This window comes from Ruditapes philippinarum, unplaced genomic scaffold (genome assembly GCF_026571515.1).
Source record: "Ruditapes philippinarum isolate M1 unplaced genomic scaffold, ASM2657151v2 ctg2022_1_1_1_1, whole genome shotgun sequence".
NCBI lineage: Eukaryota > Metazoa > Mollusca > Bivalvia > Venerida > Veneridae > Ruditapes > Ruditapes philippinarum.
In genome coordinates, this window is record NW_026858177.1 from 80,892 (window position 1) to 152,980 (window position 72,089).

The window sequence follows — 72,089 nt, forward strand, 5'->3', positions numbered from 1 at the left end:
CGGGACTAGAAATTTTTTTCGAGTTACTGTACCATTTTATGTAGGTCTAGACCAATAACTTTACGAAAACGCTCTCTATATATATATATACTACTGCCAAAACATTCATAAAGTCAACCTTATCATTGACAAAAATGCCAGTTGTTTACTTACCCAGGCAGCCCATGAAGGTCAACTCATACGATTCCAAAGAATCAATTTAAAATAAGACGAAAAACTGACGGATAGATACCCCATTGGCTAACATCTGAAACGAAAAAGGAGCGACTTAAAACGCGCTCTTAAGTACTGAAAATGTTTCTTAATTAAATATGACAGTAGTTGTTTTTCTTATATTGTGACTGATGATGCAAGCTATTTTTTACTATTTTAAGCCAGATCGCAAGCGTAATAATAAGATTTTGGCCACCAAAATTTTTTGTCGGCTATGCATTGCCAAGCGGTTGACAAGTGTCAAGAAAGACGTTATTTTATCAGTACCCTTGGAACTGTTGTTAAAGTTAATGTTTCTAGAGGCCGTTCTGTCGCAAAGAAGTATTAAAGAGATGTAATGTTGTGCAAAATTTCACACTTAATATTATTCGTCTCTCGACTTTCGACTGAACAAAGCTAAACCCGGTTACGCCTCAGCATTTGCTGTTGTTGTCCTGTCTCTATTCTTTTTGGGACGTAAGTGTGTAAAACTGACGATGACGCACGTTGGTATACTCTAAGATAAGTGCCAATTGCCCAAACACATGTTATCTGAAGCGCATACGCTTTTTATACGCAAAAGATACATTTTTATGGGACAGTTATTACAATTTTGATTTATAATCTTAATAGTGTATCCATAGTTTTAAATATGAAACTGTATATATTTAGTTTTTGTCTGTAACATTGTTTTTTAATGACTTATCTCACCTAAAGACGACATCATTCACTACTTCTCAGATAATGAATGAATTAATGTTCTTTGTTAAAAATGGCTCAGAATATTTCAATATTTATACTTATAGTGTTTAAGATTTAATTCAACTTTAGGCGGTGACAGATGACATGGGAGATGCTGCATACATTTATTACATTATCCCTCATTGACAGAATCAATTGAGTTTCAAAAATATTATTGACAGTCCTCTCTGCGAATGTAGGGAAATCGAAAACACGTGCCATTACTTATTTAAGTGTCCACGCTTTAATGCACAACGTGCTAATCTACGAAATACAACAACAGACAACTATACACTTATCCTTCTATTCGGTGATGCTAACCACTCATATGAATCAAACACATGTATCTTCTTACATGTTCAAAAGTACATTCAGAAGACGAAAAGGTGTATTTAAAAAATGTCCTTTTCCCTCCTATCTTCCTTTCTATTATTATTATGATTTTTTTATTATTATTATTACTATTTATTATTATTTAACTTAGTACTGAAGATGGTGGTAACTTTTGCCTCTGCCACCTGTGCATAGAGCTCATCGTGAATTCGAGGGTACTTCCGTGTCCCGACCACCATGTAAGGGTCGAGGTTCAAGAGTACACCTAGCACGAACTGGGACGCGTGTCATCGCAGAAATACCTTATTGGAGCTTCTAGGTCCCAGTTCGTGATTTGAGTTCAGATCCACGAGAGAATTTTAAGAGGTAACTGTTTCTAATCTATCTGAATTCTAGTTTTACAAAATAATTTTCTTTCGTTTTGGTAACAATTCTGTACTGGGTTTTGCACGAAGATGGTTTCACAATGCATATATATGAATTTGAAATGTTAATTGAATAGACTAAATTACTCTGGAATTTGAAATATCTTGTATATATATGTGTTTAAAATTTACAAGATATTGTGCCAATAACGGCGCTTTGCTTCCATAGCCTTTGTTTGATGTATTTCCTTAGTATATGCTATAATAATTATAGCATATTGTCACAAGGAAACACATTACTGTATTACTTATAAAAAATCAATTTGAATTGGCTAATACTTGGTAAATAAATGATTTAACTCTTGTATGTCTCTTAAATAGGACCTACACTTTTCATTATATCACAGTGGCCCCGCCCTATTCTTCTCCACTGTTTGTGTCATCATTCTGAGCTCCTCTTTTTTCTTGTTTGTCTATTTATCTCCTTTTTTCCCATGTCGAGAAATTATTTAAATTTTGATATAGGCATTGAATCTCATCCACTTGACATGTTCAGCTCCTCTTTATGATACTTTACAAATTACGTCATACGTAGTAGGTATTTATTATCTTCTTGTAAATATATAGAAGGAAATAAATGCAGGTACAATGAACTGTAATTACAAAATCTATTATTATGTTGTTAAAAAATAAATTTGTTAAATCAAATATGTTTTTACGGGAGAGAGTTTCATATAAGCTTTAAGCTTTTCACTCAATCCTGAATGCAATTTATATATTGTAATTTTGTCTCTAAATATTGATGAAGTAAAAAATATTGCTTAAACCAATCGGGTTTCGATATCACATCCTTTTTCTCCACTCGAAAATCCCGCCTTTTTCCGAATAAAAAGTATGTAAAAGTCAAGACAGGTTACAAACGTTTCAGTTTATTGTAAGCAAAATAAAGTCACATAATTACAATCATATAAATTTCAGGTACACTTTTATCAAGAGTCAGACATGAACTTCAATATTTGCCTGTTCTAATACCATTTCATGGCAAAACAAAATGACTTTATTTATGGATTCTGTTTTTTTTCTCTATTTAATAAGCTGTCGAAATGAAAATTAATGTGCGACACAAAAGGATGAAAAGGCATTAAAGTTTTCTTTAAATATGCTGAGTCAATCTTAAAGATGTATTATTATAATATTTTTTATTTGTAGACATATAATGTTGTTATTGTTACTTGATTCAATCTTTTGCAATTTTACATATTCTTTGAAGAAAACTGCTCTTAAAACTATTCATGATTATCAAGGATCTTTCTTTTTGTTCCTGATTTAAATCTGCAATATTCCATTAAAACATTTCGCAATACATATTCTTTCGTTTCTTTGGAACAATTTAAAGCAAGTACAAATGAAGAGCAAGAAATTCAGTTAGTTTAGCTACATACATTATATATTTATATTACTAGTTATATATTTGTAAATATATTTCTTACCCACTTATGCTGTACTATGTTTGGCACGCTTTCATGTTTTGCATTACACGGACGTTTAATACAATATCCATAATGAAATAGTTAACAAATCATATGTATTTAAAGGGACTCCACTGAGGCTTTTTTTTTATATGACGGGACTGGACATTTTTGTTTTCGAAACTAATATTCAATTTGATTTAGGTCTGGAAATGTAACTTGTGTTTATTTTCTCATTCCGTTTTTTTTTATAATGATTATTCCATTTGTGAAAAATGACCAAATTGAAATGCATTGCAACGCTTTTCCCTGAAATTGAATTGTGAATAACACAACATACGATTTTCCTATTTATATCTAAGTCTGTTTCGTCATTGTCTTTTGCATACCTTTCTGTATTAAGTGCCGCCCAAATTTTATGGTTTTAGGCCTTTACACCTCAGTGGAATTCCATTAATGTATAACTCATTAATGAAATGTAATGAAATTCCCATTTGATAGTTTCATTTACTCTCTAATTAATTATGCGCACTTAATGCGTCACATTTTAACATTGCATCAAGTGAGCACTGGTAAATCAACTTGGAAACTGTAACGTTTCAGAATATGTTTGTACGTATGTAGTTGTAACTGTAAGTTCACATTTTATTTTAAAAGTGTCATTCGACAGCAAACAAAGGAAACATTTGATGTTACTGAAAACATATCATTTACTGTAATTTTACATATCATTCGGGTTTGCTTCCTTGTAATCACGTTTTATTGAGTCATACGTGTCATTTTCATGGTTCCTTCTATCACCAAGCGTCTCATATACCTGTCTATCATTAACAGTCATCCCGCCAGTGGGAACTGAATAAACATTTTTTCCGTGAATAAATGTTTGAACGTTTAGTACATTCTCGTACGGTACCACCTGATTTTCCATAGCAACAGATTCTCGTGTAAGTGTATTTCTATCCATTTGTAATCGAGACCAGATTTTCTTCCTGAATGCAACAAGACAAATTACGCTTGACACCAGGGTTAATACAATGATACCTACTGGAGCATTGACATAAACTCGGCTATCACTTTCTCCGATACGTTTATTGATCATAACTGTAGAATTTGCCTTGGACTGAGGTCCATTGCTGTTGGTTTGACCAGTATGTGTACTGTAAGTTGATGATTTGGCTGTCATTTCACAAATATATTCCTTATCAGACGAACATTCAACGGGATCAAACACTAGAGTGTTGTTGACATTTATTACTGACAGACACACAGAACTTTCATTCAAAACATTTGTATCCCAAAATTGACTTAAACTGAAAATTCGAAACAAACCTGTCCAAAAAGTTACATTTCCTATTGACCGCTGCTTTATTTCACTTCTTAGATCACTACGTAATAAGCCTGGTAGATTTGATGAATAACGTCTACATTGTTTGAAAGATGATTTCCACGTAGATGGCCTTGAATAATAACAAAATTTCAGTCGATGTATGGTGAATGAATGATTACCACTACAATTTGCATTGAATTTACCACCAGCGGTATCAGTACACATGAATCCAGTTTCTTTTGAGTTGCATGATCCAGTAACGTAACCTTCTTCTATTCCATCATACATATAATATACACATTGACCTATTTTCTTATTTGAAGACGGCGTCCAAGTTAAACGAGCATGATCAATGGTAATGAATTCATATACATCTATTTTGCTTTCTGCAATATGTCGGAAGCTTCTTCTTTGCCTTGACTTACGCTTAGTAAGAAGAGTTTTTGTTTACATTCAGAATCGTTTTTCAAAGTTAACAAGTTTTTTTGAAAATCATCTTTCGAAATACAATAACACAGGTTATCTGCTATACCTATAAAATAAAATGCTGTTTTAGAACATTGCTGTAAACAATCATTAATGCCATTGCTTGGTAGAATGTTATTATGCAATCCTGGTTTTGTATCAAAGCATCCGTGCCATCTGACAAAGCTATCTGGAAATGTAACATTTCCGGATATCCACGCTGATTGCCCTTTACGTAAAGACTTGTTTACATCCCAACCGCCTCGCGAGGAATTCATAAAGTGTTGATAAGACGCTAATCCATTGCGTTCCTTACATTTATCTACGGCGGTAGAGTAATTTACTGATTGATTTCCACAAATGAAAACCGTCATAAAGACACATATGTAGCTGTGCATCAATGTTTTGTAATCCATGTTGTCCGGTTTTACCTTTGCGTCCTATAATTATTACTGTTGTAATTAATGTTCACTCAAGATCGGATAATAAGTCTATCCTGCACACTTTATATAAATGCTGCTACGATAAGGATGTAAAATTAAAAACTCTAGTCTTTATTAGAAACTGAAGTGGTTTCTTTTTCCTTAATTCCAACCGTCTCCGGAAAATGCTGGCGTTACACACGTAAATAGTATGTATTTATATAAGGTTTATTTATTTTAGGCATGATATTTTTCTTTTGAAAATGTCATATTGCCTTAAATTATATGTGCGCGTAGACGAACGAAGAAAAAGAAAAACATATTCATTATAGTGACTTGCGAAACATGTATATAGTACAAACAAATATAAAACAAATACAAAACAAACAAATCGCCCGGATAAGTCACTGTTTATAGAAAAACGTCATTTATATAAATTCGAGTTGATTTAACTTCTAAAGAATAGGTATATATGAATGGTTTTAACATATTTAAAACATTACACCTGCCTAAATTTATCATTATATTGTATATAGTTTAATTATTGATCGAATGTTACGATTAGCTTCCCTGAAAATCCTGTGACTTCGAATATATAAAACATATAATTACACTTCTGTATTTCTATAAATGATATTTCGTCTATGTAAATAAGCTTTCACCAAGTAGTTTGCAATCTTTCTCACGTGATTTGAGGACAAGAAGATTAATTTGTCATCGACACTCAAATCCATAAATACAATATCATTTAACATGCGCGTATTTAGATAATGCAGCATGAATGTAAGCGGAAATTATACTTACTTACAGAATTAGAATACTAAAAATAATGCTCTTTTAATAAATGTGAACTACATTAATATCTGTTGTCGGCAAGAAACAGTTGATGTTTCTCATTTAAAAGAATTACAAAAGGCTTGTGCTTCTATCATCGGAATCAACTGATGGAAGTCATTTTCGGTTATTAATGACTAGGATAAGTTGATATAGTTATACTTCTGTTATTGTTTCATAATGAAGTGATTCCGAAAATTTATCTCGTGTGAATCACCTCTATTTACTCAGTAGATTAAATTGCGATATCTGAGAATGCGGTACCAATTTGTCTAGACCTAAATTCAAATGCAACTGTCACCGGCTTCTTAGCTTCCGACCAAATGTTAGTGACTGTTTGTAATTATAATAATATGGGACTCAAGTGATAACTAAAATATTAAGTCATAAAATTGGGTCATCAAATCATTAAATACAGTAAACACATCTAAAAATATAACAAAATAACAATATAGAAAAATGACATATAGGACATTTGACAGATGACAAATGTCAAAATATAAACAACGAACATTATACATAAAGGTGTAGTGGTCCGTTACTGACACAACTGATTTCGTTATTATTCTTAGAAATATATAAAATATATTTTAAGACTTACATATTAAAAATATGAATAGAAATTATCAAAAAAAATCTTATTCTCGTTCATGAATTTATATTAATTGATATATTTAAATTACTAAATGCATATAATGTTTGAGAAATGTGGATTGCGATTGACGAGAGCAATCACGTGTGGGCACAGATCCAAGATTAGTTCAAAGGTAGATTATCGGGGGAAAAACGCAATACCAGTCGGGCAATATATACATTGAAAAACAACCATTATGTAAAGTTTAGAACTAACAACACCCTAAGACACATCCTTTATACTAAATTATTTCATTTTTATATTTAACATTGTTTATATCTTGCTTGTCACAAATAACTGCAGCACAGCTCTCCTGCTAGTTTTCACTATTGTGGCGAGTTTAAAAACGAAAAAGGTCATGACCGAGTCCCAAATCGAAAAGTTGCGCATTCGATCGATCTATGCAATTCAATGAACATATTTATTTGAACAAAATAAACGACAAAATGCAATGGACATATCACAGTACCATACTCTTGATTAAAACAAATTAAAATAGAAGAATTTATTGAATTGATGTATACAACAATGGTTAGAATGTCTACCTATAGATACTTGTAATTGCCAAACATGAGCAACTAAATGTCAATTTATATCATTGTCGATCATGAACTTTAGTTTGCAAGCATTTTAGTTGTGTCACAAAAGCACCAAAAAGGCGGGACAATATACGCCAAATGCAAATTTGTTTTAGTAATAGAAATAGTTTTTAAAATAGGGAAGAGAACCATTCACAAAACCTATCCGGAACATGTTTCTAGTAAACTATTCTTATGAAACTAATTGACCTTAGGGGCAGACAGAGAAAACAGTCTTAAGAAATGTTTACTTTATAAATCTATTTAATTGAAATAAACACCCTTCAGCGTGCAAAGCCATTTTTTAACACCTGGGTTACGATTTTTATAACTATGACAAGGATCAACAAGGCGATGATGCATAATAATTTCGAAGCTCTGTGCATTACACCATGTACACTCTTGTAGTAGTTTTACACAAGAAAACCGATATGTATTTCCTATATGATTCTACATATAATAGCCCCCATGCGTGGGCTAATACCTGATAGGCATGCCAACACATTTATAGAAGTCCACAAGATAATGTTATATGCTAAATTTCTAAGGTATCAGCATTGTAATTTCATATAGTACGTTTCCTAATTTTGTCTATGTAAACGAAGTGATCTATGGGCGTGGCCCCAAGGAAGCCAAACTTGAATTCTGCAATCATCTGTAGTGAGTACTTTTAATATTTCTGCCAAATAGTTTTAATTACTTTTTATAGGTAACATACATAACAGAAACAAAATTTTGAAATTGATACATAATGACTAAAGGTGACTTAACCGTAACCTGGGGAAGCCCGAGCTCAAACTACTATTCTGTACATCGTTTTATAATTATTCCCCGCCAAAAAGGCGGTGGGGGTATAGAAATAGTCTCCGTCCGTCCGTCCGACCTTCCGTCCATCCGAGATGAGATGAGATATCAACATGAAACTTCATAGGTGCATAGATCTTACTTAGGAGGTGTGCAGTACATAAGAATGATAACTCTACCTTTCATTTTGAGTTATTGTCCTTTGTTATTTTTCATACTTAATTTTTCACCTGAGTGGAGCATAACTCAAAACTGTTTGAGATGTCAACATGAAATGTCATAGGTGGATAGATCTTATTTAGGAGGAATGCTTTGTGCAAGAATGATAACTCTTTGCTATATGGTTTTTTGAGTTATTGCCCTTTGTTCTTTTTCATACTATTTTGGCCGGAGCATATCTCAAAAAGTATTTGAGGTATCAACTTGAAACTTCATAGGTGGATGGATCTCATTGAGGCGGAGTGCAGTGCACAAGAATGATAACTCTACTCTGCATAAGTTTTGAGTTATTGCCTTTGTTAGTTTTCAAAATCAATTTTTGTCCAGAGCATAACTCAAAAAGCCTTTGAGATATCAACATGAAACTTCATAGGTGCATAGATCTTACCCCTTGTCTCCATTTAATCTCCCCTTTTTTCTCGTTTGTCTTTTTATCTCCCTTTCTCCCATGCCGAGAAAGTATTCAAATTCTGATATAGGCATTGCATCTTACACACTTGACATGCTCAGTTTTCTTCATGATACTTTACCAATTACGTCATACATGTACGTAGTAGGTACTTATTATCTTCTTGTAAATATATAGAAGGAATTAAATGCAGGTACAATGAATTATAATTCCAAAATCTAAAGCATGTTGTTGAAAAATAAATTGTTAAATTAAATATGTTTTTACAGGAGATAGTTTCATACAAGCTTTAAGCTTTCTACTAAATCCTGTATGCAATATATATATTGTAATTTTGTCTGTAAATATTGATGAAGAAATAAATATTGTATATAAACCAATAGAGTCTCGATATCACATCTTATTTTTTCTCTCGAAAATAAATCCCGCCTATTTCCGGATAAAAAGTATGTAAAAGTCAAGACAGATTGCAAAAGTTTAAGTCTTTTGTAAGCAAAATAAAGTCAAATAATCACACTCAATCATATAAATTTCAGGTACACTTTTATCAAGATTCGTACAAGAACTTCAATATTTGCCTGTTCTAATACCATTTCATGGCAAAACAAAATGCCTTTATTTAGGGATTATGTTTTTTCTCTACATGATAAGTTGTCGAAATGAAAATTTTTGTGCGAAACAAAAGGATGACAAGGAATCATTTAGGAAAATTTATTTTAAATATTGAGTCAATCTTAAAGATGTATTATTATATTATTTTATTTGTAGACATATAATGATGTCATTGTTACTAAGATTCAATCTTTCGCAATTTTACATATTCTTTCAAGACAGTTGCTCTAAAGAATTATTCATGTATTTCGAGGATCTTTCATTTTGTTCCTTATTTAAATCTTCAATATTCCATCAAGACATTTTGCATTACATAGCCTTTCATTTCTTAAGAACAATTTAAACAAATAGATATGACAAATACAAATATAGAGCAAGACATTCAGCTAGTTTTGCTATATACGAGTATATTATATATTTACATGTATTTTATTATATTGGAATATATATTCAGTGGCAAACATACCCACTTATGTTGTACCAGGTTTTGACACGCTTTCATGTTTTGCAATAAACGGACGTTAAATACAATATCCACAATGAGATAGTTAGCAAAGCATATGTATTTATAGGGACTCCACTGAGGTGTTTTGATATGATGGGACTGGAAATATTTTTTCCCGAAATTAATATTCAATTTGATGTAGGTCTAGAAATGTAAATTGTGTTCATTTTGTCATTCCTTTTTTCTATAATGATTGTTCCATTTGTGAGTAATGAATGACAATAATTGAAAAGCATTGCATCGTTTTCCCTCAAAACTGAACTGTGAATAACGTAACAATACGATTTCTATTTATTTCTGAGTCTGTTTCGTCATTTTTTATGCAAACCTTTTCTGTATTAAGTGCCCCCATTTAGTGTAATGTAAAAATTTCAAATTTTATTTCTGAGGCTTTTGGAACTCAGTGGAATTCCTTAAATGTACAATTAAGTAATAAAATTAATGAAATTCCCATTTGATAGTTTCAATAACTCTCCCATTAATTGTCCACACATAATGCGTTACATTTTAACATTGCATCAAGTGAGCACTGGTAAATCAACTTGGAAATTGTACCTTTTTAGAATATGTTTGTTTCCTGTAAGTCAACATTAAAAAAGACTTAAGTGCTACTAACAAATTTATATTAACGATAGTTCATTCGACAGAAGAAAAGAAAACATTTCGTTGTTACTGAAAACATATTATTTACTGTAATGTTACATATTATACGTAATCACTTCATTGATTCATACGTGTTATTTTCATGACTTCTTCTATCACCAAGCGTTTCATATACCTGTCCAGCAATAACAATCCTCCCGCCAGTGGGAACATAATGAACATTACTTCCTTGACGTAAAGTTTGCACGTTTTGTACATTTTCATAAGATACCGCCTGATTTTCTATAGCTGTAGATTCTCGTGTCAGTGTTCTAGTATTTCTATCCATTTGTAATCGAGACCAGATTTTCCGCCTAAATATAACTAGGCAAATTACGCTTGACATCAGGGTTAATAAAATGATACCTACAGGAACGTAAAGATGAACTGGGCTATCACTTTCTTCGGTACGTTTATTGACAATAACTGTTGTATTTTCTCTGACTCTTGCTAAGCTATCTTTACAAATGTAACTTTTCTTTACTGAGCAGCTGGCAGGTTCTAAAACAATTTTTATTCCAAGACGTCTAACTGATAAACAAATTTTCTTGTTTCTTTTATAATCTTTATCTTTCTCTTGTACTCTATAACTACGGAATATACCTGTCCAATATTTGTTATTTTCTTGTATTTCATTCTGTATTCTACTATCAACATTGTGGATAAGCTTTCCAGAAAATATTTCACATTCGTTGAAGGATGTTGGCCAGTCAGACGACCGAGATACAATGCAAAACTCCGGTGAATATCCTTGTAGATTAGAATGTTGATAAAATCGTTTGCATGTTTTGTTAAGTTCTTGATTAACACTATGTGTACAAATGAAACCATCTATCTGTGAGTAACATGAATTTGACGTAAAGCTTGTTTTATTGAAATTCTTTTGAATATAAACGCATTGTCCAACATTTGGTGATTCATGCTGGTTCCAAACTAAACTCGATTTGTAAATAATGGCATAAATGTATACATAATCAGAGTAAAGTAAATTTGTAATTTTAAAACTTGGTCCAAGTAACTGTGGTTCGCAGCTACTTTGTTGGCTTACGGAAAAGGCATGTACAGTAACAATATTTCCATGGCTTAAACAAAAACAAACCTTTTTCTGTAATCCAATGTATACCACTTCAGGTTCTTCCTTACAAAACTCCAAACAATTGTAAACATTATTTTCTAGCAAAGTTGTTTTATTTAAGAACTTGTCAGCTTTTTTGAAACAACCATGCAATGTGACAAATTCTGAATACTTTACATTCCCAGATATCCACGCTGATTCTGCATCATCTAGAATATCTTGTATGCCTTTTGTGTTTCTGGTGTTCTGCATTACATATTTATATGATGCGAGGTTACCTAAACCTTTACACTGGTCTGTTGCTGTTGAAAAATTAAAAGATAAATTCCCATTTGCAAATATAATACTGCAATATGTCAATAAAACCCCTACAGTTAAGTTCATGACTAACATATGTATATAAGATCACTATAGCCAAATATAGTTACATCAACTGCACGTCAGTACTTCAGATAGATTCTTGATGAGATATACCGGTATCGAAACATGGGTTTCCATGGTATATGTAATGTATTATGTTCTAGTACATATACTTGAAGTCTAACTTTAAATTCCAAATTTTGACTCCAACTTTTCTGTAGATATCTGTAACTATCAGATATACACACATACACGCAATATAACAATACCGGGAAAAACAAAATTATCAATCACACATGATGCTATACAAACGCTGATTCATACCCATAAAATGGTGGTGATATCAATTATATATTAACAGTACTTGACATATTAAGTGAATCCGTCAATTGAAAAGATAATTGTTTCTACCGTTCCTACTCTGAAATTTCTTTAGGCATAGGTTTTAGCGATACAAATATCATGAATTCGTGTCCTGGATAATGAATCATGACTGATTGATGATTTATTTTTAATCTTTATAATATTTTGATTAAACAGAGGAAGTTATTTACACACTGGTTTTAATCCCTTAATACAAAGAATAGAATAACTAGGATAAAAAAACAAACACTTAAAGCCAATCATAAGCGCACGTAATACGCACGAATATCTTATTTGTAAGTACTTTTCATGTACATTGTGTTGTCAATGTTCAAGTGATATATGAAGTATTGAAAATGTTTAATAAAGTTGTGATTAATGTAACTGTGCTTGCATCAATCTATCATATGAGGTTAAAAAATACTGATATTAAAAATGAGAATTAAAAATTTATTACTTACAAGTTATATCATGATATTTTGATAACTAAAATGAAAAACTTTTATACCTCGTGTAGTGTACGAGAAGTAAATTTATCATTTAACACAGTCATGAGTATTAAGATGGACAGATGAGTACGACATTCATGTAACACAGGTCCCACAATATTTAGTCGCATGTGACCCCTGGAGTGACACAAAACAGGGACGAGGCAGACAATGTGGATAATGTGACTATAGCGAATAACTACAAAACCACACAATATCTTGACTGTTACAGAATATTTTTTTAAATAAGCTGTACTTTTTCTTTTATATTTCTTACAAATTGATCAATGTTGATTACTTATCTGATATGTATCGTTATGAGTTGTTCTAACCGATCGTGTGCATATTTTTTGTTATGTTGCAAGTATCTAGTATCTAACATGTGCAAAAGAATGCATAAAAGTCACACTTTTTCCAATTCACGAACTTAACATTTTCTGTATGTACATATTTCACAACGGTGCCCAAGATACGAGTTTTTTTTATCAATATGTTAAAGTATCTCATATTTACAGATAATATTTGATAAAAACAACAGTGTTTGGATCTGGGTATGTAAATGACAAAAACAATATGATGCCATAAAAATGGTATTACTCGAATAAAGCTGTTCATATGTGTGTCATCTAGGAAGTCCTAGGATAATAAAGAATTTGTGTACAATGAACACAAAATAAATCATATGTTATTGCAGATGTAAGCATTTCTGTGCTTTTAAGGGTTTGTTTGTAATTAACCTTGATACTTAGAGAACTTTCCTGATGTACTGGTGAACGAAGTACCCAACTGGGTACCTGAGAATATCTTATTGCCTTACGATAGCTGTTACATTCGTCGTCGTTCTTATACACAGCTGTGAGGAGTAGGTGTTACGGTATAAACGATTTTAACCTCTTCTAATACTATAAATTTAAGAACTGAAATCAGTGGTCACGAATGAACTGACAAATATATAAATACTGAGATAAGGTACGGACATTTTGAATAGAAAAGATAATAAAAGGATGTGTGTTTAAAACTGATACACAATAAGTTAACATGAATCAAAGAAAAGCAAACTGAATTCATTCGAAATTACTTTGCAGAAATGGCAGAAGTATGGTACACAATGAACGAGATTCTACATGAGCAGTGTTAAACTGTCGCCGTAGACTTGAGAACATTATATATAATATTGATAAGAGTTAATAAAATAATTTGTTACTTTGTTTTACTGGTTTCTATTCTAAGTCACTGCAACACTGTAAAGGTACAAGCGGACACTTGAGAAGAACCACCGGCATTTCGTAAGGTAGCTGGAAAGCTTCTTAAAGTTAAAAAATCCAAAGTCCCTGTCGGGATTCGGACTCATTATGAAGTCGTCGATCATTAACACTTGGGATATGATTGCCCAAATGGCACGTCGTTTAAAAGTTATTTTACTGAACTATAATGCTGAATGGTTGAGTGTTACTTCTTTATATTAAAACTGTTTTGAATTAACCTTAGGTATTTGGAAAATCACTATGACATTAACCTAAAGTTAGCTTGTGGTTTTCTCTCTTCGAAGAAGTGTTATTTATTTGAAATAATATACTGAAATCGAGCTTTGGCAGTAATATTAAAGAAAACGTTAATCGCATTTGTGATAGAGGTATAGATAAAATTGGTGAAATATTATAAGTTGTTGTTTTTTTGTGTTGTTTTTTTTTATAATTGAAACGAATAAGATGAGTGAACTTTTCATAACGTTTTTGTGAAGTTTTGCCATGTTATGAATTTCAGATCAGATGAATTGAAGAATACAAGTAAATGCTTTGCCAAATAAAGCAACTTTGAACAAAAATTAAAATTCATTCCTATTTTTTAACATAATGAAATGTTGAGGTATTTCTTAATACATAAAGAGAGAAAATTCCATAGGTAGGTGGCTGATTTCCGCCAGTTCGTATCTTCGCCCCTCGAAAGTCGAAGACAAAGACACAAACACAAGATAATATGCTCATTTATCGAGTCTTCGCCATCGACCGTTGAGGGCGCCGACACGAACACACGATGCATTTTAGCCCAAAATAACGATATTTTAATAAGACACGAGATTTTCCATTGACGAATAACCGTGTTTGCGGGTAGAAATCTTATACCTTATATTTGTCGTATCGCCCTATTATTAGACTTCTATTTGGAAGAGCGATGACACGAAATGGCATATATTAGCCACCATACTTAGTTCCTGTGGTGACTGATTGAATCTAAAGTATTTAAAGTATTCTTCAAAACATGCAGAAATTTAAAATGATAATCCGAAAGTACCACAAATTAATATTTACGGGGATATATCTGTCTAAAATACTGAGCAAATGCAGTTAGAAGTCTAATTTTTTTATAAATGAGAGAATAGTCTGAGAGCGATGTAATAAAAACATATAAAAAATTTGGAGTGATAAACATCGCTAAATCACTTAGAACGAACTTCAATACTTAAAAGGTTTGGAATCAATTAAAAAGCAAACATACATAACATATATCAAAGCTGGGAAATCGGATAAAAAACACATAAATAACGCCTAATTATAAAAAGGCAAAATTGGAAATGTTGCAGGCTCGGTTTAATTTGAAAAGTCACATTTGCATTTCAATGTTATTTGTTTCAAACTGTTCTTTTTGGCGTCCGCGCCTAAGCGCGACGCCCCTTATGGAATGAAATCAGATCTTGTGAAAGGGCAATTGTAACTTCTCGGGTCTTTTCGTTTTGTCATATCATATAAAATTCCGGAAACAAAGTGATCCCTCGGAAGCATTAATCACAACAAAATAACATAATAATTGCAGACTCGGTTTGATTGAGTCTGAACATGAGGGATAATGAATAAGTGCAACATCCCTCATGCCCCCTAGCACCGGCTTGAGCGGTACTCAATTCTCAACACTTTATAGTGCTGGCATCAATGGTACCGAAGGACCAGAAAATATAACAACACTAAAGTGAAGTACGGGGCAACTTTTTACGGCTGCCTCACGGCACTTGACACCTGCTGTTTTGAAGTACAAAATTCCGGAAACAAAGTGATCCCTCGGAAGCATTAATCACAACAAAATAACATAATAATTGGAGACTCGGTTTGATTGAGTCTGTAAATGAGGGATAATGAATAGGTGCAACATCCCTCATGCCCTTTAGCACCGGCTTGAGCGGTACTCAATTCTCAACACTTTATAGTGCTGGCATCAATGATCCCGAAGGACCAGAAAATATAACAACACTGAAGTGAAGTACGGGGCAACTTTTTACGGCTGCCACACGGCACTTGACACCTGCTGTTTTGAAGTACAAAATTCCGAAAACAAAGTGATCCCTCGGAAACATTAATCACAACAAAATAACATAAGAATTACAGACTCGGTTTGATTGAGTCTGTAAATGAGGGATAATGAATAGGTGCAACATCCCTCACGCCCCATAGCACCAGCTTGAGCGATACTCAATTCTCAACACTTTATAGTGCTGGCATCAATGATCCCGAAGGACCAGAAAATATAACAACACTGGAGTGAAGTAAGCCGATCATTCCGATTGGTGGGAGGGTGTTTGATTATCAAACATGAAATATCGCAATATGTACAATGAATAGCGAACTGGAGAATTTCGCAATGCAAACATATTCAAATGAAATTATCTTATCCGTCAAATAATCTTCGGGTTTTTTATTAGTAAACAGTGGGTCATTATGTATTGCTGTACCTATAAATAGAATGATGACTTTAACATTGTGAAAGTCCGAAAACCTTTTTATAGAAGCAGTTTTAGTTTAACGAAACGGTCATCCGTGTCACGCTATGGTAATAAATAACGAACTGAAGAATTTTACTAGTTCATCTTCACTTGCTGCATTTCTTGCTTGGACGCCCTTTGATGCTTTGCATCAATGCCATCTCAGTCTGTATGTCATTTTTAGTCACATCAAAGGTAAGAAGTCAATGCTAGATTGGAAATATGTTTTATCCGACAGCTATTTTCGTCGTCCAATTCCATTATAGAAATAATATTATTGTCGATCATGCGTAAACAAATTTTAACCATTTGTCTTCTTTACAAAAACGACAATGGTAATAGATAGATATGGCGACAAACTTCTGCCATCAGTTAAACTCTTAATTTCTACATTAATTATCTATCTAACTAAGTAATTACTTTTCGTGTTAATATATGGTGGTGTAAGTGGTAGTTTTCAATCCGGATCACGGCAGTAAGCAACAGCACATTTGAAATCCATTTCCTGTATGGGTTTCCCAGGGGGTTTCTTGTCTAAATTCGCTTTTTTTCCAAATTTGGGGTCCCGATTCACAGTCCTAGCCCATTATTAGCTGCCGGGAAGGGCCTTTTCTGTTTATTCATAAGATACATAACATATATCTATTTCATGATCTTGATATGTTTTGTATTAAACAGTTAAATAATTAACGTTTAAACTGTTGGCATATATATGCCATCATAGAGGGAATTTTTCTCCCATAGAGAGAGCAGGACCCTTTCTTAAAGAACTTTGTTAAACAACTATGGATTAAAATCAAGAAAAAACAACAACTTTGTTATGATGATTTATTGAAAACGTATACTTTAAACTATGAAGTGATTAAATGTGAATTAAATAGAAAAAATATATATATATAATTATTGCCTCAGTTAGCATGTTATTACAATAGAATAATATTGAACAAACTAATGTATCTCTATCGACATTTTGTATGTAGATTCTACGTATAAATTGAGACATTAAAATTTGAAATTAATCGTGTGTCAAAGTACAAATACAAAGATGTTATAATTAAAATTGTTGATGCATTTTGTAAATGATATTATATACTTATTTTAATGTATTCACCATTAACCAAACAGTCAGTTAGATGAGTTGTTGAAAGGGACATAATCATTACATTTCATGTTTTAAGAAAACAGCTGAATGTATGTTCTTATAAAAAAATTAAAGCATTAATCCATTTTAATTACAGTTTGTTGTTTCTTTTAAATGACAGCATGCCTTCTTTTCATCATAATCGCAACACAAATATGATGAGCATAATTGTGTCAAACAATTCTGGCTTTATTTCCTTAAGGTCACAGAAGACTCAGTATATGCTTATAATTTCATTTCTCAAAAACTTTTTATTTTGGTACCCTGCTATAATTTTCTGCCCAATTTCACGGGTTCCAATTGGTATAGCTTTATTGATTTAGTATTTTGTAAGGAAGTCAAAATACATTATTCAGGTAATAAACATCTTACATATTCATTATCTAAACATTTTAGTCAATTAATGCTTGACTTTTTTAAAGATGGAAAAAAATCACTCGTTTCTTACACATAGTTAATCATTAAAGGTTTAAGCCTATTACGATTCGAATCTTTTAATTTAAACTAGAATAATTATTTACATATGTTAACATTTTTAAACTTTATTTAAGCGGCATGATGGTTGTTAATGTGAATCACTAAATCACTAAACAACCCTGTGGGTTGTTTGAAAAGTGTGAAGTCTTTTTGAAGACTTAAACTTTCAAAAGATTATCAGTTTTGATATTGATGTTTGACATTCTCAGCAAAAAAAAGAAATTAAAACGTATGGATTCGGAAACTTAATTGTACGTCAACAAACACATTATTAACTGCAATATTTTAGTTTCAGTCAAAGTTCTGTTTTGAATATTTGACAAAAAAACGTCATTAAGATATTTTATCTTCAATTAATTTACCTGTTATCATTTTCTTCAGGCTAAATATTATATTATGTATTCATATATATGAAGAAGGAATTCCCAGTTATATTAAGTTCTTTCTATTTGTTTCTCTTGCACGAGCTGCTTTATTTATTTACATATTACAGTCTGGATAACTATTTTACTTGGTATATAAATATTGACTTGTTTGAACTCGTAGCAAAGTGCTCCGCACGACATATGTATTGTTAAACAAATCATCTGTGCTATTATGAAAATAAAGTGATCCATGATTACGTATGAAGAAAAATATATTTGGTCAAATATTGTATAAAAATATTACACACTTATGTCTTTGAAAAGCTCTACAACTTTTCATAAAGTGTAATGTAAAGCTCCGATAATGTGTAAGTACATCCAAAAAAAAACATTTTGTAAATATGTATAATGGATATTGCAAGATTCGACATTACATAATTATTTAAAACGTATAACATACAATAAAAATACAATAAAGTAAAAAACATCACACGAAACCGTATCCACAAAATGAATTTCGATACTTCCAAATCCCATAAAGATAAAAAATATAGCATAATGTCATATGTTAGCAGGTCATTGTGTCCATTTAGTGTCATTTGTAAAAAATATTTAATTTCAACATCACGGCTTTTTAATGTATTCACATGTGGCAGCAAAACACATTTCAAACTGATCCTGAAAAAATAAACAACATATTTATGAACATGTTTTTGTATTATATCTGTGCATGGGCGATTTTCCTTTTTATGATTCATTATACACGTAATTTTAAGGACTACAGCGGGCTGTAGCTCTTAGCTGCTTAATGTATTTATTATCAACATGTATATATCTTGAATATAGCGGACTTTTCCCCACAAATTTTAGCACTTATGTTCCTTACACCCAACAAATGATACATAAAGTCCCAGTATTCTTAAAGAGCTAAGCGATGTACTTAAACAACTTTTCTTAAATCAATGAAGTAAAATCATGTGAGATTTTTTAATAAAATCAGATATGAGCAGCGTCATGACAAAACCAACATAATGGGTTTGCCGACCAGCATGGATCTAGACCAGCCTGCGCATCCGCGCAGTCTGATCAGGATCCATGCTGTTCGCTTGCCAACCCTATTACAAGTAGAGAAACTGATAGCGAACAGTATGGATCCTGATCAGACTGCGCGGATGCGCAGGCTGGTCTTGATCCATGCTGATCGCAAACCCATTATGTTGGTTTTGTCATGACACGGTTCATATCATAATAAAAAATAATAAAAACAACAACACATTTACTTACGGTAGCGGATATTGCATTCGGTCTCCTGGCCAGTATTCTCCTGACCACACTCGGGACACTGATCTCGTCCTCTGTGTCCACAAACTCGTACAGGTTCAACAAGGCACAGAACAGGCCACTCTGCTCAGCACCGTTCCTGAAAAACAAAAACACAAATAAACTTGTTAAATTTGATAAAACTGTCATATTATTGGCGATATTCTAATTGAGATACCAACAATTACATCGAATCCATCTCATCATCGGATAACCACGGCCGAACCATTAACGTTTAACTTTTGTTAACTTGTAAATCGACCATGGGCATCCAACGATGCAAGAGCTGAAAACTTAATTGTTTCATAACTTTGTAAACAAGAATTTGTAATACAGTTACCAACGTACCCCAGGGAAGTATTACACAAAGCACAGACTTGTGCTATTTTAAAAAAAATGAGATATGGATCTGGACTTTCAGTGCAACATTTTGATCAATGATTTGCACATGCCATTACAATAACGTCATTTAAGAAATATAAAATTCATTTAAGAAATATAATGAAATAATTCCTGTGTATTTGTGAACAGAACTACATGTGTGTCCATGTAATCAATATCTGAAAGCCACTACAAAATCAACACAGGGTATGATATGTTACATGGTATATTTCATGTCCATTCATCAATCAAGGTATGTTGGCAATTCGAACATGACATTTTACTTGCACGGGCCTAACTTGGCATCAAACCCTGTAAAGGAATATTTAGGCTTTGACCTCCACGTGTGACCTTTACCTTTGTTGCGCATGACATCGTCTTATCACTGTGAACATTTGTGCAAACTAATTTAAAAATCCCTTGATCTATGAAAAAATCTTTAGCGAACACAAAATATACCTGTAACAGACTATATTTATCTTGACCTTCAATTTTGACCTTGACCTTGGAGGAAGGAGTCTGTTTTTTTGCACATGATACATTGTCTCATTATTGTGAACATTTGTGCCAAGTATTTACAAAATCCTTTGATTAATGAAGAAATTATAGACCAGACACAAAATATGCCCCTTAACAGACTATATTAATCTTTGACCTCTAGGTGTGACCTTGACCTTGGAGGTATATGTGTTGCGCATGACACATCATCTTATTATTGTGACTATTTGTGCCAAGTATTTTCAAAATCCATTGATCTATGAAGAAGTTCTAGATCTAACATAAAATATACTCTATAATGGACTATGTTACGTTTTGACCTTTAAGTGTGACCTTGAACTTGGAGGTAGGGATGCAGGAGTTGCACATGAACATTGTCTTATAAATCTGACAATTTGTTTCAAGTATTTTCAAAATTCTTTGATCTATGAAAAAGTTATGGACCGAACACAAAATATACACAATAACATACTATGTTAATCTTTGATCTCCAAGTGTGACCTTGACCTTGGAGATAGGTGATCGGTTGTTGTGCATGACATATTGTCTTATTATTGTGAACAATTGTGGCAAGGATTTACAAAATCCCTCAAAGATAAGAAAGTTATGGACCAGACACGATATATACTCTCAAATAGACAATGTTGACCTTGAATTAACAAGTGCGACCTTGACCCTGGAGGCAGAGGTCTGATTATTGCGCATGACACAATGTTTTATATTAACAAACATTTGTGCCACGTTATTAATTCCTTTGATAAATGAGAAAGTTATGGACCGCACACGAAAGTGTGACGGACGGACAGATGGATATACAGACAGACGGACGGCGTCTATTTCTATATCCCCCTTTTTCTTCGAAAAGGCGGGGGACAACAATTACTTGAAGACATTATCCGAGGATACATTAATGTTTTCGGAAAAATGTAAAAATGCATAGTGAGAATCTTAAGTAAAATATTTCAACATACAGGCAGTGAACCAAGGTTGCTTTATCAGGTGATCCTTTAATATGTCGCTGGCACAATTTTAGAAATTTCATCATGTTCTTAGCATTTGGTACATTCTTCACAACCTTCCATGATTTATATTGAATCATAGTTACTTCATTTGCCGCCGAATCGTCTCCAGTCTACAATGTAACGAAAAACATATGTCGGTTATATTTTGGTAAAATTGTGATTGAATTGAGGTTTTGTTTATTAGGGGCCGTAAAAGCATGTAATAGTTAAAGGAAAGGCATAAACGAACATATGGAATAATACTGGAAAAATAAACTATTAAGCAAAAGCATATCCCTTGGAATTGGTAAAACAGAAAAAAAGGTTTTCATAATTCAACAGATTTCAAAGGAATTTGATTGTATAATTATACAAACTTCTGGTGTATGAATTCTGAGTTGTCTAACAATGTAGTCGGCTTCCTTTTCTACATCTAACTGAGATACGATCAATTTCCCGGCTACTACAGGGGTCTTTCCAGTGGGCCAATATATTCCAAGCGACTGTAAATAAAACGGTATTTTTTAAACGCCTCAAAGGTGCAATTACCCTGTCTTTTATGAATGCAAATTCACAATTGCAAATGTTCAAATAAATATCATATTTAATAAAATGTTAGAATGCTTGCTATCTAGATATTCAAATCATCTTGAACCAACTGACATCTAAGATAAACATTAAAGTTAGACGAAATCGTTCTCGTTAAACACTGCATACTTAGTCACAAAACATTTTTAATTTCAATACAACAATTTTCACGTACTAGTAATTGTCTGAGAAAAGTAAGTTATTTAGTTTGAATGAAAACTACCCATGCTGACAACGCAACGCTAATACCTTTTTGTGATTAGCAATAGTTTTGTGGTATGAGATCCAACTTTTAAATCACATAGACACTGTGTAAATGTAACAGTAACTTTCCAGCTTTACTGATTGAGGGAGACCTCAGGTGCCACTTTGGGCATAATTTATGCCATAATTAACAGGCACCCGAGTAGAACCACCTATCTTTCACAAGCTATATCCCAGGTGTAAAGGCGTTTCTTATAGAGTGGTATATTTAAGTAAGTCTGTAATTTGCGTAAAATGAAAGTATAATGTATATCAAAGAACATCGATAAATGAATACTAGTCGACAAACGACAAGGGATAAAAAAAATGGTTAGGCCGGCGAGCTTGCCACATGTTTGAAGCGTCGAATACAGAATGCTCACTTTTCTTTACTTAAAGAAAAAAAAACTAAAATAGAAATACAATAAAAACCTTGTCATTGGGGTCAAAGTGGTTCAGCATTATAACTGTAGCACATTTGTGGTAAACAATCAGCTGACAGAAATCCTGAAGTGTATCCGGTGTCGGCATTTGAGCTGCCACGATTGTTTCTTTCTTCGTTAGAGACTACAAGTGAATGAATGTATTTACAAAAAAATACAGTTTACTATAACCGATACCAGAAATATTCGATACATGAATTGAACATGCCTAGACTTAAACATTAAGCAAATGTATGTTCTCATTCTATTCTATCAATTTTCTTAAATGCATCCAATATATCCAACAAATGCAAAAATTAGATGAAGTCAAATGTTCGTTTCATCATTGTGATAGGTCAGATTTGACAAAATGCAAGATTTTCATAACAAAGGATACTCAAACATCTCGAAACTATTGCACATTGACAAGTCACTTTAGATTAAATATTAAATAAATGTGTATGATTTAGTTTAATACTAAGATAGTAGCCATTATAATTTATACTGTAGATATATTTTCTTACGTCGTATATGACAGCATTTATGTAGATATTATTTGGTAAGTCTGGTCTGAATAGTACATCTGAAACAAGCATAAAATTTCTTATTTTTATTAGAACAGTGATGAACCTTTTGCTTAAATTCAGAAATATAATCACATATATACTAACGACAAATGAGATAAGCAAGCCCAGCATTTTGTTACAATGTGTCTATCAACAGCTAATCGCTAATAATTATTTATAATCAGTATTTTTGAAGTTTTAAAGAAAAAGGTCATTTAAGTGTATACTTTTATTAAGTACCAAAAAAAAAGGGTAACCAAGCTTGTTAAAAAAAACAAGATACAAAACATATAAACTTTATATGTTAAAACAAATGATGTACATACCAGGGACATCACTTGTTGGCCTATCTTTATTCCTTCTCTCCTGCATTACATCAACTGAACCAATTTCAACAGTATCCAGTCTTAGTGAATCCTTCAAATTCTACAATAATAATCATACATCGGTAATCAATCATTTATTTACTACTGATGGGACATTTAAATTTCCGATTCATGTAAGTATTAGAAAATTATTGACACGCATACAGTTGTTTTACAGTCATTCTTTGACAAAATAATGCATGCGGGGTTTTTTATTTCTCAGAGTAAACAGCATTATTTGGTTATTTATTTAGTTGTGTTTTATTAACAAACACGTTTACAGACCATTATTGAATATTGATAAGAATGTCCAAGATGCCTTCAAATTAAGCACTATTTAAAAAAAAAAACAGATGATTTATATTTATATTCCACACTAATAACTGTAAACATGAACCAGGGGTACGAATCTATGTGACTTTCGGAGAAGATACATTGCGGGAAACACTTAAAATAGCACCTGTTCAGGTACATTTTTGTGAAAATTATTACTTTTTTACATTGACCAGATTTTTTTCAAAACAGTTACATGAAATGAATTTCTTTGGTTGATATCGGATTGATGAGAAATCACTCTGTTTTCAATTTAGTTATTTTAAATTATTGTACTTGATGACAACTTTGTGAAAATCGAAAAAAGACTTACAAGCTATCCAGTTAAAGTCATTATACACGTATACAGACTTAACAGTTGCGTGAAATCGTACATTATTCTATTCTTTTTAGATATTTCTGTTATTCATGTGAGGACTTCTTTTCAATCAATGATGATTAAAAAAGTATAAAAAATGATGAACAAGGAAGGCCGGCATTTAATGAACGCATCCCCCAACAAAAACAGCAACACATGGCAACGGAAAGGCGCCCAACAGGGTATAAAATGAAAACAGAAACTGACACTAAAACTTACTTAATTATGTCTTGGTTTTGCATTACCATTCCAAGACGCTTATGCAAATGCATTTGCTACATACAGTAATACATGTACAGAGGTGATAACATAATCAATTACAAAAGCATTACCTGATGAAGGAGTTCCAGTTTAGTTTTACCACTGTCATGATCAAACTTTTTCAGTTCTGTTAATTTATCTTGAAGTCTGAGTTTATGACAAGGCTGAACTTCCAAGGCAAACGTCTGCGCCACAACCTTATATAGGAACTCATATTGATCCTGTAAATACATGTTAGAAGATGTTCTTTTTTTATATCTTTATAACTAGTATAAAGCTATTTATCTGCTGCAAGGAGTTTACAAACTTATTGTATGCATTTTGAAGAAAAATAAAATACTTGTATAAAAGAAAAGTTTATTTCTTTAAGCTCGAATAGTGCACGCACGAAGTTTAAAATTGACTTAAATTAGCAACATATTACATGTATTTTATTTAGAACATGTTATTCTGTTTATAAATTAGACATCTTTAGAAAATCAACCATAAGATTATGCAAGCAACATAAATCGTTCCTTTAAATTTTATAGAGTTCATCAATGTATTTCATCAGATATTGCTTTTGATTGAGATAAATGATCTATTAATGAGAATAAATTGAAACAAAACAAAATTAAATCTTGTCATGATTCATATAGTGGTATCTTTTTTTATCTTAATATTAGATAAATCACTTGAATCTTTATGGATGTACATTTCTATAAATACATAGAGAAAATTCATTTTTCATAAATACGAGATTTATTGTCATCTCATTTTATGAAAATTATCAATGATTCTGTTTATTATATACTTTTTCTCCTTTTTGACGTTATGTTTAGAAAAAGTTCTATATAATATTGTTTACTGTGTGAATTTAAAAGAAAGTAGTCCAGCGGGACACCAGTTAAAATACGGAAAATTAGATTTCATTATGGTGGAAACTATTTTTACAGTGAAAATAGTAAATGAAAATATGCATTTAATTCATCAATATTTTTTTTTCAATATAATATTTAGAAGTTTATAATAGAGTTAACTAGATACACAGTACACTTCAATATATAGTGCATATTATGTATTTGATATTTAGTATATTCAGACATTCAAATAATTTTTTTTGATAAACTCACAATGGAGTGCACCATCAATACACGTTGTTCTCGGAGTGTTGTAACACACTTGAACACGTCTACGTTAAGAGAATCTAGTCCTTCTTCAACTAGCATATCTAGCGCAATAAACACTCCAGTTCTGCCAACTCCAGCCCTAAACATAATGATAATTTTAGAACACAAAATTGTCAAGATTATCGAGTCTGTTACCATCCCAGTGCTCAATAACAACAAATGTAATGTATTTAAAATGTTTTCTTCTCAGTGGTCGCTACCCTGGATAACTAACCAGCAATAACGTATCTAATATTGCTGCCCGATTACTAATACTACTAATATCAGCGGCCTGAGGGAAACGACCTTTAGATCAATTGACAAACACACATTTCGGGCCGCACGAGCATCGAACCAACCACTCCTGAATTGCAAATTCAGTGTTTTCCCTATTTAGCTTATAAGACCAAGTTTTTACTACGTCTGGCATTATTTCTTTACTGTTTGTATTGTATTCAGAACCAAGTTACTTCTTACATTACAAATTCGACTTTTTAAACGAAAAGGAAAATTTATACAGATTGACGTTAATTATGTTTAATACTGAAACAACAAACAAACGTTGTGTTTTTTTACACGAGCGAAAAACTAAAAGAATCTAATTTTGATGTTCTTTCATAACAGAAGGTAATTAAGGTTACAAGATACGTACGTGCAATGCACTATTGTAGGTCCAGTTCCAAGTCGCCCTTTAGTCAACGATCTGTATTTTTGATGAAACTGTATGAACTCAATTGCGGACACTGGACAACCCTCTTCAGGCCAGGCAGTATACTGAAGGTGAACTATCTCCCTCTCATGTCCATTATTCTGCAAATGTTTACATGATAGAATTTATAGAACGAACTATGCAACATTTTGAAATATTCAAATTATGTTGCAGGTAGGTTCGGCTGAACAAATATGTTTCAGATAAAAGTTTTATCAATTATTACATTTTTCTTATATAACTTAATATCATGTTTTCCTCTGTAGAGAAATGTATTGCAGCTTACTTCATCACAGACATGTATATATAAAATAATGTACCAATATTTCCTTGTAAATACCAAAGTCAAATTTAACTATCCATTGTACAATACTCTTTTTAGTCGTCTCCCTTACTCTATGTATTTGCGTGTTGTTAATTAACATAATAATTGTTAACAAGAGACGCTTATTGTCCCTGTCTTTTTCATGTAATATTCAAACCTCACATGTCAGTTGTGATTAGAATGACTTTTATTCAGCTCATATTACAGAATTATTACGGACGGCATGTCAGTAACATATCATTTTGATATATATTGATTTCATTTTTTTTTGTAAATGTGATGCAACCTCTAGAACTTACAGGCATAGCCATTAGTCAAAATTATTCACAACCTTTCTTGATCCTTACCTTACAACCTTGCAGGAACCAAGAGCCAGCAGTGATTAGCCTTTTGTAGTCTGACACGGCTCTATACTGATGAGTGAAAATTTGTTCCAAAAAGGAAGCTTGACATTTACACTTAAGACATTCAGCAGGTAAATTGTTAAAACATTATTACAATGAGAAATTATACATACCGAACAAAGTCTTAAAAATCGGATGATATAATCAGCATATTGTTTGCTATCATAACATGTGACGGTGATATCTCCGTAAGTCTCGTCCTTTCCATGTTCTGGCCAATACTTTTCGCAGCGAGTACGCTACAACATGTTACATAATGTATAAGTAAAACGATGTTCTTTTATATTCGTATGTATTGTTAGAAGAATTTGGATCAATTGCCATTTCAGTTTCGCGAATTTTATACAGTTTGTACAGTTTAATTAAGATGACTCCTTATTTTTAGAAGTGAAGAAATGCTAGGACTATGCTTATACATTATGAAGAATTATTATAAAAAAGAAAGATACTTTAGCCTGCTTGTAAACGCTACAGTAAACACCAGCAATATACTGTGAGAGTACTGAAGCTACAAAAAAGCTTCATGGCTTTACTTTTCAAATAATTCATCCGTTTGTTTCAAAAGTTCAAAAGTACTTATTTCGTTCGAATCAATAGAGCGTGTTATTTTCCTAAGAAGTTTTTGTAAAATATAAATTCCATACCCCTTCTTCAGTTATCTCTAATAACATGATGATAAAGCTACTCTTTTGTTCCCATGCCATAATCCAGAAATCGTTTACTGTCAATTTTGACGGTCCTTTAAGAGAAGAAAAATAAAATTGTTATACATCATTACAGTATCGAATTACATGTAGTCTCTCTGAAAGTAAAACATCTTACATATAAAATGTATATTAAACAGACAAAGACAATTGAGCCGCGTCACGACAAGGATTCATGCTGTTCGCTATCAGTTTCTCTATTTGTGATAGAGTTGGTAAGCGAACAGCATGGATCCTGACCCGGGGAAACCCTTTGGGGAAGGGCCCCCAAAGGTGGTCGGATCATGCTGTCGAAACCCTTTTTGACATGCTGCTGATGCTGAGCTTATTATGTCCTCGCAGACCTATTATTCAATTTCCTAATGAAGAAATGAAGTAGGTAAATATCGGTGAGGCACATCTTGCAAAGGACTATTCAATATTTAAAATATAACAATCAATGCTCCCAAGATATGCCACTGAGATGAGCTATAAGATAACATTTAACGGCAATCATGCAATAGTTTACATTTTTTAATTTAAGTATTGAAATCTGGAGAGAAAAGACACACACACAAACAAAAAACGATTGAAATACGAACCTTGAGCCGCAATATATTTTTCATTTTGATTGTAGCCCTGAAAGTAAACGTGAAAAATTAATTGGCAAAAGACGTTAATTAGAAAAAAATCACATCCACACTGTCAAAATCTATACTTAAAACTTCTTCCATACTCTCCTTAAAGTGGATTGGTCTACATATTGGTAATAGCAATTGAAAAGTATCATTTCAACATACTTGAAAAATAATTCTTAGTAAAATATTGATAGAGTTTTAAGTTATTTAGTAGGAACACTTTTTAATTTAATATATCTGCTATACGTATATAGATATTTAATATCGGTTTATGTAAAACACACTTAACGGCAACATCCTAATATAATTAGTTCGTGGTTTGCAATCACGCACGAGACTTAATACTACCAAAATACTTATTTATAGTACACATGTAGTATAACAGACTTTCTATTAAGAACACCTCATCTCTAATAGTATTTGTTCTTTTCAACTGTAGATGTCACAGTGACAAACACCCTCTCACGTGATATTGCACTAAATAAATATATATTAAAAATTTGCTGAAAGCACGATTGAAATTGGTTTGTTTTGCATCACCCGATATTATTCGATATTAACCGTTACAATGGTACTCATATACCTTTAATAATAGAAATGATAAATGTTTTCTTCCATTATGTGAAAGAAGATCATACCTTAATGAGAGATGCATTTATATAATCCTTCGCTGTAGTGACACCAACACCTTTGTCTCTTTTGGTTACATCCTCGGACCTAGATGTATTTTTATGAACTACTGCGTAATCACATTGCTCATCATCTATTTTGTCAATTTCATCTTTTGTTGTATTGTCAGCTTGCTCAAATTTACCTTTGTCTACTACGGCGTAATCACTGCTTGTACCTGCTGTCCCATCCTGACCAAATGTACGTGTGTGATCGTATGTCTCGTCTACCTGGATATCGTCAGTATTTACAGCGGTTGCACCTAAGGAAACCTTAGCATAATCATGAGGTTCGTCGTCTAGATCAGTAGTCTGTTTGTTGTTGCCTTGAATATTTACAGTTGCATAGTCATCATTATCAACCTCGTCTTTTGATTTTGATGGTTTCATTTCAGCTGTTTCGTCATTTACGTTAAACACAACACTTGTATACCCATTTGACCCATCTTTCCCTTTATTTCTGCGACTTTGTTGCTTATCTTTGGTGTCATTTGAATCCGCTTTCATTACCTCATAATTTGAATTAGCAAATGTTGAGAATCGAACGGATTTTAATATGCCACGTAATCCTTTAGATTTCCTTTTTGTGACCTCTTCTTCAAATGATGAGCGTTTCAAAACAACCCGATTCTCGTCATCTTAAATAAAAGCCGAAACATTTTAAAATTTTCATTAAAATGTCGCCAGAATATTTCTAAACTTAATTTCTAGATATTTCAATGCAAATCGTAAATAAATACGTTTAGATAATATATGTTACTAGTATATACAGATTACAAAAAAAAAACACTTTAAAATTCTAAGCTCTTGCAACCGGAAAAGGTTAACCATTGCGTAAAGTATAGAGGCTTGACAAACTGCACACCAGGTCCTATACTGGCTATTGACAAACTTGAAATTTTCATCTTGATATTCCAAATATTGACGATGAAAAGTTCCTTAAATTTAAGTTGGAAAAGGCCATTTAAGAAATTCAAGAGGTAAATGGTTGAATAGGCAAGAATGATGGTTTATTCATGGTTACTTACAAGGATATATCCCATTATAGAGATTAAGGGCCAAATTATCAAGTCGTCTAGAAGCCTCGTGTGATTTCGTTAGTTCAGTTTTCAGTTTCTGAAAATCGAGAGTAAAATTAATGCTCTGCACGTCAAATAGTCTTAGAAAATGCAATAAGCAATCCACTGGAAATGTATTTCAACTATATCAATATTATCTCTCTGCGAAATTATATGCTTTCTAAATCAGGTAAAATGAGCAAATACGGTGTGTGGGTTTTTAATGTGCCCTTGTACATCGCTTATTACTATACAATCATAACAATGTACCATTGTTGTTTTCTTTTAAATGTTCGCGCATTTAACTATAAAACGACTCGGAGTTAAATAAGTTTATTTAATGAAGATAATAAACAAATGCAAATAACACAATTTCTTATTCATTTAAGCAATAACTGACATTATAGAGTTAAACTAAAGATCCTGTATGTAGTAATTAAGGTTATTACCACGCTTAACTGAAATTTTATATATGTATATAATAATGCTTTTAAAACAATTTCCAAAGCGAAGAATATGTAAAATATGTACAGCAAATATTTATCCACATTATATGTAATCATTATAATTCATTTTTCTAATTGAATGAGTGTAAGTTCAATACTGAATTTATTGCACTCGTTGAATAAAATTCAACGCCAGAGGCTCGCATAATATTATTTTATTCAACTCGTGCAATAAATTCAGTATTGAACTTACACTCATTCAATATCCTCTATATCTTTACAAATAATGCTTTTTTGAACTTACAATATCGATGAATTTTCATTTTAGCATTATATTTATGATATAAAACCATAAAAAATTGAGTTACAGGATCTTTAAACAGGACCGAAGAAAGTGTTTATTGAAAATATTGTTTCTGCTTACATCAAACTCATGATTAAACATGTCATTCTCGCCCATATTTATGACTCTTTTGAGGATGCCTGTGATAGGTGTTTTGGTTATTAAATCACCACCATGTTGACTGCGATACTTCATAAATCTAGCAAGTGGATTTTCAACAAACAATTGGGTCAGTCTGGCACCGGCACCTTCAGCTTAAATAAAGATACATTTCATAGAAAATATTAGCACTGCATTATTGGAATATTTTTGCCTACGAGATAACATATAAGCTTTCTTGCTAGATGTACCTTACACTCGACAATACTTAACTTATTGGATGGGATATTAACACATGTGTATAAAATGTCTATCATTATCAGCTGAAAGGGTAGATGATGAAATTCCTGCTTGTAGAATTCAAAGAAATCCAATTCAAAACAGGAAAAAGGCAATAGGAAAAAAAAAACAATTGTAAGTGGAAAATTGACTGATTCAATGCGCAAATAAGACATTTTACATTAGAAGAAATATTTCTATTATTTACTTTTATGTTTGTGCCGGCGCTGAGATTCTTCAATGACCTTTTCATCGGGTATTGTAGACATTCTAGCTGTTCTTCTGCGTTTAGCAATTTGCCTCCTTAAATGTTTATAATAATACATGAATTTTAGCTGCAATTTAATTTTAAAATCCCATACCTTACAATAAGTTCGTTTTTTCTGATTATCGGTTAATGCTTTAAGCATCTAACAAAATAGAAATGAATATATTATTGCAAAAGAATAACACGATACACATACGGTAAGTATATTAGATGGACACTTCCTTTACCATTAAAAGTAATTGAGGTGAAATTTAATGTAAAATGTAAAACAACTCTGACATTGTATTTTCATGTCTGAAATCATTTTCATTACTCGAAGATATATGTTCCTTCGTTTTAACATATGAAAATACTGATAATAACTATACAGTCTCTTTTTAGATGTGAAATAAACATCTTTTGAGTAAATACACAAAAATGCTATCTTCTTACTTTACTTACTTTATGTACATACAATACGTATACAAATTGTCATTAAACAACTGCCTCAGAAACGAAGAGATTTGTCGTTCTAAAGAAAGGGCAGACATTAGTTTTCATACATTTAAATAATGGTTTAAGAGCGGAAGTACAACTGATAGTGAAATGATTTGCCATAAAAGTAACAACTTGTTAACGTAGTTGTATTTCGACTTCCATAAGAATCACTAAATACTTAATATAAGCCTATATTTGTACTTATTGCCAAAAAAAACAAAGCTAAAGATGTTTCAGGTAATTAGCCAATAAGTAACTTTTTGGTAATACAACACCGCACCAAAATTAAAAGCATTTAAGATTGAAAAAAAGCATTTTTTGCTTAACTAAATAAATTTGACCAGTAAAAACATAGTTTGTGGATTTTCTTATTCAAGTTAGACATATTCAGTAAGAATGTTCTAGATTTCAATAAAGTTTTGCAATTTATTTATTTTACCCAAAAATGAGCATAGCATATTTTTAATAAAATTATTTGCTTTATATTAATTCCTTTTAATAGAAATATCATAAATTCTTAACAAACCTTTTCTTTGTAATCAACACAATCGTCACCATAAAACCTAACAGAACAAGTGCTCCACATCCTATAGCAACATAGATCCAATTGTTACCAAGTACTGTTGTTGGTGGTGGCTGTGTGATACCTAACACTGCAAAATGCAAACATGATTCGGAAATAGTTAGCTCTCTATACGAGGATGCCCCAAAACCAATTTTATGCAGAATGTTTATTGCGTATTTCTATTGAGACTTTGTAAAGAGCCATAGTACAAAACATGTATAGTATACTGCTGTAAAGTTATAAAATTTCATAATGATTTTCATAAATGATTGATTCAACTAAATTTAGTTAGTCAAAGCATTTTATTTTGAAAACCAAAATCTAGTTTACTTTAGCTTTCACAAGAACAGAAATATAGCAATCTTATATAGAAAAAAAAGCTGTAACGTAAAAATAATGTGAGTAGTTCGCTTGTATTTCTTGTTATAAAGTAAAAGGTTTGCAATATTGATACAGTGATACATTCACAACCTTTAACACTAGGATAATATCAATAGTACGGTTACATTTCTCATATATTTGTTCATTACCTGTTTTGCAATGATATCCTCCGTATCCAGAAATACAGCCGTCAGTGCAATTGCCACTGTTCCTCTCGCATCTTTTGTTGAGACATGTGCCACTGCATTTCGTACCACAGTGATCACCATAACTACCATCTTTACATCCTACATCACAGATCCCAGTTTCCCTTGTACATGTACTATTTATGCAGTTTATACCACAAGTTTTTTCACATTTTACACCGTACGTACCTCCTTTACAACCGTTATCGCAGTATCCATCTTCTCTTTTGCAAGTACCATCGAGGCAATTTTTGTTACATTTTGTATCACAGCGCCAACCATAGACAGTATTAATAGTGCAACCATCTGTACATTTTCCAGAATCTTGCTCACATGTGACGTTAACACAGTTATTAGAACATTGTTTACTACACTGATTACCCCAGAAGTGATCACCATCACACCCTAAATGACATGTCCCATCCGAAGCATTACAAACTCTTTCTAGAGGGTCAGAGGGTTTGTTACAATTTTTGTTGCATACGGTCAAACATTTTTCTCCCCATTTTGTAGCCGTACACCCCTGCATACATTGACAAGATTGGTTACAAAGTCTATGTAAACAACCATCTTGGCACGAGATTTCACAAGTTGGTCCACAATAAGTTGCATAATTACAGTCCGAACACGTCCCTTAACGAGGAGTTATATTATTAGTTATAAAGATCGTTGTCAGGTTATATGGACCTATATAAACGGCTATTTGTAAATATAACCCGAGCCGTAAGGCGAGGGTTATATTGCAAACAGCCGTTTATATACGGCCATATAACCTGTCAACAATTTTTATAACGAATTTATAATACAGCAAACATCATTTTTAGAGAAAAAGTAAGAGTTATTCATGAATCGACAGCATCCGTGTATATAAAACTATATAAACGTCACGATTATCCAATGAAAAATGACGTTACAAACGTGCAGTATTATAAATTTGATAATAAAGCATTATTAGATTCTGGCAACCTGTATGAAAAATATACATTATTATATATTGCGGAAAAAGTTATTTGTGATTCTTTTATTTAAGATAATAATAAACGTTAACCAAACCACTTAAATATATCAAATCGCCATTGTATATTCACTTCTTCGCTGTAAGATACGTAAGTCTTTAATATAAAATCTTATTTCTTCAAACGAAAATGAGTTTTAGAAATTTTGCCCCGTTTCGGGCGTTCTTTAGGGAATATGTTTTTCTCTATTTCTAGCATTTAATTGTATATTCAGATAGTGGAAACAACTCTTAAAAAAAAAACAACAACAACAACAACAAAACCAACAGTGCTGCCTTTCAAAACAAATTTGAAATTTGTGTTAATTGCTTACTATGAAAACTATAATATATAACACGAGCATTTTTACGTTATTATTGTTAGTTTTCATTTACTTATCTTTTTTAAGAAAATGCATTAATTACCTGTGTCCCTGTCACACACATCTTTACACGTGTTGCTGCAGCGTCTATCACACATAGAACCAAATCGTCCTGGTTTACAACCGTGATTGCAATGACCATCCTCTTGCCTACATACCGGCACGCCGGGTACGGATATACACCAGTAACCGCATGATAAACATTTTGCAGGCGACAGATAAAAGTTCAAGCTACATCGCTTGCATACAATGGCGCTGGGGAGAAAATGTAATTGCATAGATGATAATTTTTGTTATTTTGTTATTTTGTGATTCTAGGAATTCATTATCAAATGAAAATTCTAATAAGCTCCACACTATTTCCCATGCAAAAAGATGGGACAATCAAGTGCATTATTACACGATAAATTCACAACATTACGAATTAATACTTACACGTCATAGGACGTCAGATATGACGTCAATAAAATATGACGTCTGGAAATTTATTTCTACGCTCATGCTCATTTTTATCAATTCATAGAGGATATTGAATGAGTGTACGTTCAATGCTGAATTTATTGCACGAATTGAATAAAATTATATTATGCGAGCCTCTGGCGAGCATAATATTATTTTATCCAACGAGTGCAATAAATTCAGTAATGAACTTACACGAATTTAATATTCTATTTATCACATACCCAAAATAAAGACCGTTTAAAGTGAAATAAGAGTCATTTTTCATTGACGCGCTTATAGTATAACGCTAACAATTAGCGCGTCTTTACACTATGTTTGTATAACGCTAATGACGTCACGTCAAAATATATGCACGGCCGTGCAATACCATATTTACGGAGTCGCAAAATCGGCACGGGTGTGTGATAATCTTTTTTATTAACATGTAAGAATGAAAAAGACATTGATCTATCCGCCTATTGGCTTAGTGAGTGATTATATGATTTTGAATTTGAACTGTGTATTATTCTACAACAATGCACTCAAAATTTATATCTATTTCCTAATAATAGATAAAACAGGAAACATATAAATCGCTCAACAATTCATGTAATATTGTTCCAGACTCGGATTGACAAAAGAGCGACAGTGATAATTTTCATCCATCTTCCACTTATTAAATAGAAAATGATGGAATTAAGAACGTCCTTTTAATTGTTTTAGAACATTGAACATTAATTTGTGCAAGTTTTACCAAATCGAGTTTGCAACATTTTTTATTTTTACCAAAAATGTCATAATTGCCATGTTTAACAAAATGGAAGTTCCACTTGATAATGTTAAATATAGTTGTGCAAAAGAAATGGAAGCATTGTGGTTAAGTATCTGCCATCTGAATTTTGACTTGAAATCACCACCCTCCTTGAAAATATTTTAACGGACTGAATAATTACCATTTACAGATACTGAGATATTTATCATATTATGTGGACCAAGTGCACATAAACCTTTCTACTTAATCTACCATATTTTTCAGATGAGTGTGTTAGAATGTATGTCATTTAACAAAATGCATACTTCTAATTTATAAAATCCTACTTTGGACGTCGGCTTTTCACAAAATATGGTAGTAAATCAGTTACTGGTTCATGTGACGATGTTGTTTATTGAGTGATGTTATTTAAATTTATACATTTAATAACAAAAGCAAGTGGTTTACAAATTGTGTAAGATATATGTAAAATGAAAACTATAATTAACTAACATAAACATTCCTTATGATTCCAGTGGGTTATGGTCTACTTATAAGTATTTAAGCAACAACTTTTGTTCTTTCGAAACATGTTAGGGCAAGTAGTGCTCTTGAATCAGAACATTATAAATCAATCATAGATAAATAAAGTACGTCCAAAACGGCAAAATTGAATTTTTTTTTACTTAGCCTGTTCATGGTACTGGAAAATGCTAGCTTCCACTCACGCCCGCTAGCACCGGCCTAAGCAAAATTAAACATTTAAAAATAAATGGTAAAATTTAGTATTAAAATCATCCGTAGATTTATTCATACGGCGGTTATCAGTGAAATTTCATTGTGACACGTGTCACTCAATGATTAGCATTCGATGATAAGCAATATATGGTCCCCATGTAAGAAATGCGTGCGTCCTGATTGAGAACTAAAAAGTGGATTTTTGAAAGGGAATCAAAGGTTATGAAATCTGCATTCCAAAGTTCCATGAAAGCTGTCCAAAGACACATTTACAAAGCAGGCAACGTATGCTAGGCCTATGGATGACTAAAATGTATTCAAGTATGAAATACTTGAACCACCTAACAACAAATAAAGCCTAATAAAGAGAATTAAAAGGTTCCATATCTCCAATGGTACGTCACATCAAAATACTTCACAAGTTGATTCTTTTTAATCCTACATATACGAGTATGTGACAAAGATAAACAAACTGTGTTTTACAATCCAAAAACGACGGTACCGATAATCCAACATTGGCTATAATGAATTTTGACAAGTTACAGTCAAGACTAATAATATTAAAGCTATAGTCCACCCTAATCCCAAGGAAAAAGATTTACAAACAAAGGTGCTTTACGGTAAATCAAGTAACGTAGCTAAGATTTTAAGAGGTCCACACAAAAAAAAAACTGGACAATCTTCTGGTAGGACCAAATTAAATATCACCACAATGAGATGAAGTACATGGGCAACTTTTAAAATAGTGCATCATACTGCTGTCAGTGTAAAAAATGGGAAATAGGGAATTATGCAATATGACTGCCGTTACAACATTAATCCCATTTAAAAATCTCAAAAGAAGATATAATTATGTTTAAAACCCCTGTTGCATTTTCTCGTTAATTCAACAATTATTAATAAGTGGGAAAGACCACATCACCCCCAACCCCCACATCACACCACATCACACCACATCACCCCCCCCCCCCCCCCTCCTAAGAAAATAGAGAAAAGACATTTGAATTTCTTAAACGTCTCGACGTCAATCATATTTCGTTAAATTCAAATTAAAAGAATTTATATGCACTTTCTCGTATTAAAGTTTCCTTTACAAAAATATATTTTATATCTATTCTATATAATTCCAAGTTTTTGATAATTTGACATGGTGAATTGGAAAATTGAATATAAAAAAATATTAACTTATCATTTGTTCCGATGCACTTTTCACAGTTTACATCAACATTTGAACATTCTTGTGCGCATTTAGGACCGTAAAGTCCATCATCACAGCCAAACAAACATTCTTCAGTCGTTGCATTACATATATCTTCTCCGCGATTGTTCTTTGTACAATTTTCCGGACATTTGACAGAGCAGTTTGACCCAGCATACCCAAAATTGCAACCATTGAAGCATTCACCGGACGTTAAATTACACGTCCCTGTTTCATTTTCTGAAGGAAATAAACAATTCCTTGGGCATTCGAATGAGCAATTAGGTCCAGTGTAACCATTATTACACCCAAGATGACATTCCCCGGAAGTAAAATTGCAAGTTTCTTCACCATCTCGATCAGGGAGTTTGCAATTTTCTGGACATGGATGAGAACAGTCTGGTCCCGTCAAACCTTTGTTACATCCATGTATGCATGTTCCATCAGTATAATTGCAAGTTTCTCCCCCATCCATAGTTGGATGGGTGCAGTTTACAGGACATTCATGTGAGCAGTTTTGCCCTGCAAATCCCTTTTGACAACCATGCAGACATTCGCCACTTGTATAATTACATGTTTCATAATTGAAAGAAAAGCAATTCTGGGGACACTCAATAGTACAATTGAGACCCGCAAAACCATCTTGGCATCCATGTAAACATTCTCCAGTTGAAGAATTACATGTTTCCGTACTATTTTCGGGTGTACTACAATTGACAGGACATTCAAACGAACAGTTATGACCGGCATATCCCGCTGTACACCCAAAAGCACAAGTTTCAGTGATGTCACATGTTTCAGTATCCTTAGATGCTGGTCTTTTACACGTGCTTGAGCAGTTTGTTTTGCAGTCTGGTCCTCCAAATCCTTGCAGACACCCAAACAAGCATTCATCAGTGGTTGCGTTGCATGTTTGTGTATACAGTTCTTCAGATATTCCACATTTATCCGGACATGTTATCGTGCAATTTGGTCCTGCGTAACCATAAAGACACCCGAACAAACATTCTCCCGTGCTGATGTTACATATTTCCGCTTTTGGATCTGTTGATATATTACACATGTCTGGACATTTTGAGGAACAAGTTGGACCTACAAAATATGGTTTACATCCATTGAAACATTCTCTTGTTGAGCTGTTACATAGTTCTATGTCATTCTGTGACGATAATTCGCATCCCGATGAACATTCGACTGTGCAATTTTGCCCGACAGGACTCGTGGTACAGCCATATAAACAGTGACCCGTAGTAGTGTTACATGTATCTGTTGTATTATCTGGACCTGTCATACAGGAGGTGCTGCACTTAATGTTCTCCGCTCTTACAGCTGAAAAATAACATAGCAAATTTTGCCTATTAGTCTGCACGACATTGATCGATTATATAGAAATAAATAAATGTAAATGGAATTGTGACATATGCGGCGGAAATAAAACTAAAATATATACTTAATCGTTGCTCTTATATATATGTAGACATAAGCAAATATTTTTATGTCATTTAAAATGCATGTTTACTTTGTTTTATTTGTTACAGGTACCAATTTTTTTTTTTATACGCGGATGCGCAGGCTGGTCTAGATTCATGCTGGTCGCAAACCCATTATGTTGATTTTGTCATGGCGCGGCTCAAATAAATAAACTTGTATTTAACATTAACTTAATATGATAAAGAAAATCTAGCTCAACACACAATATCTATAATAGTTTACATTGTCGAAATTAAATTTCAACTATAAAAACCTATATGTATTCAAAGAGGGTTAATGTAACATAATCCGTTTCTTTAATTAAAACCCGAACCTCTTCTTCTTAAGATGTAAAATACACAATGAGAACAAAAGCATTTAGCTTACTATTTTAGAAATTTCATATCTCTAAACTTCTTATATACATGTATAATAAACTTTTCAAACAAGGAAGTTTTAAATGCATTGCGAATGAATATGAATTTTTTTATGCTTTATCTTGCTTTCATCAACAAATCAGTGTTTTTATATTTTGAAATACCTGTGATACGGAATGTTATAAAATGCCCTAATTTATTATCTTATAAATGCTAGCGATGAGTTGTTTTGTTAAACCTATATTTAAAAGCTAAAAAAGAAAGAAGAAAATTGTTCAGACATTGTTAAAACTTTATAAACTATAAAAGTTTATTAAGTGTGAAATATTATTGTTGTATGCGTCGTGAATTTCAGTCAACATGTATATGTTTATTGTATTGTCTCCTTTCTCCATAGTTACTCAACAATGTAAAATATATTTTCCATGTGAAATAGTGAAAAAGACAAGTATGAAAATATGTCCTGATAAGTGTTATTTGCCTTTGTTGTAAACAACTTCACTATATGAAAGGTTTATCGTTCATCTGTTCTCCTTAGTATGAAACATGACAAAAATATTCATTTTTAACAAGCTAGGACTTGTTTAGTTACGTTTAAAACACATTTTAAATACAAACATATACGTTAGCTAAATGATATTTTATAACTTTAATGCAGCATTTATTTTTGTTAATTTAATATTGTTATTGTGATCTTTCCGTTGATAAATTTCGATATATTATATTACTGTTTGATAAAATTTTGTTTATGACAATGAATGAATTCAATTCTTTGTTTAATTGATCGCAAAAGTATTCGATCAAAATATCAATTAGTCAACCGGTTAATCAATCAAGTTTACATACATTTCAAGTTAAGGTTAAAAATATATATTAGTAATAGAAAGTATTGGGTTATGAAAAAGAAAAGTTTTAAGTTTCCTTCTTTGATATCATTATTCATTATGCCAAGTCATTTCTCAAAGTGTTCTAATTTATGTTTTATAATGGTCAATAATTTGAAAAAACAAGGAATAAAATTATTGAAATCTGTAAAAGATAATTTCCTCAGAAAAAGTCTAGACACTAGTCAATAAACAAATAAAATCATTTTAAAGGAGCTCCACTGAGCTTCAAAAGCCTTAAAACATAAAATTTGAAAATCCTACATAGATCAATTGGGGCACTTAAAACGGAAAAATAATCGTAAAAACAGCCTTTCAAATAGACTTAGAGTTAAACTGATACTCGAATCTTATCCCGATCATTGTTGAAAGCATTTAAAAGATTTTAATTTTGCCACTTTGCATAAAAAGTTTTATTCTAAAAAAAAGAAAACAAAAAAAAAAACCCCGGAATTATCTGATTTTTTGCACGTATATATCGACCACAAATTACATTAAAAATCTCGAAAAAAATCCTGTCCCATCATTTAAAAAACAACAAAAACATAAACCAACACCTCTAAATTTAGGTTTTTTTTATTAGGAATACAACGTAATAGATAATTTCTAAATGACGGTGTTTAAACTTAGAACAGATACGTCTATTGTCGCTACATATGTACGAACATATAAAAATATAGATAACATTTTAAATAGTTTATTCTCCATAACTACCTGTACATACTTCATCATTCTATCTTCGTTTTCTTAAAATCGACATAACGTACAAATGAAGTTAAATAAAGTTATATGAGCCGCGTCATGACAAAACCAACATAATGGGTTTGCGACCAGCATGGATCCAGACCAGCCTGCGCGTCCGCGCAGTCTGATCAGGATCCATGCTGTTCGCTATCATTTTCTCTACTTGTAAAAGGGTTTGTAAGCGAACAGCATGGATCCTGATCAGACTGCGCGGATGCGCAGGCTGGTCTGGATCCATGCTGGTCGCAAACTCATTATGTTTCTTTTGTCGTGACGCGGCTCATTTATTGATTTAGTCTCATTTATGATAAACATATTTGACCATGGAGCAGAATAAAATAATTGCTTGTTACGTTATGGGGAATATTGATATTTTACTTCTTGTTTTAATAATCTTTAACTACGGCATTGAAATTGTTAGCAATTATTTAGAGGTACAATAGTCTCTGGAATGAATATATTTTAACCTTCTAAAAAAGTGCAAACATATGTTGGATTTTTAACATATAAGTTTTAACAAAAGTACCAAAGTATAAACAAAGTGGTATTTTGACATACATGAAATATACATAATCACTACAAATGTACTAATTACCAAAACGCAAAAGATACAAAATATGGCTAGCTTAGTAGGCCTGTTAAATGTACATTTGCTATTTACTATATTTAACAAATTCCTTTAGGAAGGGTTTCTTTGTTTTCTTTACACAGAAATATGATAGTTCTTGCGAACCCACTTTGAAAAAGAAACCTTAAAATATTTCTTTGTATTAAAACTCTTATGTCATTAAAATTTTCGACAGCAATAGACAATGTGGAGGAATTAGAAAATGTTAACAACATATCTGTTCATATTTGCACAAGTGACTAAAAGGTAAGATGTAAATCTAATACATGTAAAAGGAAGTTATTGTCTAATGCCTTTAACTAATGCGAAATTTTGACAAAAAAAACAACAAATGTTAAGAGGAAGAGTTTTGACTTATATGTTTTGAAATATAGGACAGCAAGATTTGACCCAATGATTATAAACGCGTGCAAAATAAAATGAAAATTATGCTTCTGTAAACGTACAAATAATGTATTACGTGATTTGAGCCGTAAATAACAAAGAGCCGTAAATAACAAAAACAAAAAAAGAATAAATAATAAAAAAAAACATTGTGCTATTTGAATAAAATGGTATGTCATATGATATGATATGATATTTTTACATACAAGTTATATCGGCTAACTAGATCATTATCTTAATTAAGGAATAAAATACGTGTTATTAATCAAGTGAATTTGAGGTTTACTATTTGCATAACGTCGATTAAAACTGTGAGCTAACCCAACCATATCTTAACTTCAAACCCTGAAACCGAAATGCGCAATATAATATCAAGGAAGTAAATATTATATATCGGAAAATGTACTATCACTGTTATTCAAAATTGTAAAAAAAGTCAAAACAGCACTTCTAGAGACGTTGACGTTTTATAAAACTAAATCAAAATGTGTATATTGATGAAAAAAAATATTAAAAAGACATAAATGTAACAAAAATGTCACAGTATTTTATCACTTATGCGGCGATCTTTAAGATCCCAAAATAATACGCATCACATTCAAAAGCGGTTAAGTTCTTTGACTTTAATTCATTTACCCCTAACCACTGTGGGTTCAAAATCTGATGTGAGCAAGCTACAACTCAAACGAACGGGGGCGTTCTTTACTGTGTGGTTAAGGTCGTTGACTTAAAACCACTTGCCCAACACCAATGTGGGTTCGAATTAAGAAAGGGACATTGGATTGTTTGATGTGCTAGCTTACGGAACGTCGGTGATTCTACACAGGCTCCGTTCGTGCCTGCAAAAATGCAATCAAAACGCTGGAAAGTCGCTAAATAAACTTTATATCTTACAACATAGGTATAGCAAGAGAACTTATAGCGCCTTACATTTTCAACGACAAACCTAAATACGCATTTACCAAAACGGAATCGAAGCATTTTACATCATTCGCAATGGAACATTTAAGTCAACAGTAAACAGTAAACGATGGCAGAACAATCTACAACAGCATTACGCAACGTGGCATTACAATCAAAATTACACCCATTGCAGTCAAAATTGCACAATGTAATATTCACAAAACAAAGCTTAACGTAGCTTGAAAATAAAAGAAATCAAAATGTATTTTTTCTTTGTAAGGAACGTCATTCATTTTAAAGCAAGACTGCTCAACCGGGTGTTATGCTAGACATTCAGCATAACATTTAGCTCGATATAAGTTTTTTTGTCTCTTTTTTGAATGTCGGGCTGGGATGGGGAAGAAGCTTGACATTCAGCACAACATTCAGCCCGACTTTCATTTTTACTTTGAACATTCAAAAGGAGAGAGAAAACGAAAGTCAAGCTGAATGTTTGCTGAATATCTATCACAACCCATCTCCACATTCAAAAGTTACGAAAAAGAGCGAATGTCGATGTGAATGTTGTGCTGAATGTCTAATCAGCTTTGCATCCCAGCTTAACACTCAAAAGAAAGACAAAGCGTATGTCGAGTTGAATGTTTTGCTGAATGTCAAGTCAACTTCAAATCCAAGCTTGACATTAAAAAAGGTACAAAACGAATGTCGACTTGAATGTTGTGCCGAATGTCTAGCCATTATTTACATCCCAGCTTGACATTTTTAAAAGACAATAAAGCAAAAGTCGAGCTGAATGTTAGGCTGATAGTCATGCCAGTTTCACATCCCCGTTTTAAATTCAAAATGGACAGAAAAAAACGAATGTTGAACTGAATATTGTGCTGAATGTCTAGCGAGCTTTCCATCCCACCTCGATATTGATTAATCGAATGTCGAGCTGAATTTTTAAAGTCGATCTCTGTGACAACTTCATGGTCTTTAATTATGCTGCATGCGTAATTCTTTCATTGACTTGAAGATGCCGTTTAAATGTGAAAACATAAATACTGCAATTCAATATGGGAGACCAAAACTTGGATTATAGTTGCTTTTTATTGGCTCCATGCCGTTTTAGTAAACAGATGAATTACGAAAATGTTTAATCTGTGACAGTGTATAAAATACATGTACATACATGATATATAGCAAAGAGGAAGTTCAATATTCTTTTTGATCAAAAACACCTTTTGAGTTATCTAAAGTGTAAATTTTTATCAGATGATCGTTTCATTATATAAATATAGGCTGTAAGAAATGTTTAATCAATGCATAAATTGAAAGATCGATGAAAAAAGCTTATCGTATGGATCTGCCGTGATAAAATTGCAGATATATTATCTAACCACTTTGTATGATTTTATCTATATCTGTAATAAACGTACATTTATATAGCATACAATTATTTTTATGACATATTATATCATTGTTATTTTGTATTGATAATTCATCTAAATCTAATTTGCGAGATACTAAATATATCAGTGAGGTATAAGTCATATTTCACCGTTTGCAACTGAGTCAAATGTTTAAGAAAAAGTACACATCACCGGCAGCCCCATAGCATTATGGTGACCGACCATCAGCATGTAAACATTTAAAGGACAGAGCGTAGAACATTTGGGGCTGACTAGAAGTTCACTGTAATGTTATGCGCTTCGAAGCACAGTGTACTTTTCTTTATATCAAACCGTACTTTACTAGAAAAAGTGGTAAAAGTTCATCGAGGGAAGAAATCATATTGTTTAAAACTCAACATTTATAGTTAATTGTACTGAAGACTTTGACAGTCCGCATGTATAATGCGTGTTTTTAAAAGCTTCCTCCCTGTTATACACCACTAAAGTTTTTCGGTCCGATAAAAACATAACACTTTACTTTTTTGTTGGACCGCTGACGTTATCGTGAATACTATATTTTTTTCAAGGCCCGCTGAAACTTCAATGGATATCAATTTTCGAGCCTAAGAAAGCTAAAACAACGTAATTTTCCCTTTATTATAAAACCTAAAAATGCTAACACATAAAGAGATTCCATTAACTTCTGTTAGTTATTACATGGCCGTCAATAAAAAATATTAATGAATGGCGGATGAATACATTATTTTTTTGCCGAAGAGGTCACAACATCGGCTACCGTTTCCAAATATAACGTTATGCACGGCTAAGAATGGAACCAACGGAGAAAACAAGGTCGCAACACCTTTAACGCACTGTTTTCCGTTTTTATTGTCATGGATTTGTGTTATTCAATAATACAACAGTATCCTATATTCACAATGAATAATTTTATTTTAATCTACTTCTGAAAGGTCTTGAAAATAATTTAATGTGAGCGATTAAAGATCCTGTATGTTTTGTGATTGATATTGTTACTGTGTGTATACCACACTTGCAAACTATTATATATGTATATAATTATGCAAATAAAACAATTTTCAAACATCGAAGAATATGTAAAATAGGTACTGCAAATATTTGTGCACATTATATTTAATCAATAAATTACATGCATTCATTTCTTATTGGAAAATTGTATTTATTATTTTCTACAGCTCTCATTATACTTCTTTGCTGTTCGCCTAAATAATTTCATACTAATATCAACGAATATGTTTTATTTACATTTCCATTCAAAAAGAAATAAGATAAATTCTTACAGTAAACCAAAGTCACATTAAAGTATATCTTTAAATTGAAATTTTATCTTAATCAAGATAAATTGATTACTGATAAAATTAAATATATTATTTTTATCTAAATAGTTCTACTTACTTCCTAACAGAAAAGCTGCAAGTCCTAGTAAATAAATCATTGTTGACATTCCACTGTTGAAGTGTCACGTTCACTTTTTAAAGTCAAAAATTGTTGCTCAAAACATTCTAATTCTGAAATGAATTCAAACACCAATTAATATTATATTTTTCGTTGATATGATAAACACAACACGAGTGTAAGATTGTCTTTGAACCAAATGTTACGAACCACTGATTAACAGGTACAAATTTTACAAACCAGGAAGTTTGAAAAATATGAAAAAAAATCTTTCACTAATAGTAGCATTCGCTTTGATGAAACTGAACTGAATAGAAACTTTTCGTTATACCTTGTCGGAAAAAATGTAGGTCTACCTATCAACTTTAACTTCCTTATTCGGTTGAGACTCAAATTTTGTAAACAGGCTGATGTAATTTGATACTGAGTTTGGTGTTTTCTGAGCCGTTTTAAAATAGAATTTTCAATATGAAATATTTTGAATAGAGCTTTTATAAATACAGACGACATAGATATGTATACTTTTGACATGCTAACCGATAAGATATTGGGGTTTATCAGTGAAATAAAATCCATATCACTCACTGCATATCACTCACACTATGTGTGATACAGCTTTTTTGATAAGAACAGCAAATAAATGGGGGAAAATTATCAGCGAAACTTACTCTCACACCCATTTTGGTATTCTGTGTACGAATGACACGACCCTACAAGAAAACAGAAGTGAAAGCTGTCACAAACTTAGGAAAACATACTTACGACATTCTCTCTCTACAAAGTAGTTAGGGAATTTATTAAAGAAAAGTTCTCTTCCTGCTGCTTAACATGGAAAACAGAATGGTGTTACTGTGACTTTGTTACATGCCTCGGAATAGGCACAGGGGGGATGGATATAAGGCGTCTCTTATGGAACCCGCACCAACATTCTACACAGTTTCCACTACTTAACTTATCTTCTTTTTTTATTTTATTATATTTTTATTTGACAAAGCATTTTTGTCTTAACTATGCCATGCGGATACAAAAATGAAGTTCAAAACTGTTCAAAGTCATATCAATTCAGACCTGCTAAATCAAGGTTTTCTTTCCGAGATATTTAACATTATAGTAAAATATTTTATTTCATTAAAACTTTACAGGAATAACCAGTACCAAGTCTAGTTGTGCATGTCGGGTCATGGGTTTACCGACTGAATGATTTTGGACTGAGCTATAACCCTTGAATAAAAAACGCGTTTTCCGACAATATGAACAAAAAACTTGGTACTGGTCATTCCTGTAAAGTTTAGATGTCATTGCACGAGTAGCTTTTGAGGAGTAGTCCGGACAAGTTTTGTGGAAATGGAGAAGAGATCCCTTTATGGCGGAATTGCGACACACAAAAAAGTATGTACCTTCATGAAAATATTGCAAATTTCTTCGTGATTGTTTACTATTTGTTTATTTTGAGCCCTGACATACTGCTTTCATTGCCGTATTGGGTGAACGATATGTTCATATCTTTTATGCTTTTTTCGAATTCTTTGACAGAAATAAGCCAAACTTGGTAAGGAATGTTTTCTCGTTATATGAACACACTGTACAACATTTGATACAGAACGAAACCTTTTGTCACTTTAACAAATACGGAAAACAACGTTTTATACAAGTAAACATTTTATATAAAAAAAACTGTTCTTTTATTAATATTTATTTCTTGTCATAGTAAAAGGTCATGGAAACCTGAAAGGGAAAGACGCGTTTTAGAGGAAAATATTTCATGAATGGTTCATGAAAGTAGAGTGACATTAAAATGCATTAGCTGTTTCGTTAATCATTATGTACATCTAGGTTCTTACAAAAATAATTTAGTGAATTTTGAATAGCGGTTTGTAAAATGAATTAAAGATTTAAATGAAACGGACGCTAAGTGTTAGCGGAAACAATCGGTGTAGGCCTAAAGATACTGAATACGATATGTGTCACTGCTATGTTTTAATTTTCACAATTAAATGGGTGTATGTAATGGACCTGACCTAAATTATTGTCGCAGTAAATATATATGAAACGATCTACCTAATTTATAAAGCTTATAAAATACATCCTATATTTATAGAAAAAAAAACTTGAATATCCTCCATGTCTGTGTTTTCTTCACATATACCATCAAATACATTTCTAAAATTTTCACGAAACTTATCATTAATCTATAGAGGCACGCCGCTTTAACTAATGTATATAAGTCAAACTGAATGTCTCATTTATTTACGGAGAGTTAAGCTATACAAAACCGGGTAGAATTTGAGAAACTTACTATATTAGATAATCATCAATTGAACAAAAGAGACGAGATTTTACGCAAAGTTTGTTAACTAAGGTTGTTTACGAGTATCAAATTACAACAGCATTAATATTTTACTTCCGTCCCGTCATATAAAGATTTCATTTTATTCTAATGCAGTCAAAAAAACGATAAATATTTATTTTGATGTATTTTAACTTCCCGTGACTACTGGTGTAAAGATGTTTATTATATTTTGCTATGTTTGTTGATACTAAGTATTAGAAATGAGCGTAGATTTAATGCTAAATTTATTGAGTTGGAAAAAAAAGCATTCCGTGCAAATCTCTGGCTAGCATGTTGTTTTATTCAATGAGTTCAATAAATTTAGTGTTGAATCTACACGAAAATAATAGTCTTTTTATCACATATCTAAAATAAGAACGGTTTTATAAGTTAAAAAGAATCATTTTTCACTGACGCACCTATGGCTTAACGCATACATTAGCGCGCAGTGTTTACGCAATGTTTGTATAAAAGGCAAATGATGTCACGTCGAAATAAAAGTGTTATTACACTTTTTCATTAAATAAAACTTATAACACTGATTTATATCGTAGTTATCAATTATTTGAAAAAGGGATTTTCAAGAAAAAATATCCCTTTAATCTAGGTTATTTATTATCTGCTTTTTTTTAATTTGACGTGGTTTCTCTTCAGATACTTCCTGATTGTGATGATGTAGTAATCTCCCTTGGTTTTCTCAGAGGTATTAGCAAATCCACTGGTTACGAAATGTGTCTGTTGGTACTCTAACTGAACTTACTATAATAGTATGTTCGGACGTCACGTGAGGTGACGTTAAACGATAGTACACGGAGTGATATCAAATGCAACCGTGTTTTTTTTCTTCAGAAATAGTGAATATTGTTGTCCAAGTCGGCAATATGCAATTTTGATAGACAACTGTTGAAATGATCTTTGCGGTGGGATAAGAGTTATTTCCCTTAACTAGATAAACTTAGTGCATATCTATTTATTATTAGTTTTATTAGTGGTAACATACCCTTTTGTGACTCCGTAAAACTGGTATTGGACGGTCGTATTATGACGTGATGTCAGAGGCTCATATCAAATAAGGATCTTACACCGGCTGGCGTTACAGACCGGAATATACAAGCTCGAGGCGGTAACGAGGCTCTGTCGATGTTCCGCTAAACAGTTACCATAATTATAGATATTCCTACCTGTGACGACAGCCAGTGTTTGATCCTTAGTTTGATTATTAGTAAAAGCGACCATGAGGTTGACACTGGGGTCAAGAAACATAAGTTATTCAAAACTTAAAGCAAAAACGCGGGAATTATTGCTAGAATGTACATTGAAGACTAATGTGACATTTCCCTAAATAGGCAGAACAAAACGTAGTCATAAGCTTGATCTGTATGTTTATGTTTTACATATGAAGATTTAAAGCATTTATAATCAGCTTTAAATTTTCATTTAAGCCCAAAGATAAGTAACTTTGCCTCTATGTAAGCTTCTAACAAACCCCAGTATGTCAAATCCATGTGTGTTTATATTGTTATATAGATTAGTTTATGTTATAATTAACAATAAAAGAAGGTCCACCTAGGTCTCGACCCCCACACAAAGCGGCAAGTTACTTTCGACAAAAATTTCGAGGGCGAATACATGATTATACGACAAAGTTGAGTATTTGTCGTATGTTCACGCTTTCGTCTGGCTCCCCGCGGGAATAACCCTCTTTCCCTGGTGTTCACAGGGTCAGCAATGTCATTAAAATTGCATCCTTACTGTCGCTCCACTGCCTTTTGCTGGGGAAGTGTGAAGGAGCGAAAACGATGAGAATGCAAGGTCAAATTTTAAATGGGTAGCTTATTATTTCTGGAGCGTATTCAATCTTTATATACAATTCATCATCAAGATAAACATTATGTTATTTGTTTTCATTTCATTTCATTATTAGGGGAATTTACCCACCCAGTAAAAACGTAGATGTCCGATGATGCACGAACATACAAATAGCACTTTTTTTACGTTCAGTCTTGAAATTTGGAACAGTTTGGTTTGTTTACAAATAATGTTTTACACCTGATTCTGATTTCTTGCGATGCTTGTTAACATTAGTTAAAATCATATCTTCACAAGATGATAGCCTTCATACAAAAACACTTTATAATGTATTGAATCTATTTTTATTTATTATCTCTTAAATATTGACTCTTATTACAAATACGACAATGCACATCAATATGGACACTTGCAACTTGTTTACTTATCAGTCAAATGCTTCATTTAATTAATTAGAAAGAATCATTCCATCGTAATACATCTCGTGGAACGTGAACACATTATTCTGATCCGAATAACTATAGTACACTTTATAAACATAAATACAATGAATGCGGAAAATATATGGTTGAAGTGAATTAATGCTGCGTAGAAAGAAAAGAAAAGAAAAAAGTCAATGTCAATAGCGCCCTCTGCAATAATGCAATTACGATAATACAGGCATATCGGTACGTGTGTAACTACATTACCATACATATCTGCACTTTTTTATCAATTCAGACTTCCTATTAATTAATAGTCACGTACTAGCGCGCCTAAGTTCATTTAATCACTTTTTAGACACGTATCATTAATGGAGCCAGATCCAGAGGAGGACTGGCTTATTAAGAACAGTTACTTTTCAACATTGAACTATCAACAGACCCAGAAGAGTGTGACTCTAAATACGACATCTTTGACAAACTCCGCAATGTGCGGAAAGAAAACAGAAAAATACCAATCATTATTTATCCAAATATAATTAGTATACATGTACGTTATAAACTTGATGACCTACAACAAATACTTCATGATAAACGATTTGACAAGCTTATAATTTAAGAAACCAAATTAGATATATTTTCAACAACAATCTATTCACGGTAGATGGATACAAGATGGAAAGAAGAGATCGGAATTCCCATGGCGGGGGGATTATAACTTTTGTACGAGCCGATCTCCCCTTTAAACGTAGAAAGGACTTAGAATCAGACTATCTAGAAGTTATTTGTTATTAACTAAGTTTATAAAAGCGGAAATGGAGAATGTTATGTCTATATAGACAACCTTTTATGAAGGACAATATTTTTGAACACTATATCACCAAATGTTTAGAAAACCTGTATATAAACTTTGATCATATCATGTGTACAGGAGATCTTAACTATGACATGTTAAAAAAGATAAGTCCAAAGGTATCTGTAATATTTGTGATAACTTAAATCTAATTAATATAGTAAAAGAACCAACATGCTTTACAAAAAAACAATCGCCTACTTGAATTGATGTGTAATACTTACAAATTCCAAACATTTCCTATGTATTACAATCAAATTCAATTCTGGACTAAGTGACTGCCATAACATGATTTGAACTAACATAAGAAAACATTGTGATATTTCAAAACCAGACCGATAAATTTTAGATTTTAACCATAAAGATTTTAATAACGACCTCGAACAGGAACCATTTCATGTTGCTTATGTATTTGATGACATTTATGACGTCTACTGGGTTCATGAGATGCCCCTTTAACAGGTTGTTGACGATCACCCCATGTGAAAGCAAAAAAAACCACCAGACATAACCCTCCTCCTTATATGTATTCAAATTACAAAAAGGTCATCTACAACACACGACAGGCGAAAAACACTTTTCAACAAGCAATTATCATAGTATTGCAAGCAATCCATAAGTCCCCTACCGGTAAGAGCCCAAGCAACATTCTGAAGGGCCATTGGCCATTCACTTAGGTTCCTATTTTAAGTAAATTTGTTGAAAAAGTTCTTTAAAAGTGATCACAGGAAACAGTTTTTATGTACAGACAGACGGACTGAAGGACACTCTAAAGTTATTTTTTAAACATCCCTGTTATCAAAATATAACATTTTTAAAATCCTTTCATGATTGAAGAAGTTGGAGTAAAAATTACCAATTTCTCAAAAAAAGTCTAAGTTCAAAAGGGGCATAATTCTGGAAATAGTCTTGCTAGATTATTGAACACTCACAAATGTTGAGTGACAATAAGAAACATTTATATGAAGTTTGAAGTAGATACAATCAGAAAAAGAAGTTATTAAAAAAAACAATGTTTTTTTTTTCATGAAAATTTTAAGTTCAAGGGAGGTAATTCTGATAAATTTTGTGCTAGAGTTGTAAACCTTGTCACATATGATGTGGTTGATGACAAGCAACTTATATTTAAAGTTTGAAGAAAATACCTTAAGAAATAAAGAACTTATAGTGAAAAAACTTAAAAACTAGAATCAGAAATCTTGAAATTCAGTCTATTTGTTGCCATAGCAACCAGAATTTTCAACATAGGAATATAAAAAAGGATGTGCATAATTTCCATACTGCCATCTACCCATATGTCAAGTTTCATAAAACATATTTTCAGTACTTTTTGTGTTATCACTGGATCCAGGTTATGTGTAAAATTTGCCATATTTTAAGTCTATTTGTTGCCATAGCAACCAGAATTTTCAACATAGGAAGAAAAGAAAAAGACGTGCACAATCTCCATACTGCCATCTATCCATATATCAAGTTTCATAAAAATATTTTCAGTATTTTTTGCGTTATCGCGGGATTCAGGTTATGTGTAAAATTTGCCATATTTTCAGTCTTTTTGTTGCCATAGCAACCAGAATTTTCAACATAGGAAGAAAAGAAAAAGACGTGCATAATCTCCATACTGCCATCTATCCATATATCAAGTTTCATTAAAATATTTTCAGTACTTTTTGCGTTATCGCGGGATCCAGTTTTGTGGACGGACGGACTGACGGACGGACAGACGGACGGACTGACGGACAGACGGACGGAGGGTAAACCTAAAGTCCCCTCCGGTAAACCGGTAGGGGACTAAAAACGCAAATGTAATAAAAACTGGCTAAAATTTAAGAAAATGAGAAATATGAAAACAAAGGTTAAAATGGACTTAATCACTAAATATTTTCATGAAAGGTGTGGTGGTGGGCTAAAATCTAAGGACTTCTGGCCTACCATCAAGCCCTTCTTATCATAAAACCTACTAATAAAACAGAAAACCCAATAAAACTGAAGAAGTCAGATGGGGAACTCATATTTGACCAATCCACAATCGCAATCACACTGAATTCTTTCTAAGTACATTGCAAAAAATATTGGTATAGAAGAAAATAAACAAGACATCTACACACACCCAAGCATAGACAAAATAAATAATTATCGTCCACAATCACAACAATTTATATTCAATCTGGTCACTGAGCAAGATATATCTAAGTCCATATAAAGGTTAAATCCAAAAAAGGCTACAGGAGTTGACAAAATTCCACCAAAAATCATAATTGCAGACAGACCCTCCCTGGCCTGTCCCATTAGAGTTTTATGTAATACTGTATTAAGTCAAGGTCAGTTTTCAGAAAATCTAAACTTTGCCAAAGTTATCTTAATTGTTTAAAAAAATGACCCCTATATTGAAAAAATATTATAGGCCAGTAAACATTCTACCCACCATGTCCAAATTATATGAAACGGTAATCCATAACCAACTCTCAGGTTACTGGAGGACTTGAAAAGGCCCTAGATGAAAACATCTAATTGGACAATACTAATGGATGTATCAAAGGCCTTCGACTGTCTTCCACATGACTAAATTATCCTTTAACTTAAGACTTATGGTCTGTCTGATAATGCTTGTAATCTTTTGAGCAGTTATCTTTAAAAGAAGAATCAAAGGGTTAAACAAGGAGATTATACCAGCCAGTGGGATAATATTATTAAGAGTGTCCCTCAAGGATGAATATTAGGGCCCCTGGTCTTCAACATATTGGGCCCCTGGTCTTCAACATATTCATTAATGACATATTTTAAATTTATAGAAAAATCCAACCTTTATAATTATGCTGATGATAATACTTTGTCCTTCTGGCATAAAAATGCTGCAGTAGTCAAATCTACCTTTGAGGATGAAAGTAACATCCTCATAAATTGGGTTTAAATCCAACCAAATGCAGGCACACCCTGAAAATTCTCAAGCTTTTTCAGTGGGGGTCAAGTTACATACTGAAACTAAGTCATTTGATATAAGCGGCAACACTATCCCATGTGATGAACAGGTCAAAGTACTAAGAGTAGATATTGACTATCAGTTAAATTTTGATGCCCAGGTATCAGCCATCTGCCAAAAGGTTGCAAAACAGTTAAATGCCCGGCAAAGATTAAGTAAATTCGTCTCTGTATCTACCAGGCTTATCATATTTAAATCTTTTAACAGGTCAAACTTCAATAATTGTCCCATAGTGTGGTATTTTTGTAGTAAAGCGAACACTGACAAACTTGAAAAAACTCCAGTACAGAACCTAACACATTTCACATCATCATATGAAAGTCTTCTTGATAAGGTTAAATTACCCACACTCCATTTAAGAAGGTTTAAAACAATTGCCATCGAGACTTTGAAATGCTTACACAATATATCACCTAAATACATTCAAAACTTGGCCAAGTTTATGACCTCTGTTTACAATTGCAGGTATGATCATACACAAGAAGTTCCTTCAGTACGAACCACCAGGTACAGACAGAACACCTTTGTTTTTGAGGCAGCCCGGGTGTGGAACAGCCTCCCTCCCTAGTGACATCAGAAGAGTAGAAAACTTCAAAGAATTTGGAAGGCTGGTTGGCACCTGGACAGGTCCAAAATGTAAGATTTCAATGTGTGGTTTGTAGCCTTTTGTTAAACACATAGATGTTTAACATGTGCTTGTATGTGTTTAACATGTGCTTGTATGTGCTTATATGTAATATAATTCTTTTACAGGAATGTACATACATGTATATGTATATCTTATTTTTGTATGATTTTTCTTGTAATTTTTGTATTGTTTTAACTTATTTTAATTACTTTATCCATGTGCTTAGATGTGCTTATGCTTATATTTTCATGCATGTCTGTTTTAAGCTTATCTTAAGTTCTTTTACAGGAATGTACATATAATAAATCTTTCTTTGTATTATCTTGCTTGTATTTATATAACTTTTAAACATGCTAGTATGATGCTATAATTTGTAATCTATGTACTAGATGTGCTGATGCTTATAATTTTATCTTAAATCCATATACTTAGATGTGCTGATGCTAATACTTTTATCTTATTAAATCCATATACTTAGATGTGCTCTATATGCTTATAATTTTAGTTGCTTTACTTTTGTTAATATTTTTACATAAGTTTGTCAGAAAATAGCTAATGAGCTAGTGTTTTCTGTTTGAATGTATTCGACGTAAAATAGATTTTGCTGTATCTTGTATCTTGTATTTAAAAACATTGATTCAAAACTAAATTCTTGAAAACGCAAATGCATTTTTCCAATGAAAGCAAATAAATAGCGGCGGACTGAGCAATAATCTCATATACATGACTGCATTATAACGTATCATTTATTCAATATTAAATGTATTTAAAGTAACATCCAAACCATTTGCCCCTCACCGCTGTGGGTTCGAATGCCGACAGGGACTTAAGATTCATATAAGGAACTTATCCAGCTAGCTCACGGAATGTCGGTGGTTCAACTCAGATACCCGTGCTTACTTGAATAATGCACGGAAGGGCACCTGAGGTCTTCTTCCACCAGTTATGCTGGAAAGTCGCCACTTGACCTATATTGTGTTGATGCGACGTAACCCTGCCAACCCCCACCCCCTACACACACAAAAGAAAAAAAGAAGAAATAGAAGCTATTCTAAATTTAACGGAAAGTAAACATTAACAAATCATTGAACTAGATATGAATAAAAATAAATATGTACTGATCTATGAACTCAACCATGTAAATGTCACTGATCGCTCAGAATCGCTGTTTCATTTTGGAAGCCGTTATTTTAATATCCTACATCATCATTGACAGAAAAATCTTAGATAGGAAATTCCGTTCTAAATATGGGGAAAACATTGTTAAGGAAATAATGAATATGTATGTATTTGTATGTCAATTCAATGATCCTCATTATTTTTATAAATTTACAGGGAAGAAGGAACATATTGTTTACTTTTTCTTACGATTTTAAATCGGATTGTTCAAGCTGGTATACTGTCTAGAATTTGTATATTTTATCATCTTGTTCTTTCTTTTCCAATTGGTTCATCAGTGCTTGAATCTATTGACACGTTTATCTTAAATAATATAATTCAACATATCAACCGGAAAAAAATTGACCTGTTAAGTCACATCGAATATATACAATTATAATAATTCACAGAATACTATTATTATCATATAATCATCATCAATACTGTTGTAGTCATGAATGATAAAAAATAATATACAAATTCGTATTAACTGACAAATTTAGACTTGAATGATATTCGAGGCCATAGAAAAGTCAGCTGTTCTTAAAGATTGCATGAAGAATTTCTTCTTTTAAAAATTTTTAAAAATAAGCTTTAGCAAGAAATATAGCTACTGTCCATTGCAAGTTGATGACAGGGTATTTCATTTTGCTATAATCGTTCATGTTCATAAAACGGTATTTGATAATTGTTCCCTGAACATGTATATTTTGATAGTATTATAAAGTGAACATTGTATTTAGAAGACTTAGTGCAGTTCGTATTCTGATAGTTATAAAACATTATCATTATGATTTTAAAAACGACAACGTCGATTTAGTTAATACACTATTATAACTGTTACATGTACTTTAAGATACTATGTAAAAAAAACTTAATTTTTAACTGTCTTTGTACTATTATTTGTAATAACATGATTGTATACTTTTCACAATCTCAGTTTGAAAAACATCAAAATGAAAATATATACTTTTTATTTAAAAATCACGAAAGAAGTGAGAAATTTATATACTACATAATTAAACAAAACTTATAATAAATAATATGCATTTATATTATATTTCTACTAACTTTTTAAAAGAAGAACTGATAGTCCTAGTATCTCAATCATTGTTTTGTAAATCAATTTTCTTAGTCGTGTATTATCACTTTCGTGTTGGTGAATAGTAAAACAGTATTATAGCGGTGCTTCAATGATGAGTAGCACAAAGGTTGTAAGTAAAAATTTGTGATGAAATCAGGAAGTTTGAAAAACTTGATATGAGAGTAAAAAAACACTATTGAAACTATTAATAAATTAAATCTCTTGTACAAAGATGATGAATCTTCGTTTGAGTATGGAGTTTGATGGATATTTTTTTTTACGAATAACGTATTAAACATATTTTTTCTGAATACTGTGTCATTTGCAAATAAATACGCAAAAGATTTATATTCCCTATTAGTGTTTGCTTCTTTTTCTATATTTGAATGTTTTGTTCGGAGAGTAATTTAATATCGCGCATTGTTTTCTCGTTTAGGTCACACACATACTATAACTCGGGGAGTGGTATGACCGCGTAACATTTAACAAATCATGCAAACCGATGTATGAACACATCTGCCGATGATTTGAATTTGATATTTCCCCATGCTTCAATGATGAATTCTGCTGGACGATAGCTTACAATTTAAACTGCCTCCATCAAGCCGAACCTGCATTTTTTTTTTATAATTTTGCTGTTTTGAGCGTTCATTACGAATTCTGATTTTCTCTTTTTAAGCTTATCTTTTATTCAAAGCTTTGGCAAGTCGCAATCATGCCGTGATATTAAAAGTAAAAATAAAACGCTTTTAATAATTTTGCCTCATGACTAATTTAAGAAGCATGTTAACAGATATCTGTCTTTTCCATTTGAAAAAAAGCTATTTAATCAGCCTGCATGCGTAAATCATGACATCATCTGTAACGTAATCTCAGCCAACGATGTCAAGTCAATGATAACTCCACTAAGGGACGTTTCAGGTATTTTATCCATTCTATTTCTAACAGTATTTTTTAATTTAAATGAAGTTATTAAATTTTTATTTATTCATGTTTGCTTTGCTTAGAGTTGTTTCAGTTACGGAAGCATGTGGTGCGCTCTGTAAATATCTACGAAGTATAAACAATGTTTTACAATGATATTTTCATAATATTTGATTTCACATATTAATAACAATGGTTGTTTCTCATTTTTGAATATAATTAGGCCATTTTTCATTACAGAAGTACGATTTGTTACAGTCATTCTTGCGTTTCTTTTTTATCATTCAATGAATCACAAATAGAGTTAAAGCTTTCCTTTTAATCAGTACTATAGAAAGTAGGATATGGGAAGTATATACATGTAAATATACATCCATGCCATGACGGATACATTTTTAGAATCGCGCTGTTATTTTTGTTTTAGAAAAGAGGACAAAATTGTAGCAAAAGACGGTGTCTTTTTTGTCTAGTTCACAATCATGTCATGTTTATTCTATTTATTTTACTTTCTTGTTTTATTTATTTATTTACTTACTTATTTATTTATTTATTTGTTTATTTATTATGGGGATAATAATTCAAGGATCGGCGAACTTCAGGACATAATTTCGGATATTGACGGTATACCATAGAGAAAGTGTATTGACAAGAGTGTTAATCAGCATGGACAGACGTTTGTAAATTTTCTGATTGACTCAAAGAAGTGTGTTTTAAATGGCCGGTATAATGAAGATACTTTTGCCACTTTTACGTCAGGTTCAGTTCGCGGAAAATCTGTTGTTGACTACGTTTGTGTCCCACATGACTGCTTTAATGCTTGTGATAATTTTGAAGTTATTTCCCCTGCATCGATTCTTGATTTCACGGCGTCTCAACGCCGTGATATTGTGATGGGTAGTTTTCGGTAGCATGGGCATAAGTCACGTGACAAAATGCCTTTCGATTTCTACAGCCGAGATTTTATTGATTTTTTACGCAATCATTGTACAGCCCATTTCCGTGAAAAGTTACATAGAAACAGTTTTTTTTTTCAAAACCATATAGAATCTAATCAGTATTTTATCAACACACGAAATAGCAGTGTTTTATATTAACACATTTCCGCACATCCTTTCGACACACTTCAGAAATTCGCCAGTTTACATTGTCACCGTAGGGAACGTGTTACAGTATCGCGTTTTTCGGTTACAGTATAAAATTTTCAAGATGGAGGATTATTTATGGGAAAAGAAGTAGGTGATTTTTAGTCAGGTCGACACTACTAGTAGTTTAGTTTCGTAAAGTTGTTTTTGTGCTTTGCTTGTAAGGAACAGAATCCGGTATCTAGTAATATATTTCTTCAGACCCTGCACCTCAGATAAATCGCTATATTGTCCCATAAATGTGCAGATTTGACAGTTTAAAAATTTGAATCGAGAGACCCCATTCCGACATTATTTAAGCATGCCTAGATAAAGTAAATCTACAAAACATTAGTCCTTTGTGTTTAGAAACGTTTATATAAAAGTAAATGACCAGTTGAACCTATTTTCCTGTAGGTAAAATGTGTTTGAAAAAATAACCAATGTTACAGTATAGAGCGAGGTTAATTTTGAAGGGTTACAGCATAGACCTAGCGACTTTGATCCAATTTTGTTACAGTTGATACCCAGATTTCGGTTACAGTTTAGATACTTGCCAAATTTCAAACAAAGTTCGTGTATCCATTATTGTTATGAAATTACTCATACCTTTATATTTAATACATTCTTGATAGGTTGTATTACTTTTTTCTTCAGCAGAAAAGTTATACTAGTAGTTTGCTATTTTTTTACTTTAAGTTTCAGATTGAGACTTTTTGCAGAATAAGTAATGTCCTAAGTAAGGACTGTTTTCACGACAACAACAGTAACTTTTATCGAATTGTATTGAGAGAAGAAAGATTATTGCTTGATTTCATTACACATTATAATAATGCCTATTAGTAATAAAATAGAGAAAAAAGAATCTTTAACAGAAGTCCAACACGAAAAACATGAAAATGTAGCAGGCTCAGTTTGATTAAACCTGTTCATAGACGACAGTGGTAACTGCAAGCTACTGTCCACGCCTCCTAGCATCGGCTTCAGCAGAATTCACATTAAACATGAACTGGTACACTTTAGATTTTTTTAACATCTGTGGATGTGTTCATATGGCGGTTATCATGGAACTTCTAATGTGACACGTTATTTCCATTCTATGAAAAGCGGCATATTATCCCCAGGTTAAAATTTGCGTGTGCCCTAAACGAGAATACAATGAGTGAAACTAAATAAAATGATATTTTGACAGGAGATCGGAGGTTATGAAGCCTGCATACCATAGTTAAGCTGTCAAAAGACACAATTAACAAGCAGACAATACCCTAAGAATGATTAAACAGTATTTAAGTGAGCAATACTACATTTTAAATTTTATTTTAATTTGGAATTTCCATCTACCATAATGTATTTTGTAAGTATTTAAAAGGGTTTGTTACTTTTGGCTTTCTTGGATTTTAAGTTTCAACGACACGGAGGTCATGTGAAAACATTCCTGCTTTAGTGTAAAGAAAAACCCCAGATACCTTTTGTGAAACATTTCAAACACGAGCGGGCACCTTACTAGAACCACCGACCTTCCGTAAATTAGCTTGATACATTCCTCACATACAAAGAATCCAAAGTCATGATTGGATTTCAACTTCAGCAGTAAATGAAAGATGATTTGAAGTCGACGGCCTTATCCCGACTCTGCCACTTTTATGTACGTCCATCAGGCTCACTAGAGAAGATAGTGTAATTGTCTGACCATAATTTATACTCTTTCAATATTGTTTTCTTTTTCAGAAACATGAAAACTGCTATACAGGATGTCTGAAATAAAAGAAACGACTTTTAATTTAATTATTACAAAAGAATCGTAACTTCAACAAAGAAGCATTCGAAATGACGCCATGATCATGATTTGATTTGAATGCTTTTGGTTCGAGATGAGAAGGGTCTTTAAACATTGCCTTTTTTTAAAATCTATGTTTTGGGTTTTCGTATCCCCGATTGCAACCGAAACCATTTGGACAACTTAATTGGTAGATATTCATGTAAATTTCATAACATTTAATCAAGTAGTTACTAAGCGGATGAGATTGCACACACATGTGTAAGACAGACGGACGTATAGCCATCGGGCCAATAAGCTCACAGAGATTTAAATGTCCATGTAACATTCATACATTTTACCTAGTATGTACAGAAAATATTGAAGTCTAAACTGTAACCGAAATCTGGGTATAAACTGTAACACAATCGGATCAAAGTCGCTAGGTCTATGATGTATAACCCTGCACAAATCACCTTGCTCTATACTGTAACATTGTTTATTTTTTCAAACGCATTTAACGAACAAGAAAATAGGTTCAACTGGTCATTTACTTTTATAAACGTTTCCTAACATAAAGGACTAACGTCTTGCAGATTTACTTTTTCTAGGCATGCATACATAATGTCGAAAATGAAGAAAAATGCGTTGGTCTCTCGATTCAAATTTTCTGCATATTTATGAGACAATATAGCGATAAATCTGCTGTGCAGAGTCTGAAGAAATATTTGGCTAGATACCGGATTCTGTTCCTTACAAGCAAAGCACAAAAACATCTTTTAGAAACTAAACTACTTGTAGTATGGACCGGGATAAAAATCACCTACCTGTCCTCCCAACAAATAATCCTCAATCTTTAAAATTCTATACTGTAACCGGAAAACGCGATACTGTAACACGTTCCCTACGGTGATTGTATACGCACCGGTCTCTCAACTATCGACAGTATATATAAGCACAATGGCCAGTTAAAGGATTATGTATGGTGGCTGATTTACGCCATGTCGTATTTTCGCTTCTTCGCCTCAAAATACGAAAATGCGAACAGGAAAGGACGAGAAAGTTGGACTTATGTGTTCTCATGTCGGAGTAATTCTTTTCACGTGTAAAATGTCTTTTGAACATTACATTTATAAGTTTCTATATTTGCAATTAAAAGCTTTAATTGTCTTTTTTGAATAATTTCATTTTCTTGCGCAATAACACATTTTTTTCTCTAAACTGAGACTTGGTTTTTTATATGCGTTTCACAATAAACATTCACCATACCAGGTTGTACAATAACTTTATTTGGTCCGTAAATCAAGTCTTTACCACAACATCAAACTTCATTCAGAATTCATGTCTCATTATTGTGAGCAAAATTCTGAGTTTCCTTTAGATATGTTAGATATGAGCAGGAAAAAGTTTTATTATCCCCTGCCGAAAATGCGAGGGGGATATAGAAATTAGTCTCCGTCCGTCATCTGTCCTTCCTGCCGTCAGTCCGTCCACATTTTTGTCCGGAGCATATCTAAAAAAGTATCAACTTAAAACTTCATAGGTGGAGATATCAACTTGAAACTTCATAGGTGAATAAATCAAATTTAGGAGAAATGCAGTGCACAAGAATGATAACTCTACCCTGTATAATTTTTCAGTTATTGCCCTTTGTGATTTTTCAAACTTAATTTTTGTCCAGAGCATAACTGAAAAACTGAAATCAACATAAAACTTCAGAGGTGGTTAGATCTCACTTAGTGATAACTCTACCTTTCCTAATTTTTGAGTTATTGCCCTTTTTTATTTTTTATACTTAATTTTCACCTGAGTGGAGTATAAGTTAACTCAAAAAAAAATTGAGATGTCAATATGAAACTTCATAGGTGGATAGACTTTGTGAGGAGGACTGTTGTGCGAAAGAATGATAACTCTACCTTTTTTAATTTCTTAGTTACTGCCATTTGTTACTTTTCATACTATTTGTCCGGAGCATATCTTAAAAAGTGTTAGAGGTAACAACTTGAAACTTTATAGGCGGATAAATCTCATTAAGGAGGAGTGCAGCACATAAGCATAATAACAATCCGTGCATTATTTTTCAGTAATTGCCTTTTGTTATTTTTCATACTTAATTTTTGTCCACAGTATAAATACAAAAGTCTTTGAGATATCAACATGAACCTTCATAGATAGATAGATCTTACTCAGGAGGTTGCAGTGCGCAAGAGTGATAACTCCACACTTAATAATTTTTTAGTTATTGCCCTCCGTTATTTTTCATACTTATTTTTTTCACCTGAGTGGAGCATAACTCAAAAAGTCTTTGAGATGTCAACATGAAACTTTATAGGTGAATAGATCTGATAAAGAAAGAATGATGTGCACAAGAATGATAACTTTATCCGTTATAATTTTTGAGTTACTGCCTTTTGTTATGTTTTATACGTTTTGTCCGGAGCTTATCTCAAAAAGTGTTCTAGGTTACAACTTGAAACTTCAGATGGATAGATCTCATCTAGGAGGAAAGCAGCATATAAGAATGATAACCAATTGTGCCTTATTTTTCAGTTATTGCCCTATGCTATTTTTCATACTTAATTTTTGTCCAGGTCATAACTAATAAAGCCTTTGAGATATCAACATTATTAAACTTCTTGGATATATCTCACTCAAGAGGTGTGCAGTATACAAGAATGATAAATAACTGCTTTACTACATATACATGTACATGACTCTTGTAACAAGTTACATTATTATACTTAAAAACCTTCTCAACAAGTTAACATGTCAATTCAGCGCTATTTGGAGATACCTTATCATGACACTTAACTGTTGTGTTTTTTGTTTTTGTCGGGGGTGTTTTTTCTCTTTCATTTTTGTTTTTCGCCGTGACAATCACATTGCTGCATTTGCCAGCAATTTTTTACTTGTAAGCATAATCTTAAGAGTCTAATCGGAGAGCGTAGTAAATTACCGGATCACTACATTTTACGATTTACATATAATTATAGTACCGCTATAACAGACGAGACTACCAATTCCGTGAATCAGCAGTCACGACCTCCATTTAATACACGGATATACAAGTTAAAACGAATTCCAGATGACTTTTTGTCTTCAAATTTGATACGTAATATTGAATTATGTAGGGAAAATCAACACAATATTGATTTGATTTATGATCAATTTTGTAATACTTTAATAAAAGAAATGAATGAACATATACCGTCATTAGAAAACACGTAAACGCTACAAATCGTTTAAGCCTTACTGGGACGACGATATTGAGCAACTGTGGCAGGCCGTATGCATCTCAGAGCGGAATTCCGTGCGTTTCCATGGTGATCGACGCACGCGATTACGATTGCAAAGTGAATTCACCGAGACAAGACGGCTGTTCGATAAACAGTTACGACGCGCTGAACGAGCCTACAAGCGAAATCTTTCGATCGACATTGAAAGTACTTGCACAAATGACCCTAGAGCATTCTGGGATCATATTAAAAATCTTGGTCCAAAACGGAAACCTTCGACACCTCTTGAAATGTATGATGATAACGGAGATATCATTCACGATAGTGAATTTGTGTTTCAAAAAAAAAATAAAAAATGTCAAAAAACAACAATTTTTCACCAAATTTCGGTGTTAGGGCATGTGTTAACATGGAAAATCTAGTTTTTGTGTAATTCCAAGATTTTTCATCATTTTTTGTTAACCTTTTCCCTTAAAGAAGCGTTAGTTTCGACGGCTTTTGCCCCCCCCCCCCCTTTTTGAGGCCTCAAACAGTGAAAAAATGCCCTATTTAGGTGGCCCCAAACACTGTTTTTTCATTTGAGAAATGTTGTTAAAAAAAATTGACCCACCTTTTTCGGCGCCGTCCCCCATCCAAATATTAACATCAGGGGGTTGCCAGAAGGGGGATGTTGCCCCCTTCTGTTTGGGGGGGGGGGGTTGAAGGGGGGCGAAGTCCCCCTCATCTGCCAAGAAAATTTTGGACAGGTGACAGGCTAAAAATGGCCTCAGGTCGATCTTAAGGGTAGCTAGTAACTGACGCTGAAAAGCCTTTTACTCTATCTCAATTCATTGAGAAGTTGCAGCACAATTTGAAAATCAGTTTTGATGGAAAAAAAAACAATGCAAAATAGTGATTTTTGGGAATTTTGAGACGTCCCCCCGTTGCCATGGTAACAGGAAATTTACCATTGAGCATGCTGTTACAGAGGCTATGGTGTAGTCAACATTTGTGCCAAGTTTCATTAGTATTGAAGCATTTTTCATACTTTCATAGCAGTTTGAACTTGTTACAGTAGGCTTTTCAGTGAAAATGGCCATTTTTCGCAATATGCTCATGGGGTAAATGGTTAAAAATGGTCTGGGGATTTTAAAGATCTATATAATGTAAATGAAAATTGTGATCATTTTGATAACCAGTTTTATGAGGAAATTCTCAGAGAAAAACGCTTTATGGAAAATCAGATGCTCGACCCCTTATTCGAAGAAAATCCTGCTCTTAATTTGCCATTGAATCGTTACGAAATTGAAATTGTTGTAAAAGCCGCCAAAAATTGTAAAAGCACGGGATTTGATAAAATTCCATGCGAAGTGTTAAAATTTCCAATCATAATAGATGTACTCCATTCACTTTTTTGCTTGTGTTTTGATACGGGTATTATACCAAGTATATGGCGAAAAGCAATGATTGCCCCTATACCAAAAGATATTACTAAAGATAAACGTATACCCTTGAATTACAGAGGAATAAGTTTACTCTCGGTGGTTAGCAAATTATATTCAGCTGTATTAAATAATAGACTAAAGAAACATTTAGAAGATCAAGAGTAACTTGTTGATGAGCAGATAGGATTTCGTTCAAAACGGTCGTGTGAGGACCATGTTTATACCTCATGTACTATTATTAGAAATAGACTTTTAAGTAAACTTGATACATTTGGAACTTTTATTGATATAAAAAAGGCATTTGACTTTGTCAATCGGGATGTTCTTTTGTATAAACTTTTGTCTAATAGTATAAATGGAAAATTTTATAACTCGATTTAGGCTATTTTGACGAATATATCGTCTTGTGTTAAGTTAAACGGTATGTTAACGGACTGGTTCCCGACTCTGTCTGGCGGATCGCCAACAAACTTTGCTTACTTTATAAGCACTGTATGGAAAGCAAATTATCACCCGGATATTGTGACGAGATTTAGTTTACTCGTTGATTATACACGAGATGATGAATGGAAAACATGTAAATATCTTTCACTTTTTAAATTTGCATAGGAGCAATTAGCATTGATTATTATGAAAGGGAGAAAGGCCAAGTATCTGTCCATTCCTAAAAAAAATGGTGACTAGGCCCCGAAATGAATATGACACTAATTAACTACATGACTATTTGGATATTTGTTTTGTACGGACATTTTACACGGATTAGTTTGAAAATATAATTATGATAATGAATAACTTTGAAGCATATTTCGTCCAAATGATAAAGAAGTACATGTTAAAGGGTATTTATCCAATGAATGACAACACTTGAAAGCTTGTACTCTTTGTAAAGAATATTTTAGATATTTATGTTGAAACTAACTCAAAAACACAATAACGCAGGTGATATATATTACTATTTATTATCATATAATATAAGGAATTACTCGCTGTAAAATGCTATGTAATTTGACTAAATGGCAAGTTTGTACATATGGATCATATATTTACGATGTAACACAAAGCTGCCTATTCGGCATGAAAAAGGATTTATTGTTCAGATTATTTAATAATTTGATGACGTGACATGCATGGACATCCTGCCATTTTAAAATGCATTAAATTAATTTGATTTGTTAGTTGCTTTCAAATGATGTACATTATTGAAGAGTTAGTGTTTCTGGCATAAGAGACAAATCACTACCTACCCCTTTTAAATGCAACTTTATGAACAGTGATTCTGTTATTAAATATTTCTGAATAAATTTTCTTCAGATTGTTTAACTTTTTCTTCGAACTTTAATGTTGTGAAATATATCTTGTGATATGCTTTTTAGGTCTTTGTTACTTTGTCACAGATGATTGGACAATGTGTGCAGAAACATTCCATAGGTCTTAGAAATTTATGGAATAATTATACGTCCATATTTTTAAATTGATGTTTTTCGACAAATATTGTTTTTTATTTCTTTTTGTTTTTATCGATGTTCAACACAATATCAAAAGAATATTTGCCATTTCTGAATGTCTGAATTGTTCATGATGGATTCAGATTGCAAGTAATCATATATGTATTCTTGTTGAAACTTTTTGTTGTTTTTTTGTTTTGCACGACAGATTCAAAGTCGCATCTTGTATAGGATAAACATATTTTGTGGTGACTTAAACAAAAGTCTGATTATGAAATGTTTTATGGATGCACAACAGTATTACATTAAAAAAGTCTATGTGATTATAAAGCAGTTAATTATGATTAACAAAACAAACAATATAATTCAAAGTGTAATGAGTGCAAAGTAAGATCATGTCATTTAGCTTTAAATTATCAAAGTTGTAACTCCTCATAGTTTTTCACTTCACCTTGTTCATGTTGTAAATTTGTATAGTCTTCCTGAAAACTGTAATTGAAAATTGAAAATGGGATCACTTTTTATGGCAATATTTTTAAAATAATGCAATTGCATTAAATCACATTTAAAAGTTATTGTCTCGTGATAATTGAAAATTCAATCAAAACAAACGCATTCGTTTAACTAATATGACAAAATCTCTTAAATAGAGAGCTTCTTAGTAAAAAAAGAACCTAGCAAGATTTATCATGCATTGCAAATACATGCCTTATTGGTGACTGATCTTCAATTGTTGTATGTGTTTGTCTTTCGTGACCTGTGAAATACATAATATCATTTGTATCTACATTTATTTAAAGGCAATATATTATGGAATGGTATTCAGATTTCTCGGGTTCGAGTCCCAATCAGATTGTACATTTTCTAATCCTTTGATGCACTTGCATAAAGAATCTAGTTGACAGATATTTTCAGTTCATGTATATAGTTACTCACACAATTGTGTACATTGAATAATACATTGTACATACATTTCATCAAAACAATCATTATCATGTTAACTAACGGAACGTTGGTGGTTCTTCTCATGTCCCGTTCGTGCCTGAAATATGCGTGTAAGGGCACATGAGATTTTCCTCAACCAGAAAAGCTGAAAAGACCCCATATGACTTGCAATGTGACGGTGCGACGTAAACTACAATCAAACAAACACACAAAACATTGTCATTTTCAGTTGATGTGTGTTTTCCTATCAAAGACTTATTTCTATATTATCGATTTTATATCAAATTTTCTATTTGTTAAGAATCTTGTGTTATACCATGCAAATTCTTATATGCGAAACACTGTTATTGACATCTATATTTTTATCTATCATGTCAATATGAACAATTTAAAGAAAAGTAAAATTATTACTTTTACGTTTCACAATTCTTCTAACAATAACGGCAGCTACAGAAACCACAAGCATGAAAAATAAAGACCATCCGCATATAGCAACCCAAAGCATAGTGCTGTCTTTGACTACCGATTCTGTAAAAGATTTGCATAATTTTGAACCTACGATTTGAGCTTTGATAGCGATTTATAAAAGCAGATATAATATGTGTTTGCGGATAGATATAAATCGTTTCAAATAAATGGAACCGGTATGATTTCTTTTTGAAACTCTTTATACAAACAGAGTCACATTTACATTAGTTGTGGGAGGAAATTAAAACGTGATTTTTTGTTATTATTCCTAATGTATAAAATAACAAAACATTCCCAGTTCTTACCTTTGTTTTTCGTTTGTAATGCAGTTATGCTACAATCAGATCCTAGAAAGTCTGAAATACACCCGTAGGTGCAATTTCCGCCGATTCTTTCGCATTTTAAGTTCAAGCATTTGTCATTACACAGTAATCCACATTTATCTCCGTAGCTACCAGTTACACAACCAAAAGCGCAAAACCCATTTTCTCTTCCACAAGCGCCACCTATACAACTTTTGCTACACAGTATGTCACATTTATTTCCGTATGTTCCTGTTTTACATCCTTTATCACAATATCCAGTATCTCTGTTGCACGTCCCTCCCTCACAACCTTCATTACATGAAATATTACAATGAGAACCATATACCTCTGTAGTTGTGCATCCCTCGGTGCAATTTCCAGATTCATGATCACATAAGCCATTATGACATCCATTTGGACAATGTTCATCACAACGACTTCCAAAATAATTATTAGTCTTACATCCATACAAGCATGTCCCATCAGTTTCATTGCAAACACGGGTAATATTACCAAATGGTTTGATACAGTTTATGTTGCATAGGTTTTGACACTTTATACCCCAATGTGTAGACACACATCCTTTCATACAAGTACAAGATTGCTCACACTGCTGTTGAAAACAATTATCATGGCATGGTATTTGACAAAATGGTCCACAATAGTCGAAGCTGGTACATTCATAACATCTCCCTTTAATAAGAATGATTATCTTTAGAAAAAAAACTGATTTACGGAAGCGTCCTGGTGCCAATTTAACGTGTTCTATAAACATTGAAAACTCCTACGAAGAAGATCAAAAAGCCTAAGTAGGAGTTTATAACTCCTACGTAGGACTTTATAACTCCTACGTAGGAGATAAAAAAAGCCTAATTAGGAGTTTATAACTCCTACGTAGGACTTTTAAACTCCTACGTAGGACTTTTGAATTCTTACGTAGGACTTTTTAACTCTTACGTAGGACTTTTAAACTCCTACGTAGGACTTTGTAACTCCTACGTAGGAAATAAAAAAGCCTAACTAGGAGTTTATACCTCCTTCGTAGGACTTTTAAACTCTACGTAGGACTTTTAAACTCCTACGTAGGACTTTTAAACTCCTACGTAGGACTTTGTAACTCCTACGTAGGAGATAAAAAGTCTAATTAAGAGTTTATAACTCCTACGTAGGACTTTATAACTTCTACGTAGAGGAACACTTATAAAGTCCTACGTAAAAGTTATAAACTCCTACGTAGGACTTTAAAACTCCTAATTAGGTTTTTTTTATCTCCTACGTAGGAGTTATTAAGTCCTACGTAGGAGCTATAAAGTCCTACGTAGGACTTACAAAGTCCTACGTGGGAGGAGATTGTAAGTCCTACGTAGGACTTTAAAACTCCTAATTAGGTTTTTATATCTCCTACGTAGGAGTTATTAAGTCCTACGTAGGACTTACAAAGTCCTATGTAGGAGTTATAAACTCCTAATTAGGCTTTTTTTATCTCCTACGTAAATTACTTTTTAAGTAATTTTGTAGATATGTCCTGTATGTTAGATTTTGTTGTAAAGTTATGTATAGTATCTTTTAACTCATCTATGAGTGGCATTTATGTACAATGTCGTAGGTTTTATATTTGTATTGTTTTAATATTGTACATGATGATGAGACCTTAATAACTTATCTAGGAGTTATCTTTTGTTTATAGCACATGTTAAATTGGCACTAGGACGCTTCCGTACTGATTAGCACTGGTCTAAAATATTTAAAATAAGTGGTGCATAGAAAAAAAATAATTCGGTAACTTTTGTATTGTAATTATTATTGATATGATGCTGTAATTATTTTCTGTAATGCATAATATTAACTAGCATTGATGTAACGTAAACTGACATTTAATTATAACTACTACATGTGATGATTTCTGAAAAATTATAAACAATAAATTATTAGATTACTTATACGATTTACCATAATTTAGTAAAACCATTTAAATAACTTTAAACCTTTACATACATAGTCATTTGCTCAACGTCATTACACGTGTATTTAATACAATTGAAAAATTATGTTGTCCCTGGTATTTAAGCTATGCATTTCATGTTGACTTTAACTGATATTGTTCATATCACGCGCTATATAACATTTAAAAAAACATTAAATGTATGGTCTAGTCAACCCAATTAGATTTTGTACGGAACAAAAGACACAGTTAAATATTTTATATTCAACAAGTGGTTGCATATATTACAAAAAACTACAATAAATTACGTGTTACCAGTGTCCCTGTGACATACATCTTTGCACGTGTCACTGCAGCGACTATTACACATGAAACCATAACGGCCTGTTTTACAACCGTGATTGCAATATCCATCCTCTTGCCTACATGACGGCTCAGCACTACGAGGTACAACTAAACACCAGAAGTTACATGATAAACATTTACCAGCTGACAAATAGAAGTTTATCGTACAGCTCTTGCATTCAAATTTGCTGCAATAAAATGGCATTATGATTGATTATACATTTGTTTAGACTTATGCATGGCTGTTTGCAAATAATTTAACATTTGAAATATGTATTTAGACTAATGCACTATGGCTGTTTGCAAATAATTTAAACCGGTAAAGTCATAAATTTAATATATATACAGGGCTGGGAATGTTTTCTTAATTATTGTTTGTTATATCATAGCGTATGGTACCAAGTATTATCATGATGATATCAATACATTTAAACTCGAATAACACACTTGAATGATTAAAGAAATGTATTCACATAAAATGTACTAGTAATGTTCTATAATGATTCAAAACGATCAATGCATTATTGCAGAACATAATGCATTATTATTCATTTTACACATATTCTTAGCCCACTAATTTCAAATGCTTATATCTTATTAACCAAAATTCTAAATAACATGATTTTG

At 32.4% G+C, this 72,089-nt stretch overlaps 2 protein-coding genes across 3 annotated transcripts in view; both read right to left on the minus strand.

Moving 5' to 3' along the window:
• Positions 1-17,402: 17,402 nt before the first annotated feature.
• On the minus strand, positions 17,403-46,580 carry LOC132752424 (uncharacterized). The gene is made up of 22 exons (XM_060742748.1): positions 46,289-46,580; positions 38,076-39,417; positions 35,004-35,215; positions 33,548-34,216; positions 32,979-33,105; positions 31,916-32,010; positions 31,411-31,583; positions 30,511-30,598; positions 29,453-30,120; positions 28,779-28,815; positions 28,138-28,232; positions 27,607-27,732; positions 26,708-26,865; positions 26,020-26,155; positions 24,979-25,128; positions 23,917-24,016; positions 23,549-23,607; positions 23,035-23,169; positions 22,149-22,274; positions 21,742-21,902; positions 19,856-19,991; positions 17,403-19,249 (listed from the first exon to the last, which is right to left on the minus strand). Exons 1-22 carry the CDS (start codon positions 46,335-46,337, stop codon positions 19,196-19,198), a joined length of 4,896 nt encoding a protein of 1,631 aa, XP_060598731.1. The 5' UTR covers positions 46,338-46,580; the 3' UTR covers positions 17,403-19,195.
• Positions 46,581-66,982: 20,402 nt separating this feature from the next.
• The window catches only part of LOC132752425 (multiple epidermal growth factor-like domains protein 11), a 31,251-nt gene continuing 26,144 nt past the window's right edge, over positions 66,983-72,089 (minus strand). Inside the window, exons 3-7 of one of the 2 annotated variants that reach the window (XM_060742750.1) lie at positions 71,433-71,650; positions 69,176-69,868; positions 68,820-68,930; positions 68,166-68,214; positions 66,983-67,946 (exon numbers count right to left, since the gene is read on the minus strand). In XM_060742750.1, the coding sequence (XP_060598733.1) occupies positions 67,874-67,946; positions 68,166-68,214; positions 68,820-68,930; positions 69,176-69,868; positions 71,433-71,650 (1,144 nt within the window). In that variant the 3' untranslated portion in view covers positions 66,983-67,873. Of the gene's footprint in view, positions 67,947-68,165; positions 68,215-68,813; positions 68,931-69,175; positions 69,869-71,432; positions 71,651-72,089 lie in introns of both variants that reach the window. The other variant, XM_060742749.1, reaches the window with a different exon arrangement.

Bases quoted from the DNA above. Each gene is read 5' to 3' on its own strand.
- LOC132752424 (XM_060742748.1), bottom strand. From the start codon at position 46,337: ATGTCAACAATGATTTATTTACTAGGACTTGCAGCTTTTCTGTTAGGA. The intron at 34,217-35,003 runs GTAATTAATGCA...CTCCTCGTTAAG, and splicing joins TGTGTGTGACAGGGACACAG to GGACGTGTTCGGACTGTAAT. The intron at 28,816-29,452 runs GTATGATCTTCT...GTTTACTTTCAG, and splicing joins TAAATGCATCTCTCATTAAG to GGCTACAATCAAAATGAAAA.